Source organism: Panthera onca, chromosome B1, assembly GCF_046562875.1.
Source record: "Panthera onca isolate mPanOnc1 chromosome B1, mPanOnc1 haplotype 2, whole genome shotgun sequence".
In the NCBI taxonomy this organism is placed as follows: Eukaryota; Metazoa; Chordata; class Mammalia; order Carnivora; family Felidae; genus Panthera; species Panthera onca.
Genome location: NC_138342.1, coordinates 176,341,305 through 176,403,164, shown reverse-complemented (window position 1 = coordinate 176,403,164; position 61,860 = coordinate 176,341,305). Strand labels below are relative to the sequence as shown.

The window sequence follows — 61,860 nt, the reverse complement described above, 5'->3', positions numbered from 1 at the left end:
TGGCAGGAGATGGGGGGGATTAGTCTTAATCAGTTAATTGTTCTGCTAGCTGAAACAGATCCTAAAAATAACAATATATATCCTTCTAAACCGTACGTATCCTTTTACTTAGGATAAAGCTGTAAAGAATGTTTTTCTCTAACAAGAAGCAGCTGGATGATGCACAAAACCATAACATTTTTGAGCCTCAGATTGCTGAGGCTGCAAAGGATTCAGGCAACCAGAATTCCAAAGGGGATAATCCACTACAAGGAGAGACAGGAAGAGGTTCGGTAGAATTGTGGGTGCTATACAAACAGATAAGACAAATCCAGCTAAGATTTTAACATTTTTAAAGGCCAAGCGTGAGCCGCTGTATCACTTTGGAATGGGACTGGCTATTTAATTTGTGAGTCTTAGTGCAAAATGAAAATGTGGGAAACCTCGCTGGAAAATGAAGAATTCCAGATGGTGACAGCGAGCATTAAATCAAGCGTGAGGACCTTCTAGGTGTGGGCTGTATGTGGCCGCACAAGGCATCCGCCTCAAAGCCAGTCCTGGCCGGTGGTCTGAGACAGAAAGGGAGTTTCCACTCACCTGAAAGCACTTCACTATCAGCCTTCATTCGCCAGGTGTTTGTGGAGGGGAGCAAGACAGGTGCAGGAGACCAGGAAAGGCCAACCTGGTTGCAAATGAGGAGGTGATTGCTGGCTGTGGAGGAATAAGTTTAAAGCTCCACTAGCTTTCTAGGATCCTTCTCCTCTACAAAGCCTCTTTGTAAAGGACCATAGGCGGAACCATAGGCGGTTCACCAAGTACGAAGACCTCAGGACACTGGCATAGATCTACTGTTGGCTGGAGAAGCAGTAAAAGCAAGATCCATCTGCCTCTCCGAAGACATAGGTAAAGATTTATTGCTCCCGGGGGAAGAGTAGAAGCAAAAATTCTCATTCCTGGGGGAGGGCTGGATACAGATACGAAACAGATGCTGCCTATTGCTGGGGGCGGCGCAGCAAACAGCCACCCTAGACCAACCACAGATACAAGGCGGAGTTTGGTTGCCACAGGTAGGAAGAGCAGGAACCCTGAGAAAACCTCACCTGGGAAGTCAAAGCACAAAGGGCCTGCCTGAGATGGAGGCAGAGTTAGGACAATAGGGCATCTCTCCTGCTCCTGCCATGAACTTGGCACCCGGTCCCAGGCACCAGCAGGCTGCAACCACAACACACAGACCGAGCACGGAGGAAAACCGTCTCTCTGATACAGGTACGCAGGGACAATGGAGAAAATATCTTTCAAAATAGAACATGAAACAAATACTTTATTTTATTTTTTAAATTTTATTTAAAAATTTTTAATGTTTTATTTATTTTTGTGAGAGAGAGCGTGAGTGGGGTAGGGGCAGAGAGTGGGAGGGGACAGAGGCTCCAAAACGGGCTCCACGCTGACAGCAGCAAGCCCAATGTGGGGCTTGAACTCACGAACCCCAAGATCATGATGTGAACCGAAGTCGTTTGCTTAACCAACTGAGCCACCCAGGTGCCCTGAAACAAATACTTAAAAAAAATTTTTTTTTTTACATTTATTTATTTTTGAGAGACAGAGCATGAGCGGGGGAGGGGCAGAGAGAGAAGGAGACACAGAATCCGAAGCAGGCTTCAGGCTCCAAGCAAGCATTCAGCACAGAGCCCGACTCCGGGCTCAAACCCATGAACTGTGAGATCATGACCTGAGACGAAGTCGGATGCTCAACCAACTGAGCCACCCAGGCGCCCCCAAATACTTTTTAAGATATACAAAAGCTGAAGGAATGCATTACCAGCAGACTTGCCTTACAAGAAATATTCAAGTAAGCCTTTCAGAAGAAAAAAAAATCATACCAGATGGAAATATGAATTTACATAAAGGAATTAAGTGCAGTGGAAATGGTATAGATTGACCTGAGTACATACATAAAAGGTTTTCCTTATTATATAAATCACTTTACATGATAGTCTACTGTTTAAACAAAGTGATAATGTTCTATGGGATTTTTAATACTTGTAAAAGAAAGATGTAAGACAACGGTAGCAGAAAGTGTGAGGGGATCAATGGAAGTATACTAGTGAAAGGTTCTGTACGTGAAGTGGTGGGATATCACTTGAAGGTAGACTATAAATTTATTTTTTTTAAGTTATTTACTTTGAGAGTGAGGGAGGGGCAGAGAGAGAAGGAGAGAGAGAGAATCCCAAACAAGTTCCATCATGCCGTCAGCACAGAGCCCAATGCAACTCGGGGCTCAAACACATGAACCGTGAGCTCATGAAATGATCTGAGCTGAAATGAACTGAAATCAAGAGTCGGACCCTTAACCAACTGAGCCACCCAGGTGCCCCCAGATTTTATTTTTAATCTCTACATGCAACGTGGGGCTCATACTCAAAACCCCAAGATCAAGAGTTGCATGCTCTACTGATTGAGCCAGCCGGGCACCCCTGGTAAGATGAGTATTTAGACTCCATTTATTTTTTAGTCAGTTTTGATAAGGTCAAGATACTCCAGTAATTTGCTCATTGTTTGTTTTCAATTTATTGGCAAATAGTATTCATAGTACCCTTTTAATTTTTTTATTCCCTTTTGTATCTTCTATTTTGCAAAACTCAGGCTTTTATTTGTGTCTTCCTTTCCTTCGTATTTTATTAGTCTTCAAGTATCAGCTTTGGTTTTGTTGATCTTTTCTTTGGAATATTTTATTTCTTTTAATATTTGCTGTAATCTTTTAACTTTTATGGAGTAGTAAACACTTAGTTCATTAATATTAAACTCTTCCTTTATTATAATACAAGCACTTAGTTATAAATTTCCCTTTAAAGACTGGTTTGGTTACATTGCACAAGTTTGTTGTGTTTTTTTTTTAATGTTTATTTTTGAGAGAGAGAGAGAGAGAGAGAGAGAGAGAGAGACAGTGTGTGAGCGGGGGAGGGGCAGAGAGAGGAGACACAGAATCTGAAGCAGGCTCCAGGCTCTGAGCCATCAGCACAGAACCCAGTGCGGGCTCAAACTCATGAACTGCAAGATCATGACCTGAGCCAAAGTCGACTCTTAACTGACTGAGCCACCCAGGTGCCCCTGTTGTTTTTTTAAATGTATACTTATTTATTTTGAGAGAGAGAGAGAATGAGAATGAACAAGCAGAGTTGGGGAGGAGCAGAGAGAGAAAAAGGGAGAGAACCCATGCAGGCTCCAAGTTGTCAGCACAGAGTCCAACGTGGGGCTCCATACCATGAACTGTGAGACCATGACCTGAAATCAAGAGTCCAACACTCAACTGACAGAGCCACCCAGCTGCCCCTACATTGCACAGGTTTTATTTTGTTCTGTAAACAGCTTCACTAAGGTATAGTTTATATATAACATTTTCCCATTTCCAGGGTGCAAATAAAAGACTTTTGGGAGTGCCTGGCTGGCTCAGTCAGTAGAGCATACAACTCTGGATTTTAGGGGTGCAGGTTCGAGCTACAGGTTGGGTGTGGAAATTACTTAATATATTAAAAAAAAAAAAAGATGGGGCACCTGGGTGGCTCATTGGTTGAGTGTCCGACTTCGGCTCAGGTCATGATCTCACAGTTCATGAGTTTGAGCCCCGTGTAGGGCTCTGTGCTGACAGCTCCAAGCCGGGAGCTTGCTTCAGATTCTGTGTCTTCCTCTCTCTCTGCCCCTTCCCCACTCATACTCTGTCTCTCTCTGTCTCTCAAAAATGAATAAACGTTAAAAAAATTTTTTAAAAATTAAAAAAAAAAAAAAGATGGGGTGCCTGGGCTGCTCAGTCGGTTGAGCATCCGACTTTGGCTCAGGTTATGATCTCGCGGTCCATGAGTTCGAGCCCCGTGTCGGGCTCTGTGCTGAGAGCTCAGAGCCTGGAGCCTGTTTCAAATTCTGTGTCTCCTTCTCTCTCTGACCCTCCCCCATTCATGCTCTGTCTCTCTCTGTCTCAAAAATAAATAAACGTTAAAAAGAAAAAGAGATTTTTGGTAAATTTATCAAATGAAACAGCTATGACAATAAATCAGTCTTAGAACATTTTCATTGTTCCAGTAAGATCCCTCATGCCTATTTACAGTTACTTCCCATTTCTACTGGCCAGCCCAAGGCAAACACTAATCTACTTCTGTCCCTATAAATGTACCTTTTTCTGCAATTTTCATATAAGTGGAATATATGTAGTTTCTCATGTTTCATTCTTTCACTAGCACATTGTGAAATTCATGTTGTAATACATTTCAGTTCATTCCTTTTTATTTATTTATTTTATGCATTTATTTAATTATTTAAAAAAAAATTTTTTTAAATGTTTTTATTTTATTTTTGAGACAGAGACAGAGCTTGAACAGGGGAGGGCCAGAGAGAGAGGGAGACACAGAATCTGAAGCAGGCTCCAGGCTCTGAGCTGTTAGCACAGAGCCCCAAGCGGGGCTCGAACTTACAAACCTCGATATCATGGCCTGAGCTGAAGTCGGATGCTTAACTGACTGAGCCACCCAGGAGCCCCTCATTTATTTATTTTTCAATGTTTATTTATTTTTCAGAGACAGAGTATGAGAGGGGGAGGAGGGGCAGAGAGAGAGAGAGGGGGACAGAATCCCAAGCAAGCTCCAGGCTCTGAGCTGTCAGCACAGAATCTGAAGCGGGGCTCGAACCCAGGAACCACAAGATCATGACCTGAGCCGAAGTCGAAGGCTTAACTGACTGAGCCACCCAGGTGCCCCCCTTTTTTTCCTTTTTATTAATAGTACTTTACTGTTGTATGAATATAACATTTCTGTCTATCCATTCAGCAGTTGATGGACATTTAGATTGTTTCCAGTTTTTGGCTATTATAGTTGATGTTGCTATAAATATTTGCATACTTATCTTTGTGTCAACATGTATTGTAGTTTCTCTTGGGTAGATATGTACGAGTGAAATTGCTAAGTCACAAGGTAATTTTATGCTTAAGAAACTGCCAAGTTTCCCAAAGGGGCTATACCGTCTTACATTTTTTGATAGCAGTGTAAGAGGGCTCCAATTTCTCTATGTCCTCACCAACATCAGTTATTGATGTGTTATATTAGTTCCAGGTGTACGAATAGTGATTCAACAGTTCCGTATACTACTCGGTGCTCATCAAGATAAGTGTAGTCTTAATCCCCTTCACCTATTTCACCCACCGCCTCCCCTCTAGCAACCACTAGTTTGTTCACTGTATTTAAGAGTCTGTTTTTTTGTTTCTTTTTTCATTCATTTATTTCTTAAATTTCACATATGAGTGAAATCATATGGTATTTCCTTTCTCTGACCCACTTATTTCACTTAGCATTATACCCTCTGATCCATCCATATTGTTTCAAATGGCAAGATTTCATTATTTTTTATGGCCAAGTAATATTCCATTGTATTATACACCACATCTTCATCTATTCATCTAAGGGCATCCATGGGCACTTGGGTTGCTACCATACCCTGGCTATTTTAAATAATGCTGCAATAAACATAGGGGTGCACATATCTTCTTAAATTCGTGTTTTTTAAATTTTTTTTTAACGTTTATTTTTGAGACAGAGACAGACAGAGCATGAACGGGGGAGGGTCAGAGAGAGGGAGACACAGAATCTGAAACAGGCTCCAGGCTCTGAGCCATCAGCCCAGAGCCCGATGCGGGGCTCGAACTCACGGACCGCGAGATTGTGACCTGAGCTGAAGTCGGATACTTAACCGACTGAGCCACCCAGGCGCCCCTTAAATTCTTTTTTTTATTTTCTTTGGGTAAATACCCAGTAGTGGAATTACTGGATCATATGATAATTCTGTTCTTAATTTTTTGAGGAACTGCCATACTGTTTTCCATAATGGCTAGTAGTACCGGCTTACATTTCCATCAGTTCCTTTTTCTTCACATCCTTGTGAACACTTGTTATTTGTGTTTTTTATTAGTCATTCTGACAGGACTGAGGTGATATCTCATTGCAGTTTTGATTTGCATTTCTCTGATGGTAAGTGGTGATGAACACCTTTTAATACTATTGGCCATCCGTACATCTTCCATGAAAAAATGACTATTCATATCTTCTGCTCATTTTTAATTCGATTATTTGTTTTTTTGGTATTGAGTTGTATAAGTTTTTTATATATTCTGGATATTAACCCCTTTTCAGATATATCATTTGCAAGTATCTTCTGCCATTCAGTAGGTTGTCTTTTTGTCTTGTTGATGGTTTTCTTCACTGTACAAAAGACTTTTATTTTGGTGTAGTCCCCATAGTTTATTTTTGGTTTTGTTTCCATTGCCAAAGGGGACCTATCCAGAAAAGTGTTCCTATGGCTGATATCAAAGTGACTGCTGCCTATGTTTTCTTCTAGGGATTTTATGGTTTCGGGTATCACATTTAGGTCTTTAATCCATTTGGAATTTTCTTTGCATGTATGGTATACGAAAAGGGTCCAGTTTCTTTTGCATGTACTGTCCAGTTTTCCCAGTACCATTTAGTGAAGAGTTTGCCTTTTTTCTGTTGTATATTCTTGCCTCTCCCATTGTAAGTTAATTGACCATAAAACTGTGGATTTATTTCTGGGTTCTCTATCCTGTTCTGCCGATCTATATGTCTATTTTTGTGCCAGTACCATACTGTTTACTATATGATAAACTTACTGATTACTATAGCTTTTAAATCTGGGATTATGATACTTCCAGTTTTGTGCTGCTTTTTCAACACTGATTTGCCTATGTGGGGTTTTTTGTGGTTCCATACAAATTTTAGGGTTATTTGTTCAAGTTCTATGAGAAATGCTGTTGGTAGTTTGATAGGGATTGCATTATATTTGTAGGTTGTTTTGAGCAGTGTGGGACATTTTAACAGTATTGGTTCTCCCAATCCATGAGCATAGATATTTTTCCATTTGTTTGTGTCATCTTCAATTTCTTCATCAGTTTTTAACAGGTTTTGGAATACATCCTTTGTTAAGTTTATTCTTAAGTATTTTACTCTTTTTTTAAATTTTAAATGGGAGTTTAAATTTTTAAATTTTAAATGGGAGTGTCTTCTTAATTTCTCTTTCTGCTACGTCATTATTAGTGTATAGAAATGCAGTGGATTTCCGTATTTAACACTGTATCCTGTGACCTTACTGAATTCATTTATCAGTTCTAGTTTTTTGATGGAGTCTTTAGGGTTTTCTCTATATAGTATCCTATCATCTGCATATAGTGAAAGTTTTACTTCTTCTTTACTAATTTGGATGCCTTTTATTTTTTGTCTGATTGCTGCAGCTAGGACTTCCAGTACAATGTTGAATAAAAGTGGTGAGAGCGGACATTCTTGTCTTTTTCCTGATCTTAGAGGAAAATCTGTTTTTTGCCAATGGGTATGTTAGCTGTGAGATTTTCACATATGGCCTTTATTATTTTGAGGCTTATTTCCTTTAAATCTATTCTGTTGAAAGTTTTTATCATAAATGGATGTGGATGCTGTACTTTATTGAGTGGTTTTTCTGCATCTATTGAAATGATCATATGGTTTTTATTCTTTTTCTTGTTGATAGAATGTATCACATTGATTAATTTGTAAACATTGAACCACCCTTGCATCCCCGGAATAAATCCCACTTGATTGTGGTAAATGACTTTTTAATGTATTGTTGGATTCAGTTTGCTAACATTCTGTTGAGGAGTTTTACATCTGTGTTCATCAGAGATATTGGCCTCTAGTTTTCTTTTTTTTGTGAGGTCTTTATCTGGTTTTGGTATTTGGATAATGCTGGCTTCAGAATTTGGAAGCTTTCCTTCCACTTGTATTTTTTGGAATAGTTTGAGACAGTAGGTACTGACTCTTCTTTATTTTTATTCATTCATTCATTCATTCATTCATTCATTCATTATTTTTAAATGTTTATTTTTATTTTTTTTATTTTTGAGAGAGAAGGGGAGACAGAATGAGCAGGGGAGGGCTCTGAGCTGCCCATACAGAGCCCAACATGGGGATGGAACCTGAGCCGAGGTCAAACGCCCAACAGACTGAGCCACCCAGGTGCCCTGGTATTAACTCTTCTTTAAATGTTTGGTAGAATTCACCTGTGAAGTCATCTGGTCCTGGACTTTTGCTGGGAGATTTTTGATTACTGAGTCAATTTCTTTGCTAGCAATCAGTCTGTTCAAATTTTCCGTTTCTTCCTGATTCAATTTTGGAAGATTTTATGTTTCTAGGAATTTATCCATGTTCTCTAGATTATCCAATTTGTTGGCATATTATTTTTAGTAACACTACTCTTACAATCCTTTATATTTCTGTGGTGTCGATTGTTACTTTTCCTGTTTCAATTCTGATTTTATTTATTTGATTTCTCTCTTTTTTTAAATGAGTCTTACTAAAGGTTCATCAATTTTGTTGACCTTTTCAAAGAACTAGCTCCCAGTTTAATTGTGTTTTTAGTCTCTATTTCATTTATTTCTGCTCTAATCTTTATTTTTTCTTTCCTTTTACTGTCTTGGGCTTTGTTCTTTTTCTCGTTGCTTTAGGTGTAAGGTTAGGTTGTTTCTTGCCTTTTTTTTTTTTTAATGTTTATTTTTGAGATAGAACATGAGCAGAGGAGGGGCAGAGAGAGAGAGCGAGCAAGACATAAAATCTGAAGCAGGCTCCAGGATCTGAGCTGTCAGCACAGAGCCTGACGCAGGCTCGAACCCACTAACTGCAAGATCATGACCTGAGCTGAAGTTGGACGCTTAACCCACTGAGCCACCCAGGCACCCCAGATGTTTCTTGCTTTTTGAGGAGATAGGCCCATAGTGCTATCAGGTTCCCTCTTAGAATTGCTTTTGCTTGGGGCACCTGGGTGGCTCAGTTGTGGCTCAGGTCATGATCTCACGGTTTCTGAGATCAAGTTCCACGTCAGGCTCTGTGCTGACAGTAGAGCCTGCTTGGGGTTCTCTCTCTCCCTCTCTCTCTCTGCCCCTCCGCAGCTAGTGTTTTCTCTCTGTCTCAAAAATAAATAAAAACATTAAAAAAAAAATTGCTTTTGCTGCATTGTAAAGATTTGGACCACTGTGTTTTCATTTTCATTTGTCTCCAAGTATTTTTAAATTTCTTCTCTGATTTCTTGGTTGACCCATTTGGTAGCAACTATTTAGCCCTCATGTATTTGTGTTCTTTCCAGATTTGTTTTTAGTGTTTATTTATTTTGAGAGAGAAAGAATGCATGGGTGTGTGAGCTGGTAAGGGGCAAAGAGAGAGGAGAGAGAGAATCCCAATCATGTTCTACTCTTAGCACAGAGCCCAAAGCTGGGCTTGATCCGGGAACTGCAAGATCATGACCTGAGCCAAAACCAAAAGTCAAACACTTAACTGCTTAATCGACTGAGCCATCCAGGTGCCCCTCCAAGACTTTTTCTTGTGATTGATTTCCAGTTTCATACCATTGTGGTCAGAAAAGATGCATGATAGGACTTTAATTTTTTTAATTCGTTGAGAATTTTGAATTTGTTTTGTGGACTAATGTGATCTATTCTGGAGAATGTTCCATGTGCATTTGAAAAGAATGTATATTCTGTTTTGGATGGAATGCTCTGACTATATCTGTTAGATCCATCTAGTTCAATGTATCATTTAAAGTCACTGTTTCCTTGTTAATTTTCTTCTGGATGATCTATCCATTGATGTTAGGCAGTGTTAAAGTCTGCTACTATTGGGGCGCCTGGGTGACTCAGTCGGTTGAGTGTCCAATTTCGGCTCAGGTCATGATCTCACAGTTCGTGAGTTTGAGCCCCGCATCGGGCTCTGTGCTGACAGCTCAGAGCCTGGAGCCTGTTTCAGATTCTGTGTCTCCCTCTCTCTCTCTCTGCCCCTACCCCGCTCATGCTCTGTCTTAAAAATAAAACATTAAAAAAAAATTCTTTTTAATCTGCTACTATTATCGTATTACTATCGATTTCTTCCTTTGTGTCTCTTAACAGATGCTTTATGTATTTGGGTGCTACCATGTCGGGTACATAAATATTTACAGTTGTTATATCTTCTTACTGCTCCCTTAATTGTTACTAGGTTTTTGTTTGTTTGTTTTAAGGATTGTAAGCAATCTCTATCCCCATCATGGGCTCAAACTCATAACCCTGAGATCAAGAGTTGCATGCTCCACCAGCAGAGCCAGCCAGGTGCCCCTCCCTTTATTATTATATGGTGTCCTTCTTTGTCTCTTGTCACAGTATTTGTTTTAAAGTCTGTTTTATCCAATATAAATATTGCCATCCCTGCTTTCTTTTTTATTACACTTGCATATTTTTCCATCATTTCACTTTCAATCTGCAGGTGTCTTTAAGTCTGAAATGAGTCTCTTGTAGGCAGCATAGAGGTGGGTTTTTTTAATCCATTCAGTCACCCTATGTCTTTTTACATTTACATTCAAAATAACTATTGATAGATATATGCTTATTGATATTTTGTTTCTCATTTTAAGGTCTTCTTTTGTAATTCTTTTCTGTTCCTTTCTTCTCTTGCTCTCTTCCCTTGTGAATTGATGGTTTTCACTAATGATATTCTTGGATTCCTCTTTATTTTTTGCATATCTATTACAGATTTTTTATTTGTGATTACTAATAGGTTTATATATAACATCCCATGCAGGGGTACCTGGGTGGCTCAGTAGGTTAAGCAGCCGACTTCTACTCAGGTCATGATCTCGTAGTCTGTGAGTTCGAGCCCCACGTCGGACTCTGTGCTGGCAGCTCAGAGCCTGGAGCCTGCTTCAGATTCTGTGTCTCCCTCTCTCTCTGCTCCTCCCCCACTCGTGCTCTGTCTCGCTCTGTCTCTCAAAAATAAATAAATGTTAACATCCGATGTATATAGCAGTCTATGTGAACTTGATGGTCACTTAGATTTGAATCCATTTTTTTAAATTAATTATTTTTAAATTTACATCCAAGTTAGTTAGCATAGGGTGCAACAATGATTTCAGGAGATTTCTTAATGCCCCTTATCCACTTAGCCCATCCCCCCTCCCACAACCCCTCCAGCAACTCTCTGTTTATTCTCTATATTTAAGAGTCTCTTATGTTTTGTCCCCCTCCCTGTTTTTATATTCTTTTTGCTTCCCTTCCCTTATGTTCATGTTTTTGTATCTTAAATTCCTCATATGAGAGAAGTCATATATTTGTCTTTCTCTGACTGATTTTGTTTAGCATAATACCCTCCAGTTCCATCCACGTAGTTGCAAATGGCAAGATTTCATTCTTTTTTTTTTTCAACGTTTATTTTTTTATTTTTGGGACAGAGAGAGACAGAGCATGAACGGGGGAGGGACAGAGAGAGAGGGAGACACAGAATCGGAAACAGGCTCCAGGCTCCGAGCCGTCAGCCCAGAGCCCGACGCGGGGCTCGAACTCACGGACCGTGAGATCGTGACCTGGCTGAAGTCGGACGCTTAACCGACTGCGCCACCCAGGCGCCCCAAGATTTCATTCTTTTTGATTGCCAAGTAATACTCCAGTACGTGTGTGTGTGTGTGTGTGTGTGTGTGTGTATGTACATCTTCTTTATCCATTCATCTGTAGATATACATTTGGGCTCTTTCCATACTTTGGCTTTTGTCGATGGTGCTGCTATAAACATTGGGGTGCATGTGTCCCTTTGAAACAGCACACCTGTATCCCTTGGATAAATGCCGAGTAGTGCAATTGCTGGGTCCTAGGGTAGTTCTATTTTTAATTTTTTGAGAACCTCCATACTGTTTTCCAGAATGGCTGCACCAGTTTGCATTCCCACCAGCAGTGAAAAGATACCCTCTTTCTCTGCATCCTCACCAACATCTGTCCTTGCCTGAGTTGTTAATTTTAGCCATTCTGACAGGTGTGAGGTGGTATCTCATTATGGTTTTGATTTGTATTTCCCTGATGATGAGGGATGTTGAGCATTTTTTCATGTGTCCGTTAGCCATCTGGATGTCTTCTTTGGAGAAGTGTCTATTCCTGTCTTTTGCCCACTTCTTCAATGGATTATTTGTTTTTTGGGTGTGGAGTTTGATAACTTCTTTAAAGATTTTGGATTCTACCCCTTTATCTGATACGTCATTTGCAAATATCTTCTCCCATTCTGTCGGTTGACTTTTAGTTTTGCTGATTGTTTCCTTCGCTGTGCAGAAGATTTTTATTTTGATGAGGTCCCAATAGTTCATTTTTGCTTTTGTTTCCCTTGCCTCTGGAGATGTGTTAAGAAGTTGCTGCAGCTGAGGTCAGAGGTTTTTGCCTGCTTTCTCCTCGAGGGTTTTGATGGCTTCCTGTCTCACATTGAGGTCTTTCATCCATTTTGAGTTGACTTTTGTGTATGGTGTAAGAGAGTGGCCCAGGTTTATTCTTCTGCATGTCGCTGTCCAGTTTTCCCAGCACCATTTTGCTGAAGAGACTGTCTTTATTCCATTGGATATTCTTTCCTGTTTTATCAAAGATTAGTTGGCCATTTTTTGTGGGTCCATTTCTGGGTTCTCTATTCTGTTCCATTCATCCACGTGTCTGTTTTTGTGCCAGTACCACACTGTCTTGATGATTACAGCTTTGTAATACAGCTTAAAGTCCGGGAGTGTGATGCCTCCAGCTTTGGTTTTCTTTTTCAAGATTACTTGGGCTATATGGGGTCTTTTCTGGTTCCATACAAATTTTAGGACTGTTTGTTATAGCTCTGTGAAGGAATGCTGGTGTTATTTTGATAGGGATTGCTGAATCCATTTTAAGTGGACTTAATTTTTATCCTCCTTCAAAGTTTTATGTATATGTCATAATTTTTACCCTTTTATTTTTTTTTAAGTTTCTAAAAATTTTATTTGAGAAAGAGAGCATGGAACGGGCAGAGAGAGGGAGATAAAGAGAATCTCAAGCAGGCTCTACGTCATCAGTGTGGATCCCAATGCAGTATCAAACCCACACACTACAAGATCATGACCTGAGCCAAAGTCTGATACCCAACCAACTGAGCCACCCAAGCACCCCCACCCTTTTGTTTTTGAATCCCTTGACTTATTTTTCAAAATGTTTACTAGAGAGAGAGAGAGAGAGAGAGAGAGAGAACATCCAAGCTGGGGAGGGGCACAGAGGGAGAGAAAGACTCCCAAGCAGGCTCCAGGCGGTCAGTACAGAGCCCAACGCAGTACTTGATCCCGCAAACTGCAATATCATGATCCGAGCTGAAACCAAGTATAAGATGATCAACCTACTGAGTCACCCAGGTGCCCTTAAAAATGTGTTTCCATAACGAACTTTTCTAAATTCTATTTTATAGAGTTAAAAATTTCCTTTATTTCATCTTTGACCCTAATTTTTAAAATTTCAAGTAAAAAGAATAGATACATCCAAAAATTATATTTTTGCTTTTTTTAAAAAAATAGTTTCATTTTTATTTAATTTTTTAAAAGAGAGCAGTGGGGAGGGGGGGAGGGGGCAGAGGAAGAGAGAATCTTAAGCAGGCTCCACACTCAGCATGGAGCCCAAAGGACAGCTCAATCCCATGACCCTGAGATTATGACCTGACCTGAGCCAAATTCAAGAGGTGGACACTGAACCAACTGAGCCACTCAGGCACCCCAAGTTTCTATTTAAATTCTATTTAGTTAACATATAGCATAATGCTAGTTTCAGTAGAATTTAGTGATTCATCACTTACACAACAACCAGTGCTCATCACAAGTGTTCTCCTTAATACTCCTCACCAGTTTAACTTGCCCACTTTCCCTCTAGCAGCCTTGTTTGTTCTCTATAGTTAAGAGTCTGTTTTATGGTTTGCCTTTCTTTCTCCCCCACCTGCTTATGTTCATCTGTTTGATTTCTTAGATTCTACATATGAATGGAATCAATACGATAGCTTTCTCTGACTTATTTTGCTTAGCATAATACACTCTAGCTCCATCCAGATCATTGTACATGGCAAGATTTCATTCTTTTTTATGGTTAATATTCCATTTTGTGTGTGTGTGTGTGTGTGTGTGTGCGCGCGCGCGCGCACATGTGTGTATACACATACATACTACCTCTTCATTCATGAGTTGATGGACACTTGGGCTCCTTCCATAATTTGGCTGTTGTTGAAAATGCTTCTATAAACATTGGGGTGTATCTGTTCAAATCAGTATTTTTGTATCCTTTGGGTAAATACCTAGTAGTGCAATTACTGGATTATAGGGTAGTTCTATTTTTAACTAATCTCCATGCTTTTTTCCAGAGTGCCTGTACCAGTTGGCATTCCTACCAATAGTATAAGGGAGGGTTCCCCTTTCTCCACATCCTCACCAACATTTGTTGTTTACTGTGTTGTTGATCTTACCCATTCTGACAGGTGTGAGATGACCTCATTGTAGTTTTGATTTGTATTTCCCTGATTATGAGTGATGTTGAGCATCTTTTCGTGTGTCTATTTAGCCATCTGCATGTCTTTGGAAAAATGGTTATTGATGTCTTCTGCCCATTTCTTAACTGGATTATTTGTATTTTAGGTGTTAGTTGTATAAGGTCTTTATACATTTTGGATACTAACCCTTTATGGGAAATGTCATTTGCAAATATTTTTTCCAATTCTGAAGGTTGCCTTTTGGTTTTGTTGTTTACTTTGTTGCTCAGAAGCCTTTTATCTTGATGAAGTCCCAGTAATTCATTTTTGCTTTTGTTTCCCTTGCCTTTGGAGACATTATCTAGTAAGAAGTGGCTATGGTCAATGTCAAAGAGGTTGTTGTCTGTGTTCTCCTCTAGGATTTTGATGGTTTCCTGTGTCACATTTAGTTCTTTCATCCATTTTGAATTTATTTCTGCGTATGGTGTAAGAAAGTATTCCGATTTCATTCTTCTGCATGTTGCTGTCCAGTTTCCCAACACTATTCGTTGAAGAGACTTTCCATTGGATATTCTTTCCCACTTTGTCTAAGATTAGTTGGCCAAATAGTTGTGGGTCCATTTCTGGGTCTCCTATTCTGTACCATTGATCTGTGTCTGTTTTTGTGCCAGTACCATATTGACTTGATCAGCACAGTTTTGCAATAGAACTTGAAGTCCAGAATCGTGATATCAGCTTTGCTTTTCTTTTTCAAGATTGCTTTGACTATCTGGGGTCTTTTGTGGTTCCATACAAATACTAGGATTGTTCTAGTTCTGTGAAAAATGTTGGTGGTATTTTGATAAGGATTGCATTAAATGTGTAGATTGCTTTGGGTGGTATAAACATTTTATTATTTTTCTTCCAATCCATGAATATGGAATGTTTTTCCATTTCTTCGTGCCATCTTTCTTTCATAAGTGTTCTATAGGTTTTAGAGTACAGATCTTTGACCTCTTTTGGTGAGGTTTACTCCTAGGTATCTTACGGTTTTTGGTGCAATTGTAAATGGAATCGATTCCTTGATTTTTCTTTTTGCTGCTTAATTATTGGTGTATAGAAATGCAACAGATTTTTGTACGTTGATTTTGTATCCTGCAATGTTACTGAATTCATGCATCAGTTCTAGCAAATTTTTGGTGGAGTCTTTCAGGTTTTCTACATAAGTATCATGTCTTAATTTTGCTATTTTCTAAATTACATTGTAGTCAGAATTTGGTGTTGTATCAATTTTTTGAAAAATTTTAAGACTTGCTTTAGAGCCTATTTTTTTTTTTTTTCAATGTATGAAATTTATTGTCAAATTGGTTTCCATACAACACCCAGTGCTCATCCCAAAAGGTGCCCTCCTCAATACCCATCACCCACCCTCCCCTCCCTCCCACCCCCCATCAACCCTCAGTTCTCAGTTTTTAAGAGTCTCTTATGCTTTGGCTCTCTTCTCTAACCTCTTTTTTTTTTTTTTTCCCCTCCCCTCCCCCATGGGTTTCTGTTAAGTTTCTCAGGATCCACATAAGAGTGAAAACATATGATATCTGTCTTTCTCTGTATGGCTTATTTCACTTAGCATCACACTCTCAAGTTCCATCCACGTTGCTACAAAGGGCCATATTTCATTCTTTCTCATTGCCACGTAGTACTCCATTGTGTATATAAACCACAATTTCTTTATCCATTCATCATTTGATGGACATTTAGGCTCTTTCCGTAATTTGGCTATTGTTGAGAGTGCTGCTATAAACATTGGGGTACAAGTGCCCCTATGCATCAGTACTCCTGTATCCCTTGGGTAAATTCCTAGCAGTGCTATTGCTGGGTCATAGGGTAGATCTATTTGTAATTTTTTGAGGCACCTCCACACTGTTTTCCAGAGTGGCTGCACCACTTTGCATTCCCACCAACAGTGCAAGAGGGTTCCCGTTTCTCCACATCCTCACCAGCATCTATAGTCTCCTGATTGTTCATGTTAGCCACTCTGACCGGTGTGAGGTGGTATCTGAGTGTGGTTTTGATTTGTATTTCCCTGATGAGGAGCGACGTTGAGCATCTTTTCATGTGCCTGTTGGCCATCTGGATGTCTTCTTTAGAGAAGTGTCTACTCATGTTTTCTGCCCATTTCTTCACTGGGTTGTTTTTTGGGTGTGGAGTTTGGTGAGTTCTTTATAGATTTTGGATACTAGCCCTTTGTCCGATATGCCATTTGCAAATATTAGAGCCTAATTATTGCCAATTTTTATGAATTTTCCATATTAACTTGACAAAAAGGTGTATTGTTAGGGTGCAGAGACCTAGATGTTTATTAATATTATTAAGATGTGTTATTCAATACTCTACATCTTTGACTTGAGTTGAAATCTGTTTTAATGAAAGTGTGTCAATTTGATTTCTAAGGATTTTTGCTTTTATACTTTGAGGCTATTTTGGTATATACATACAGGTTTAGAATTGTGGCTTAACATTATTTGATATGTTCTTAAATTTTGTCTATTTTAATATTGATATAGCTATTCCAGATTTCCTTTGTTTAGGATCTTCCTGATCTATTTCATCTTTTTTTCCCCAACATTGTCTGACTTTGCTTTTGGTATGTGCCTTGTAATCAGGATATAGTTGGGTTTCAAAAAATCAAGTTTGACCCTTTTTATTTTAACTAGAGAACTCAAAAAATTTAGTTTTCTGGGTCTTCCATTCTCCCACACTCATTCTCAACACTGACTCCATATTTCCCCCCTCTACTTGGAGTTTATATTCTACATTAATAATAGTGCTATCACTATACTCCTACTAAACTCTTTTGGAGATCATTTTCATTTAGAGAAATGGATAAAGATAACATATATATTTTAATGTTTATTCTTGAGAAACAGAGAGCGAGAGAAAGCAACCATGAGCGGGGGAGGGACAGAGAGATGGAGAGAGAGAGAATCCCAAGAAGCTCTGTGCTGTCAGTGCAGAGCCCAATGCAGGGCTCGAACTCCTGAACTATGAGATCATGACCTGAGCCAAAATCAAGAGTCAAGACGCTTGACAGATTTGAGCCATCTAGGTGCCCCTATATATATATATATATATATATATATATATATATTTTTTTTTTTTTTTTTTTTTTTTTTAATTATTACTTTTTAAAATGTTTATTCTTGACAGAGAGAGTGTGAGCTGGGCAGGGGCAGAGAGGGAGACAGACACAGAATCTGAAGCAGACTCCAGGCTCCTCTGAGGTGTCAGCACAGAGCCTGATGTGGGGCTTAAACACATGAACCATGAGATCACGACCTGAGCCAAAGCTAGACGCTTAACAGACTGAACCACCCAGGTGCCTCTGTATTTTGGTTTTTAAAAGATTCTTCTTAGCTATAGAATATTCTACAGTTAAAAATTTTTTTTAAACATTTATTCAATTTTGAGAGAGACTGGGGGAGGGGCAGAGAGAGAGGGAGACTCAGAACCCAAAGCAGGCTCCAGGCTCTGAGCTGTCAGCACAGAGGCTGACGTGGGGCTCATACCCATGGAACGCGAGATCATGACCTGAGCTGAAGTCGGACACTTAAGTCAACTGAGCCACCCAGGTGCCCCTGGAATATTCTACAGTTTTAGCATACAATCCATACTTCAATACATTAACCCAAACTACCTACTGAAATCATGTTTAGAAAGAAAAAATGGCTTTTCTATGGTCTAAAAGATACAGCCTACTAGTTCAATTTTTCTTCTGAAAATAAGCCTTATACAAAGAACATTATACTTAAATTACCTCAACACAACTGTTTATCACAGGTCAAGAGGTTTTATTAGGTGTCAAAAAAGCAGAACTTTCATTTAAAGTGTACCACAGTAAACCAATTTGTTTCTGTTTAAAATGGAAAGTTTATTTGCTCAGTACACCAAATAGGATGCAAGCACTGTCATGACAAATATACAGAAATATGCAGATCAACATAAAACAGTAATTTAGTTTAAATGAAGGGAAACCTTTTTAAATGTTATGACAACGTACTCCCAAGAATCTTTTCTTCAGTTAATTTAACTATACATTTCAATAAAATAAAGGGTAATGGATTAAGTGGAAGTTAGCTTGCGAATTTTTCTTAAAAATAAAACCCAACTCTATCAATCCATGCCAGTTAAACACTAGAACTAAAATTTCCAAGTAAGTGCAAAAGGAGATGAAGGAGTTAGTTACCTTTTTTGCTTCAACAGTCCAGAGGAAAATGGTTACTACAAATACAGCAGGCAAACTGTTAAGACTGACCGATCTAGAACATAGTGTTGTACTAAGTTTCAGTCTCAAATTGTGCTAAATGCTCATTAGTATGGCACATTTTGGTCCATGATATGGTTTTAATGCCAAGACAGATCCCAATTTGTTACAGAAACACATAGATTACTGTTGCTTTTTTTTTGTTTTGTTTTTAAATATATATATTTTAAAAAGCCAGGTATACTTCCACATACAAAGGCAGGTTTTTCCCAGGAGGAATTTACAGGAAGTAGTCTGGGGTGCGCCGGGTAACATGAGGCTCTCCACGACGAGGTGCTGGGTCAAACTGAAGGCTATATGTGGCAAAAAAGAAAGCAAATAAAGGACTTGAAATTGCAAGCAAGTTAATAAAGAAGACACTGTGGTAGAGCAGTGCTGTTTCCCATTTTTACTATGTTGTTTACAACTATTCCGATTTTCTAATTGAGTCAATTTTGGCAGTTTGTCTTTCTAGGAATTTGTCACCATACAGTTACTCACTGTATTCTAATTCTTTTTATTTCAGTAGGGTCTTGCAGTGATTTTTGGTAATGTGAATCTTTACTCATTTTTGGTTGGCCTGTCAAGGCTTTTTAAATTTTGTTGGAAAGAACTTCTGGTTTTGACTTTTTTCTATTTGTCTACTATTTCATTTTACTTCCTTCCAAATGCTTGCAGTGGATTTAGTCTGCTCTTCTTTTTCTAGGGTCTGTAAAGTATAGTTAGGTTACTGACTTGAGATCTTTCTAAAAATCTGATTTTTAATATAGGCATTTACAGTTATTTATTTCCCTGCAAATACTGCTTTCATCAAATCCCATGAGTTTTGGCACATTTGGGTAGAATGTTCCATACATGTTAAAGTCTCCAACTACTGTTGAACTTACCTCTTTCAGTTCTGTTCGTTTTGCTCCATAATTAAGTGCATTTGTTTATAACTGGTATATGTTCCTAATGGTTTGACTCTCATCATTGTGAAATGTCTTCGTGTAACAATTTTTATTTTGAAATCTATTTTTGTCTGATACTAGTATAACGAGGTCAGCAGTCATGTGGTTGCTGTTAGCAATGGTATATCTTTTTTTACCTATTTTCAACCTATTTGTTTTTAATCTAAATTATGTTTCCCGTAGACATCATAAAAGCTGGATCTTTAAAAAAACAATCTTGATAATTTTTGTCTTTTGAGTGCATTACTCAAACCACTCATTCACATTTAATACTGATATGACTGGATTTATACCTGCCACTTTTTGTCTTGTTTCTTGGTTCCTACTTTAACTGCTTTTTTATTAAAAGCATATTTTGGGGTGCTTGGGTGGGTCAGTTAGTTAAGCATTGGACTCTTGATTTCAGCTTGGGTCATGATCTCAAGGTTCCTGAGAACAAGGCCCATGTCAGGCTCTGGGCTGACAGCGCAGAGGCTCCTTGGGGTTCTCCCTCTCTGTGCCCCTCCCCTGCGCTATCTAAATAAATGAACATTAAAAAAAATAATAAAAGCATTATTTTCTAGTGTGCCATTTAAATTCCTTTAATAACTTTAGCTATTTTTCCTAAATTATTTTGTTATTGGTTGCTCTAGATCTTAACCATACATCACTTAACTTATGGAATTCTACTTAAGATTCATAAATTCTAGTGATTTAAGAGACATTTCTACTATATAGTAAGCTCCTTTCCATTTCCTTTTTTTGCTACTGATGTTATGTTACAATCTCCAAAATGCATTATCATAATTACTATTTCATATAATCTCATGCCCTTAGAGAAGCTGAGGAGAGTGTGTAGATTGTTAACCTTCTCATTTTTTAAAATATTAATTTATTTTTGAGAGAGAGAGAAAGAGTGTGAGCAGGGGAGGAGCAGAGAGAGACACAAAATCTGAAGCAGGCTCCAGGCTCCGAGCTGTCAGCACAGAGTTCGATGTGGGGCTCAAACTCACAAACCGCGAGATCATGACCTGAGCCGAAGTTGGATGCTTAACGGAGACTGAGCCACCCAAGTGCTCCCAAAGTTTATTTTTTAAGAGAGTGTGAGTGGGGAGTGGCAGAGAGAGAGAGGGGTAGAGAGGATCCAAAGCAGGCTCTGCGTTGACAGCACAGAACCTGATGTGGGGCTTGAACTTAGGAACCACAAGATCATGACCTGAACCAAAGTTAGACGCTTAACGGACTGAGCCACCCAGGAGCCAACCTTCTCATTTTTTATTCATATTCTTCCTTTAGACTGAAGTTATCATCAATTAAGAAACACACATGACAGTAATTGCAAATAACAGTATAATTTCATCTTCATAACTGATTTAAAAACCAGCTGCATGTGGGTACAAAAAATACAGATGTATTTGTAGTACAGTTGAACTTTTAAGAAATGTGAAACACAAAAGGGCTAAGAAGAGCCTTTCCTGGCTTCCTTGGATCACAGTCAACACTGGGAGACAAGAAGACTATGCATATATATTAACTATACCTACAACAGGAATAATTAGTGTAGCATTTGGGGGCATTCTTTTTTTTTTTTTTTTTTAACCACTTGAGAGTGAGCGCATATGTGTGTGAGCTGAGAAGGGGGGCAGAAAGAGGAGAGAGAAAATCCCAAGTAGGCTCTGTGCTGTCAGCGCAGGGCTCAATCCCACAAACATGAGACCATGACTTGAGCTGAAATCAAGAGTTGGACAATCAACCAACTGAACCACTTAGCTGCCCTTGGGGCATTCTTGAAAACATTCTCAAGCCACACACAGACTGTGTTGGGTCAAACAGTTTATCCCCAAAATTCATATTCATTTAGAACCTCACAACGTGACACTATTTGGAAATCAGGTCTTTGCAGATGTTATCAGATAAGATGAGGTTATACTTGATTAGGTTGAGCCCTAAATTCAATCTGATGGTATCCTCAGAAGGAACACACAGAGGAGAGTGCCACGTGAAGACAGAGACAAAGACTGGAGAGATGCATCTACAAACCAAGGATTGCAGGAGCCAGGAGAAGCTAGGGAGAGGCAAGAAAGGATTCTTTACAGGGAACATCACCATGCCAACCCCCTGATTGCAAACTTTTAGCCTCCACATATGTGAGAATAAATTCCGTTCAGGAACCCGCTTGGTGGTAATTTGTTACAGGAGCCCTAGGAAACTAATCAACAAAAGGGTATAACCCTCAATGGTACTAGGGGCTTAAACACAATCTCTAATCAATTACTGGCTAATAAACAAGTTCCTCTGACCCAGAAGTAACTCCTAGGAAGCCAGGCTTAAAATCCCAAACACATACATCTCTGACAGTCTGGAAAACTACACTTTATGTCATCCTTAAGCTTGTGCCCTCTCAGGACTAATTACACACACACACACACACACACACACACACTCAACATACTGGTGCTTTGTTGAACTGTGAGCTAAAATGTAAATTCTTTCGACTGTGAGAGCAACTTCTAAGCCACATACATTTCCAGCCATCTTACTAGTTTAGGGTGGGCCCTAAAATTTCACTGACCAAGGAGGCTTCAGCACAACCTCTGACCAATAGCTAGCCTGTGCCTACAGAGAGGGGACTTCTAAATAACTTTGTTGTGTAGTTTAACAGAGGCTAAAAGATTAAAACCAGATAAAAATATGAGCAGGGTCCAGAGCGGAGTGATTGTGGAGTAGTTTCTGTACAAGGGATCTGGAAAGAGGAAGGGAACACACTATGGCTCAAATCCCACAGATTGTGGCTGTTATTACTGAGATTTAGATTTTTTAGAATGTTTCTCTATAGGTTGCATGCATTTAGGACAATATTCAAAAGCATGTAATAATTGTTTAAAATCACTTTTTCTAGTTAAATGGTTGTCTCTGTTGGGGAGAGGGTTTGCCAAGTTCCTTACTCCACTATTTGAGAAGCAGAAATCCTCTTTTTTTTTTTTTTAGAGTTTATTTGAGAGAGCGAGCAAGCAAGCATGTGCAAGCAGAGGAGTGGCAGGGAGAGAGACAGAATCCCAAGCTGGCAGCGCAGAGCCTGACGCGAGGCTCAATCCAAAGAACTGTGAGATCATGACCTAAGCCAAATCAAGAGTTATAAGTTTGACTGGGAGACACCCAGGAGCACCAGAAATCCTATATCTACATTTAAAGTTTTCCTTCTAAAAGCAATTATATACAATTTAAAAATTGTCTTTAACATCAAGTTACTTACAAGGAGTATTTTAAAGTGTCATCTAATTCCATGATAGCAGCCTGGTTCCCACAACGATAACAGTAATTGGGTGCGCTGAAAATGGTAACCACATTCCGATCATGACACCAATTGTATCCCTGCAGCATTAAAAAAGGCAACACAAAATATTTCATTATAAAATTATAATATTGACGCAGGTAAGTTTAGAAAACTAAATTCAAAAATTATAAATGTTCTTGGAGGAAACGTAGTCTTCTCTGCTACCTTATATGGTATCCATCCTTAACACTGTGCACCTGCACTGAATACTCAACTGTTGGGCACAGGGTTCTGTGACACGGAGGCTCAGTAATGGTGCTGTTCTACTTAGATCTATGCTTCAGCTCTTGGCTACGATGTGTATTAAAATTTCTCCCACAATGATGGAAGATTTCACATAACTTCCTTATAAATTGTATCAACTTTTGCTTTATATGTTTAGAATCTGTTTATTACTAGGTAAACAAAAACCTAGAATTATTTCTTCCCTAGATCACTAGGCCAGTTTTTATCAATAATGACCTCTTTTTATTTCAAAATATACCTTTTATCTTAGAGCTTATTTGATTCACATTATTAGTTGACTTTGGATAACTAATTGATATGCCAACATACTATTTTCCCTCTCTTTCTAGGCTGCACTGTCCTGTTTTACTTCTTAAGTTTTACTCTCTATTTTTTCATTATGTTTTAGATTCATCCCAAGTTAACAGCTGAATTTTGATTATCTACTTCAGACTTTAAGTATTTTAGGGAAATAAAAATTTTCATCCATTCACATCTCTTATGATTACTGATAGAATTAGGTTTATCTTTTACTGTATGAATTTATAGTCCTTATTAACCATATTCTCACTCCTCCTGCCTCAATTGGGTTGAAGTTTTCTCTAATATCTTTATATTTTTTATTATTATTTTTTGTAATGTTTATTATTTTTGAGACAGAAAGAGAGCAAGCAGGGAAGGGGCAGAGAGAGAGGGAGACACAGAATCGGAAGCAGGCTCCAGGCTCTGAGCTGTCAGCACAGAGCCCAATGTGGGGCTTGAACCCACGAACTGTGAGATTATGACCTGAGCTATAGTCGGCTGCCCAACCGACTGAGCCACCCAGAGGCCCCTTTCTCTAACATCTTGAAGCTACTCCCTACTGGTTTGAAAAGATAAAACTCTATTTCTATTCCTTTAGTATTTATAAAACAGTAACATCATGGTAGAGAAATCTGGTGGCCACTACCTTAACTGATTTAAGCAGATACCACCAACAAACTATAGGGTAAACAGATTCCATGACTTAAATATGATGCACTGAGAAGCATATCACATTATTCTGCAATATGCCTGCCAAAAATGCATATCCTGAATCATAAGGAAACATCAGTCTACAAAATAAAACTGCTTGTAGTCTTCAAAAATGTAAAGATTATGCACAACAGAGAATCTGAGGAATTATTTCTACATCAAAGGAGTCCAAACAGCATGATCCTGGATTATACATAATTACATACATAATTAAATTTTCCTATCAAGAACATTAGTGGTATACTGAAAAACTCAAATGAAGTGTTTAGATTAGATCATAGTAATAATGCAAATTTCTGGACTGCAGGAACTATACTGTCATAATATAAGAGAAAAACCTTTATTTTTGCAAAATATACATGGAAATTTGGAGATAAAGGAGTACCATGTCTTCAATTGGCATTCAAGTAAGTTTAAAAGAAAGTAATGTGTGCATGGAGGAAGGGAAGCTGGAGGGTAGAGATAGAATGATAAAGCAAAGATGAAAATATGTGAAAATTTTTGTATTTGCAGAATCTGAGTGTAGGATACAAGGAAATTTTTTGGTAATATTTTTGCAACTTTTCTCTGGCCAACTAGTACTACCTGCTAAAACCAGCCAAATATTTTCTTCATTAATTTAGGTAATAGGGAGGACTATTTCATGAAGCCTTATTATAGAGATATAGATTTATTTGAAATAAAGATCATCCTACAGGAAAAGGACATACCTCCATTACAAGTTGGTGAGCTCGAGAAACCAGTGTGAGACCGTTGGCATGGTTAAATGTTTCAGAAATGTCTTGTCCAAATGTGTAGCCAGCACCACGTGGTGAAATACCCCACCCACCACGATCATCTGGATCTGACCACAACAGATCACACATTGGGCCCTAGCCAAGAAAAGTAAGTACATGTCATAAATTATTGACAGTTAAGTTTAACTCTTTTAGCTTTACTACAGTATGGTTGTATTTATTTTTAAAATTAAAACTAAAATTACCTCATGTGGAACTTCTTGTAAACGATCCAAGGCTCTTATATGATCCAGTGTATCTATGGATGGAGAGAGGCCACCATGAAGGCAGAATATCTGTTTATGAATTAAAAAAAAGAGAGAGAGAGAAAAAAAGAGTGTTTTGTTAAATGCTGAAAGTTAAGAGTCAATAATGGTTATTATAAATGTCAATCCTAATAGCTCTTCTTTTCAAAAGTTTAATAATACTTGGAAAGTTTATAAAATACAGTGGAAAAGGAAACAAAAATCACATCATCAGAGACAGTTGATACTTTGAAATATTTCTTCTTGGGGTGCCTGGGTGGCTTAGCTGGTTAAGCATCTGACCTGGTTTCGCCTCAGGTCATGATCTCACGGTTCTTGAAATTGAGCCTGAGTCAGCCTACATTCTGACAGCGTAGAGCCTATTTAGGATTGTTTCTCTTCCTCTCTCTGCTCCTCCCAACTCACGTGCACGCCACCTCTCTCAAATAAACTTAAAAAAAATTTTTTCCCCTTATATTCCTAAATATTTTGTATACGGTTTTTTTTTTCCCTTCTCTAGCGGATGTGAGTTCCATTCTTGTGATTCATCATTACATTTTCTGACATATAAAATTTTTTCTCATATACCAAAGACTATCAATTCCTGCTCCATTTTTCAGCTTTCTTAAGAGTTCTCTAGTACATAATCGTGTTAGCAAAAATATTTGTTAATTTCTTCTCAATGTTTATTCCTTTTAATTCTTTTTATTGATCAGTGCACTGGTTAGAACTTCCGAAACAAAACCGAGAAATACAAATTTGGGGGGGTGGGTGGGTAAAATATCTATTCCCAGACCCATCCTCAAACTTCTAGGGAAGTTTTAAGAGGGCATTTTTCTCCTGATTTTGATGAGATTTCTGATGTTTTGCTGATTAAGTATAGTCAATGTAAGTTTCTTTATTCAATTAGTATTATTTTATTTTACTACTTAAATGAGTTTTATTTTTTGGTGCTTGCCATGTCTGGTTTGGTATTGAGGTTATACTAGCCTCAAAGAATGAATTTTGAAGCTCTCCATCTTTGCCTAACCTCTGGAACACAGATGCACCTTAAAGGTTTGGCAGAAATTTGCCTATAAAACTATCTAGACCTGGTTACTTTTCCAATTCCTTCTAAGTTTGGTAGTCTATTTACACTGGCCTAATTTCCTTAAAAACTAATTTGCCAAAATAAATTTCATGTATTTTTTCAAGTTCAATAGAATAAATCTGTACCCTATGTTATTGTGATTGTAAGTAAGCACATTCACATTGATAGTAATGCCTTCTCATTCCTAGTGGTTTTTTGGTACCAATTTCTGCTTTTATCTTTATTTCTTAAATGTTTATTTATTTTGAGAGAGAGGGAGAGAATCCCAAGCAGGCTCCGTGCTGTCAGCACAGAGACTGACTTGGGGATCGATCCCATGAACCATAAGATATGACCTGAGCCAAAATCAAGAATGCATGTATGAGCTGGGGAGGGGGCAGAGGGGGAGAGAGGGAATTTTAAGGAGACTCCACAGTCAGCATGGAGCCCAACTAAAGGCTTAATCCCACGACCCTGGGATCATGACCTGAGCCTGATCCTAAACTAAGAGTCAGATGCTCAACCAGCTGAGCTACTCAAGTGCCTGAAAGCATGCCCTTCTTAGTGAGAAGGTCTAATACACAATATTACTTCTTGCAATTACCATGAAAACAGGAATAAAAAGTTAACGGTAGTCAGCAAACTGTGTATGTGTGGAGCTAGTTTTAAAAAACAGCTTTGCTTTACTAGTATTGCACATCAGGGTCTTAAGCATTTATTTATGGTATTTATCTATAATAAAAAAAGCATACTGGCAAATACTTTGGCCAAAATATTTATACATCTGAGAACAACAGGGAAATCTTCTGGTTACAATGTGCATAAAACTTACCCCAATTCCATATTCTGAAATTTTAATTATAAGGAAAAGCAGAAAAAGCTAAGGAGATGTGGGTAGGATGTCACATGTAAATCTAAACCCTAAATTACTATCAGAAAATCTTTTTTTTTTTTTTTTTTTTTAATGTTTTTTTAAATTTATTTTTGGGACAGAGAGAGACAGAGCATGAACGGGGGAGGGACAGAGAGAGAGGGAGACACAGAATCGGAAACAGGCTCCAGGCTCCGAGCCATCAGCCCAGAGCCTGACGCGGGGCTCGAACTCACGGACCGCGAGATCGTGACCTGGCTGAAGTCGGACGCTTAACCGACTGCGCCACCCAGGCGCCCCTACTATCAGAAAATCTTAAAAAAACAAAACAAAAAAACAAAAACACAGCTTTTCTTTTATTCCCCCCTCCCCCCACCATATAAGCACATACACACCTGTCCATCTACTAAAGCTGTAAGTGGAAGATAATCAAATAGATCTGTAAAATATTTCCAAACATTGGCATTTCCATACTTTCGTAGACATTCATCATAAAAGCCATATACTTGGGTAATTTGTCGGCTTTCATGGTTTCCTCTCAATATTGTAATGCGCTCTGGATAACGCACCTGGAGGAAAAGCAAAAAAAATTCATGAAATAAAGCATATTGTTACTAGTGTTAATCTTAAGCAAATTTCTGACCTATTTCTTTAAATGGCTCTTTTGTTTGCTATTACATTAAATGCTAATTCTTTTTCAGAGTTAAACATCTTCTCATTCTTTGACTGACCTTTGAAATATTTATGGTCCTTCTTCATTACTATTTATACCACCTTCATTGGAATCTTATTAAGTGACATTACTGTTAATAAAATTATATATTATGCTTGGTATTTAATGCCTTCTTCATCCTCAAATAATTACTAGTCTTCTAGGTCTTTCCAGACACTATGATATCTTACTGCTAAATGGATACCAAAGGTCAAAGATTTGAACCCAAGACAAACTACTCTATACAGCAACTTGTCTCTCTCCTTTCAATTTTTATTTCCCACGGAAAGACTGTATTTGCTAACAAAAACACAAAAATAGGCCCTTCCCAAATCTGGGCAAGATTTCAAATGTATTTAGTCTCCTCTTCATAAAAATACACAGAGACACACCTTATAAGCATACTATTTAGTTAGGAGTGTGTCTGATAAGAAGTATGAAAAAGCATCAGATTCTGTAAAGCAAATTAACCAAAAAGCTGCATATGCATACTTCAATTTATACGTATTTATTAACTAACCATTATGTGTCCAACATTAAGCTCAGTGTTTAAAAGCAGGTGCCAGGTCCACATAAATGCAATATGTGACTTACGCTGTTTAGGGACTAATCTTACGAAGGAGCTATGAGACGTAAATACTTCAAGGCAATAAGCCACTATGGTAATATAAATTAGGAGTGGAAGAGTAATTTTCCTAGTACTTAAGAGTAGAAGGAACAAGGCTAAAAAAATGGCTGGAGGTTTCAAGAAAAATGTAGGACTTAAGCTGACTCTTGGCAGAAGGGGGTAAGAAATCAGAGTCATCTTGTGGGAAAATCTAATAAGGAAATAATGAAGATGGGCCGAGTGTTTTGAAACTCTCTGATTTGAAATAGAGTTTATGCTACCAACTACTAGCAAGCAAATTCAAGCTAGACTATAGAAGGCCAGCCAAAGGGTTTGATTCTGTAGGCAATGTGGAATCTCTGAAGAGTTTGGGGACAAAAAAGTAACAAGACGAAGTGTTAAATAACAGATTTAATCTCAAAGCATATGCAAGCAAGGCACATTTGGAGAGGTCAGAAACATTAGATACCACACTTACACTAGCTGAAGCTATGAAGTGATGAAGATATGTATTGTGTGACAGAAAAAAAGACACAGGAATAACAGACTTCTCAAGGCAAGAATTAAAACAAACTTATACTACCTATGAGGGATACCTGACTAAAAAAAAAAAAGGTCCTAAGACTTCAGCTGCGAATTACCAAAGGGAAATGATTTACCAGGAGTAGGCAGGACAAGTTAAATGTTAACATTTTCATTTTTCTCTTTTTTACAAGATGTAAAATCAACGGTTATATTTTAAGGGGCTATAAATTGAATGGATCGTAAAATAGAACAGATGCTATGCAATACTGTCATGCTCATCTTTTGCTGGTTTGAGGCTTGAAAACAAAATTGAATTTCATTAATCATACCTTTAATGCCACAAGAAGAGTCACAGTCTCCACTGAGTAATAGCCCCTGTCTACATAGTCGCCCATGAATAGATAGTTTGTATCTGGTGATTTTCCACCAATTCTAAAGAGTTCCATAAGATCATGGAATTGACCATGCACATCTCCACACACGGTAACAGGACAACGAACCTCTTGCACATTTGATTCTTTTGTTAAAATTTCCTTAGCCTGTTAAAAGAAAATATGGAGAAAAAGATACCTTAGAAAACCATAAAACTAAAACCACAATGAGACACCACACTACGTATACTAGGATAGCTAAATTTCAAAGGTAACAACTGTCTCTGAGGATGCAGAGAAATTGGAACTCTGGCACACTGTTAGTGGGAATGTAAAATGGCACAGCTGCCGTGGAAAAGTCTGGCAGTTCCTCAAAACGTTAAACATAGAATTACCATGTGATCCAGCAATTCTGTTCCTAGACATATACTTAAGAGAAACGAAAACTTAAGTTTACACATGTTCATAGCAGCTTTATTCATAACAGCCAAAAAGTGGAAACTACTCAAATGTCCAGTAAATGATTAGGGGATAAATAAAATATGGTATTGCTCATTTGATGGAGTATCATTCAGCAATAAAAAGTACTGATACAGGCTGTAACTCTGAACATGTTAAGTGCAAGAAGTCACAAATGGGCATATGTTGTATGACTCTATTTACATGAAATATTCACAACAGGCAAATATACAGAGACAAAGATTAATGGTTGCCTAAGGCTGAAGGATTAGGGGATAAAAGCTAAGAGGTACAGTGTTCCTTTTGTGGGCAATGAAAATGTACTAGTATTGTTCTAATATTGTGGTAATATTTAGTATATCTGCAACATACTAAAAGTCAGTGAGCTGTATATTCTGAATGCACTGTATTTATTAGAAATATATCAATAGGAATTCCATCTCAAGAAATCTTTCATTTAAAAAAATAATCTTATTTGCATTTTTTAAAAGGTCAATACAGAAAAGTTACAAATCAATTATTCAAATGTTTTGTACTTCTTACACCAACTCATAGGCTAACATTCAACTTCCTTATTCCAACTATTTTACATTTGAGTCAAATTAAAACATAGCATTAGTCAGGGCTCCTGGATGGCTCAGTCGGTTAAGTGGCCGACTTCAGCTCAGGTCATGATTTCACGGTTCAGGAGTTCAAGCCCCGTGTCAGACACTACACTGACAGCTCGGAGCCTGGAGACTGCTTCGGATTCTGTGTCTCCCTCTGTTCCTCTCCCCTTCTTGCACTCCTGTCTCTCTCTCTCTCAAAAATAAATAAAGATTAAAAAAAACAAAAACACAGCATTAGAAGGCCTTGAAGGACAGGATTTATGTGTAAACAATGGCAAAATACGTACACAGGCTAAATTAAAGTTCATTAAGTCTCATCTACCCAGCAACTTTGCCTAATAGAAAAAGAGCCCAGAAACAGAGAAAATTAAAAAGGCCTCTTAAAGTAATAAAACAGATATGATAAAAGTTTATGTACCTCCCTACCAACCTGCCAGAAGTCTCTTAGGCCTTCTTTTAGGCCTAGTTACTTAATTATGTGCAAAATTTTAATAAGCTATTTATAGTTTCCAGATCTATGGTAGATGAGGAACAGAAAACCATGAAGAATAAGAGGGAAGAAATGGACCAACGAAGACATACAAAGTAAGGCGAAGGTAGAGAAAATGACATGGCAACAAAAGTCAAACACTAAGGATGAAGCTTACAGTAGGACCTGGTAGAGGAGAGCTTAAGACTGTAGGAGAGTAGAATTTTAGGGACAGACATCTCTCTGCCTTGGCAGACGTGATCATCTGGAGAGCATTTAAAAACATGAATTTTCAATGTCTATACAGAAGTTTCTGCTGCTCTGCATCTCTGTCAACGCTTTAACATTCTTGCCAATGGGTCAGAAATAGTCTCTTTTAATTTGCAACTCTAACAGGTACACTTCTTTTAAAGTAGCTTTTTATGTTTACTGGTCATTGGATTTTTTTTTTTTTTTTTGGTGAAATACTTACAAAATTAGCCTAATTTTCTATTTGGTTGTTTATATTTTCCCTATAGAGTTGTACCAATTTTTTTTTTAAATTATGAATATTCACCTTTTATTGGTTTTACGCATTTTAAATATTTTCTCTCAATCTGGGGCTGGTGTTTTTATTTTGCTTCTAGTGTCACTAGTTAAGTTTCTTTTATTGTTTCAAAGACAGCCAAATCTATTTCTTTTCCTCCTTTATAGTTTCTGGTGCTTGGGTCTTGTTTTAGAAATTGTTCTCCACAAGTCCAAAAAGGCACTCCTGTATTTTTTTTTTTTTAAGTAGGCTCCCCACCCAGCACGGAGCCCAACGCTGGGCTTGAACTCACGAGATCAAGACCTGAGCTGAGATGGAGTCTGAACCACCCAGGTCCTACAGCACTCCTGTGTTTTTATCCCAGTTTGCCTTTGCACATTTAACAGATCTTGAACTCAGCTGGAATTTGTTATAACATAGGGATTCATTTTTTTAAAAAGATTTTCTTTTTAAGTAATTTCTACACCCAAAGTGGGGTTCAAATGCACAACCCCAAGATCAAAAGTCGCATGCTCTACCGACTGAACCAGCTAGGCGCCTTTGGGAACTTTTTATTTTTCTTAGTGGTTACTCAGCTAGTCCAGCACTATTTATATAGTGCCAGCCTTTTGTAAAGACCAACATTCTGTTTCCTGATTTCTTATTTGTACTGGAAACTGCCCTGTACACTTTCTCAGATTCCCTTATAATTCTTTTTCTTAGGAAGCTGCCTGTCGGGGGGACTGGGTGGCTCAGTCGGTTGAGCATCCAACTTCAGCTCAGGTCATGATCTCGTCATGGCCCATGAGTTCGAGCCCCACATCAGGCTCTGGGCTGACAGCTTGGAGCCTGGAGCCTGCTTCAGATTCTGTCTCCCTCTCTTTCTGTCCCTCCCCTGCTCATGCTCTATCTCTCAAAAATAAAATAAAACATTAAAAAATATTTTAAAAAAAAGAGAAAAAAAAAGGAGCTGCCTGTCTTCTGAACTGTACTGCTGTCATCACTGATGGTACCCTGAGCTGGCTTGAATTTAAGGTGAAGTTGTGGACCTGGTTGGTCCTCATGCTGAGCCCTAACTATGCCAAGTTGCTCCTCTATTTCCAGGCATGGAATGACACATGGTGGGGATGTGGGATCTGGTTTATTGAGCAAGTGCTGAAGGCAGGATGCACAATCCGGAAACAGGTGGGGGTCATCTGGAGTGCACCTTGACCAGCGGGAAGAGGGAGTAAAGAAGGGAAGAGGGAAATAAATTGCCAGCCTGGTTTTTCCTTTCATGGACTTCTCTGAGGTATGATTTATCTGGACTTGGCAGAAGCCTCACCTCCCAAGGTAATGCATCATATACCACATTGCTTCACAGCTTTCTCACCTGATTTTTGGGCTACCTGGGCTTGTACAGTCCCTGAATAAAGTGTCAGCATCTTAACCTTGCCTCAGATTCCCTTCTCACTGGTCTACTACCCCTGCATCAGTAACAGACTAATTTAATTCTATGAGAAATGATGGTAACAGAGAACTGAGAATCTCTTCATTATTCCTTTTATTCAAAATTATTTGGTTTTGGTCCTTTCATTAAACCTGTCATATGAATTTTAAAACTAATTTGTCAAGGCCTATTAAAATTTTGTTGAGATTTTGACTCAAATTGCACTGAATTTATATATTTGGAGTAGGCATCTTTAGAATACGAAGTTTTTACACTGATATAGTACTGACAATTATTTCAGATCTCCTTTATTCTTCAGTCAAGTTTTTTATTTTTTTATTTTTATTTTTGAGAGAGAGACAGAGTGTGAGTGGGGGAGGGGCAGAGAGCAAGAGCAAAACACAGAATCAGAAGCAGGCTCCAGGCTCTGAGCTGAGGGCACAGAGCCTGATGCGGGGCTTGAACTCACAAGCTGTTGAGATCATGACCTGAGTGCAAGTCGGACACTTAACTAACTGAGCCACCCAGGCACCCCTGGTCAAGTGTCTTTTAATTGTCTAATAATGTCTACTTGTTATTGCAGCTGTCATACATAATCCAAGATAATCTATATTTGATACTGTACTGGGATTTAAAAAATATCTCTTATGCCAGATTTTTACATAATACTCTTATAACTTAGAATACTTAAAACTTTATTTAAAAAATTTTTTTTAAATTTAGTTTTGAGAGAGAGGGGGAGAACACAAGTGGAAAAGGGCAGGGAGAGGGAGACAGAGGATCTGAAGAGGGCCCTGCACTGACAGCAGAGAGCCTAATGTGGGGCTCAAACTCAACAATTTGAGGTCATGACCTGAGCTTAAGTCAATCGCCCAACTGACTGTGCCACTTAAAATTTTATAGATTCTCTTGGATTTTTCATATACACTCCAGAATGACAATTTTTTTTTCCCTTATAAATCTTGTAATTACTAATGTCTTAGTCTGTTTGGCATGCTACAATAAAAATGCCATAGACTGAGTAGCTTAGAAACAACAGAATTTTACTTCTCACAGTTCTGGAAGCCTAAGAGTACGATTTCCTAAAACTTAGTAAGATCACACTCCTTTGACTTATAAATATCATCATTTCTTAAGTTAGAGGAAATTCTCTTGTCATGACATGGAATCTGCTCTATTTGAATTTCCTATTTCAGAAGTTAAAAGGCAATGGGAGATTAAGGAGTACACTTGTGAGAAGCACGAGGTGATGTATGGAATTGGTGAATCATTATATCGTACACCTGAAATATAACACTGTGTTAGACTGGAATTTAAAATTAAAAAGAAATTTTAATTACCTGAATTATTTTTAATTATGTTTGTTTTTTTGTTGTTGTCACTTGCATTCCTTGTGATTACCTTAACTTTCTGGAGGTAGATTTTTTTCCTGCTACATCTATTCTGCTTCTTTTGTATTAATACTGATTTTGCCCTCGATGTTTCCTAAATATTCATCTCCTCCTATGCTATCGTTTTTCAAGCTTCTTTTATTTAGTCCACATCACTGTCAGCTGTTTTATAATTTGAGCACATCTGGGTAATTTCTTCCTGTTCCTCGGGATAAGGTTTGCTTTTATTTTTACTTTGGGTCTTTTGCACAGTATTTCCCAAGCTATGTTCCATTCTTGCTTGCTGTAATTTGCTTGCCACGCTGTTCTCACTTTGTGGTTGTCTAAAAAAATTATTTAAATAATCTTGACGCCCAACGTGGGGCTCGAACTCATGACTGTGAGATCGAGTTGCACGCTCTTCCAGCTGAGCCAGCCAGGTGCCCCTGAACCACAGGTTTAATGTTGAGGTAGTTAATTTCAATTCTAGAATTGTTTGCTGACAGCTCACAGCCTGAAGCCTGCTTTGGATTCTGTCTCCCTCTCTCTCTGCCCCTCCCCTGCTCATGGGGTGTGTGTGTGTGTGTGTGTGTGTGTGTGTGTGTCAAAAATAAATAAAACATTGAAAAAAATATGCTTCTTTGGGGCTCCTGGGTGGCTCAGTTGGTTAAGCATCCAACTTTGGCTCAGGTCATGTTCTGAACCCATGGTTTGTGGGTTCGAGCCCCATGTCGGGCTCTGTGCTGACAGCTTAGAGCCTGGAGCCTGCTTCAGATTCTGTGTCTCCCTCTCTGTGCCCCCCTCCCCTCTCTCAAAAATAAACATAAAAAAAATTTTTAAAAATGCTTCTTTTCCATTCATAAGATTGGCAAAAAAGACATTCACTTACTGTTAGCAAGCCTATTCTCATACCCTACTGGTAGGAATGAACATTTATACATCTTCTTTGGAAAACAATGGACAGTAGCTAACAAAATGTAATGTGATTTAAGGCAAAGACTGCTTAACCTCAATAACTAGTCTCCCCTTCCTTCTCCATAATTAAACTAATTATAGTCAAGGTAGCCATGCTCCCAGCTCAAAGACTCTACTTCTCAGCTGCCTTAGTTCAGGCTCCTACAACAAATACCACAGACTAGATGGCTTCAACAACACAAACTGCTTCCTCACAATTCTGAAGGTTGGAAAGCCCAACACCAAGGTGCCAGCAGATTCAATTCCTGGTGAGGACCTTCATCCTGTTTTGCAGAGGCATGCCTTCTTGCTGTATTCTCACATGGTGGTGAGAGAGTGAGTGAGTGAGTGAGTGAGAGAGTGAGAGAGTGAGAGAGTGAGAGAGTGAGAGAGAGAGAGAGAGAGAGAGAGAGTGAGTGAGAGTGAGAGAGAGAGAGAGAGGGAGGGAGGGAGGGAGGGAGGGAGGGAGGGAGAGAAGGAGGGAAGTCATCTCTCCAGAGTCTCTTCTAAATAAGGGCTCTAATCCCATTCATGGGAGCTTTACCTTCATGACCTAACTACCTCTCAAAGGCCCCCTCTCCAAAAACCATCACATTGGTAATTAGGCTTCATTTATAAATTTTGGGGGGGACACAAATAGTCCATAGCACCAGCCTCTATGTAGCTACAGATAGCAACGAGACTAAGTTCCGGTCAGTGAGATGTAAGAAGTATTATGTGATAACCAGAAAATTTCCTTAAAGAAATGAAGGCATGTCCTTCATCACTCTCCATCCTGTTTCCTGGAATGCTTTATGGGATGGCTGGAACTTCAAAAACCACCTCAGACCACAAGGACAAGAGCTGCTCCCTGGTAACAGCAGAAGAGAGTGCTGGAAGATGTGGCAAGGCTGAAAAAATACCCACAAAGATATAGTCACTTCCTAATCACCAAAACCTGTGAATATTATCCACGCATGAAAAAGATGTGATTGTGGATTCTGACAGGAGGAGCTTATCCTAGATTATCGCAACAGGCATAATGAGGCAGAGGGAGTTTTGGACGGACAGACAAGTGCACACACACCCTCATGTGAAAATAGAGGCAGAATGAAGTGATGCAGCCAAGGAATGTCACCAGCCACCAGAAGCTGTTAAGAGGCAAGGGACAGATTGTCTTAGAGCTTCCAGAGGGTGTGTGGCCCTGCTGACACCTTGATTTTGAACCTCTGGCTTCCAGAGCTGTGAGATAATGTATTTCTACTGTTTTAAGCCACCCAGTTTGTAATATTTTGTTACAGCAGCCACAGAAAAATAATACGGCAAGTGTCTGTGGTTTCCTAGTAACTTTGTAGGGCTACCATATCACCTCCAGATATGCATATATATAAGAAAAATATAAACTGCTACTTTGGTTAAACGCTTTTTTTGGGTTTTTTGTTACACATATGAAACCTAATGCTAATATTGATACAAAGGGCATTTGATATATAAACGAAAAAGGTAAGTCCTAAAACTACTTCATGATCACCTATTAAAATAAGGAAAACGGTCTAGGAACTCCACTCCAAGAAGCTGTTTGGCCAATTTTTAAGTGTTAGGTTCTCCAAATAGCTGGTTTAGATCACAAGGGCAAAATACTTATAGCAAAGTCAGCCAAGTCCTGTCAAACCACTAACGCATCAGGGAAGCAGGGGCATAGAGAAGGAAATTCCTCAATAGAAGAACTGAGTTTACAAAAGCCAAATCCCAAAGTCAACAGGATCCTATAAAACAGCTGAACATTGAGAAACAATCAGCAGAAGACCTTCAAAAGCAACATAACCTCCTGCAATGTAACTATCAACTGGAAAAAAAAAAAAAAAAAAAAAGGTCAATGGCAACAGGCTTAAAATGAGAAAATCATTGTCATTTACTTAGCAAGCAAAAACTTGCTTTTCAAGTAAACAGGAGCAAGTAACCAAGATTTTGCAGAGTTAAAGAAAATCCTCAAGTCATATAACAGTAATTTAACAAGCTAATCACAAGTACAAATCTACTAAAGGAAACATTACCAAAAACAGGAAAAGTTATTTAACATTTGTAACTGCATAGGACAACAGTTGTTAAGATGATAATCCAATCACTTTGATGTATACCACACACAGCAATCACCTGACACATCAAAATACTCCTGAAGAGTAATGTTCATGTATACATGTAACACACATTTGTGAAGTGTGTGTTGTAGGCCAGGCACCAGAGATAAAAAGAGGAACAGGTAAACCCTCTAGCATCAACAGGCTGGTTTAGATGGGCTCCACCAAACAAAATAAAAATTTCTCATACAAAAAGATAAAAGGAGAAGCCTGGGAAAATATTTATAGCACACAAGATAACAGAAACATACGGACATCTATCATCTAAAGATATCTGGAGAACAAACTATGTCTTAAAAAAATCACTAACTGGTAGTCAACATTAAGAGGTCATAGTTTTGAGAAACCCTAAGAAACTATACAACAGTGTCTGGGAAGATGAGTCTCTGAATTAGCCATCTTTGTTTGAACTGTTAAATGGAAGAGGGCTTGTAACTTTTTTTATAGTAATGGACTTAAAATGTAGTTTAAAGTTATACTTTTCTGTATTTTATCAAAAAGTTATTTTTAAGTCTAGGTAAAGAGATTTTGGTAATATTGAAGGCTTTCATGCTTTTAAGACTTGTGTGGTGTCTGGGTGGTTCAGTTGGATGAGTGTCCGACTCTTGATTTCAGCTCAGGTCATGATCCCAGGGTCATGGTATCGAGCCCTGTATTGGGCTCCTTCCTGAATGCCTGCTTAAGATTTTCTCTCTTCCCCCTCTACCCCTCTCCCCTTCTCGCACACACTCAAATTAAACAAAAACAAAAATGTTCCAAGACGTGTAATATTGAGACTATGTTGAAGAAGCTAATATTGAGACTATGTTGAAGAAACTTTATCTTTTGCTATTTCAGCGTTAATTGCTAATAAAGTATCAATCATACAACCCACATAAAGAAAAGCTCTTTTTGGAACTTAAATTTTAAGAGTATAAAGGGGTCAGGAAACTAAAAAGTTTAACAAAATCTCTATGTTAATGCTTCTGTTGTTGACCCACATGTAAGATGAAAGAGAGAGATCATGTAAGGGTAAGCAGGTTCACATTTCTACAAAGACATGTATCCCATTCACTTCAACTTGTTTTCAGTGACTATTAGTGTCCTATTAACTAATCATAAGGACTGATGTTAGAATATGTAAAACAAATTGCAATGCAAGTTTGCATACACATTGTAGGAATCACAAAGTCTATCTCCAGATTCATCTATGCCAATTGGATGTACTTAGCCCAGACTTTTAATTTGAAGTGACTCTAAGCAGTAGGGACAATAGCAAGTTCTATTCCAAAAGAGCCATTCTCTCCAGTGTTCTAAAACATTTCTCACGTATGATTTTGACTGTGGCTCCATTCTTTGTTAATTTCTACAAAATTTCCAAGCTAAGTTCTCCAGCTTTCCTTTTTCTTTTTTTTTAAAGTTTATTTACTTTTGATAGAGAGAGACAGAGACAGAGAGAATCCCAAGTAAGGCTCCTCACTGTCATCTCAGAGCCTGACACAGGGCCCAATCCCATGAACCATGAGAACATGACCTGAGCTGAAATCAAGAATCAGATGCTTAACCGACTGAGACACTCAGGCGCCCCTCTCCAGGTTTCCTTTTGATTCTAGGCTACCAAATATTGTTTCTGCTTACATTAGCCTGGTAGGCCTTCCCAAGAGTTATGAACAATGTAGCCCATGTTTTTTCTTCTCTTTGCCTATAGTTAGTTAGAGATTATATGTATAGAAATCTTTCAGGAAACAGGGACTCCCATTCTGGTTCAAATCTGTGTAACCTTATATACTTTTCGTGATCTTGGGGTTGTGAGTTCGATTCCCTAATGTGGAAATAGCTATCCTTTTGCAAACTGATATTCTTTAGGGGTTGATTTTTAGCTGTGTGGTAAGTACATTATTTTATAATCATTAAAATACTGAAATTATCCCTTTTGGCGGTGGGGGCGGGGGGAGAATACAAACTGGGTTTATTTTTGTCACATTAAACAAGAAGCCTGGAGGTAGGCATCCTGGACTGGTGCAGCTTCTCAAGGGTCACCAGGACAGCAGACTCTTTCCACCTACCTTGTGATCTTGTGAACACAATTGTCAACTCAGGGTCACAAACTGGTGGTGCAACTCTAGTCACTGTATCTGGTGCCCTATTTCAGCAAGAAGGCAAAGGGACAAAAGACTAAAGATAAAGAGTACATGCTAGCCTAGTCTATCTATCTTAGAAAACTTTCTCGAAGTCCCACTCAGCCACCCTGCTACAGCTCACTGGCTGAGACATGTTTCCTGCTGCCCCAATCCATCACTGGCATGCAAACAGAATGAGGGTAGAGTCACTAAAAGGTGTAATTCCAATTACAACTGAAGGAAATTTTAAATTATCAATCATCTCCTACATGGGTCTGACAAACAGCTCAAAAATGTCTAAAATCACAAATGAAAGAAACTTTAACCAAGTTTACTTCACAAGACAGCTTCCCAATTATGTTCAGGAAAAGAAAAATCAAACTGAACAGCACAAATCATTAGAATGTTCATTCGGAGCTGGTGTCTTCTATTTATTACTATTATTTATTTAAAAAATAAAAAAAACAACACTCGGCTGATGGTTCCAACTCTGAAAAGAAATTCTGCTTGATATACAACCCTTATCACTTACTGTCTTACTTTAAATATAGAAATAAAAAGCACCAAAATACAAGTATTATCTAAGTCAATTGTTCTTTTAAGGATATACGGTTATCTTAACCCAGCACAGGTTTCACAAAACTACCTGGTGAGTTAAGATATGATATAGAATGTATCTATGTTTCACAATAATACAGCAATACTCCCTCTACACTACATAGTAGTGAAGAAAGTACTTCTCAGGCCAGTGTGATATCCATCCCGCCTCTCAGTTTTAATCTCCATTGTATAGATCCCCTGATGTTTTAAACACTCTTGATTTTTAACTCCCACCCTTTCTTCAGGATTCCTGGCTCACCAAGTGATATTATTGTAAGATCACTTTGACTTGCCTACAGGGAAATCATGTGCTGGACTGGCAGAAGTATACAGTTCGCCTGATATTTAAAATTCTCCATGTAAAAACCTTTGTGTGCCAGGGCCCCCCCAAACCATCCCCAGGTCTCCTGGTGGTTCACAGGTTCGCAAAGAAGACCAACAGAACTCAATTATATAGTCACACTTATGGCTAGGTTTTATTACAACATAAGGATACGAAGTGAACTCAGCGAAGGGAAAAGGCACATGGGGGCAAAGTCCTGAGTAAATCAGGTGCAAGCTTCCAAGAGTCCTCTCCCAGGGGAGTCTCAGAGTACACTGAATGCCTGCAGCAATGAGCTGTGACAAGAAGTGTGAAATGCTGTCTACCAGAGAAGCTCATTAGACTCCGTGCTCAAGATCTGTAATTGGGAGTTGGTCACACAGGGACCCTCTTGCCAAGCATATACCAAAGTGAGGAAAGCATGTGCTCAGCATAAATCATACTGTTTGCATACAAAGTTTAGGCACAGGTGAGCCATTCGTAATGGGATGGTGGGAACCCTTCCCAAATTCAAGTTCCCAGACTCCATACAAGGGCAACCCTGAAATGAGCCCTTTCTACAGATAGTAGTCTCAGGACTGCTATGTCAACTCTTTTTATACACCTGTGATTGTATATGTAATTCTCACGAATGATTTTTTTAAGTTTATTTATTTTGAAAGAGCGAGCACGCGCAAGCAGGGGAAGGGCAGAGAGAGACAGACAGACAGACAGACAGAATCTCCAGCAGGCTCCACACTGCCTGAGCGCAGAGCCCAATGCAGGGCTTGAAGCCACGAACCCGTGAGATCATGACCTGAGCCAAAACAGAGTCGGATGCTTAACCAAATGAGCCACCCAGGCGCCGCCCCCCCCCCCCCATGAGTGATTTTTAATATGATTTAACACCCAAACTTTAATTATCTCTAGGACACGGATAAGACCAAGTTTAAACCTGTAAAGTGAAGGACTGTGGGGATGGTAAATGCCACTTGGCAGGAAGCTGTTACTGCTGCATGGAATGCTGTATACCCATCCATTTAAACTGGTTTCCTTTCTCACCCATTTAAGACATGTTCTTTCTTGTTGCTATGAACCAAATCTATCTTAGGAAGAGAACTGAGAAAACAAAAATTTGGGAATGATGTTTATATAAAATAGGAGGAAAAAATATTTTCCCTCCTACCCATGTTTTAGGAACGCATAGTATGTAAATGTACTAAAATCTCCCCTGCCCAACAGGTGAAATTCTATTTCTGTTTTTGTGCTGGTGCCCATCACCAGACCCATATTAATGAAAAGCTACTGTATTTGGTTTTGGCAGAGTCAGTATGCAAATTTTCTTTCCCCTCTATTTACACGTAAATAATTTGCTCTAAAACATAGGTAAATTCATCTTAAGGCTACAGAACAGACTGATCTATGAAAGAGATGAGATTAAATGAAGTTAAAAATCCTACAGACCTAAGTTAATATAAGCAGGGTGCCTGTCCTCCTATAGTTCCAAGATTCTTCCATAAATGACATCTGACCTATTTTTTATTCAAACATATAGTACTATATTAGTACATACAGTACTATATTAGTTTCAGGGGTACAATAGAATGATTCAACAATTCTACACATCTCTCAGTGTTCAAGGTACTCCTAGTCCCCTTTATCTATTTCACCCATGCCCTTACCCCATCCATCCCTCTGGTAATCATCACTTTTTTTTTAAAAAAAAAATCTTTTTTTATGGTTTATTTTTGAGAGACAGAGCACAAGTGGGGGAAGAGGAGACAGAAAGGGGGACACAGAATCCGAACCGGGCTCCAGGCTCTGAGCTGTCAGCACAGAGCCCGATGTGGGGCTCGAACCCACAAACTGTGAGATCGTGACCTTAAGCTGAAGTCGGACACTTTCCTGAGTCACCCAGGCGCCCATTTGTTATTTGTATTTAAGAGTCTGTTTTTGTCTCTTTTGGTTGTTGTTTCTTAAATTCCACATACAAGTGAAATCATATGGTATTTGTTTTTCTCTGTCTTATTTCACTTAGCATTATACCCTCTAGGTCCAGTCATATTGTTGCAAATGACAAGATTTCATTCTTTTTTATGGCTGGGTAATACTGCATTGCATTTATACCATACATCTTCTTTATCCATTCATCTATTGACGGATACTTCAGCTGCTTCCATGTTTTGGCTATTATAAATGATGCTGCAATAAATATAGGAGCGCATATATCTTTTTGAATTAGTGTTTCTGTTTCCGTTGGATAAATATTCAATAGTGGAATTACTGGATCATATGATCATTCTATTTTTAATATTTTGAGGAAACTTCATACTGTTTTCCATAGTGGTTGCATCAATTTACCTTCTCACCAAGAGTGCACAAGCGTTCCTTTTTCTCCACATCCTCACCAACACTTGCTATTTCTTGTGTTTTTGACTTTAGCCATACAGTTACAAGCTTCTTCCATAAATGATAAATGACAGCTGACTTTTTTTTAAATACAAGGAAATGAACTTTTCCTTTCAGCTCAGCAACAGTCAATCTGTCTGTTTGCCAAGCAATTTCAAGCCTGGAAACACATATAAAAATAAGTCATATACTCTGTTGAAATAAAAAGAATGAGGTATGTGTATGCGTATAGGTCATGATATATTGTTCAGTAAAAAAAGTTTTACGATGTTATATCTATGATCCCATTTTAATAATAACATTATACCAAAAACACTCCCCTCCCCAACAGATGTTTTTTGCCTCTCAAGAACAAGGTCTGGAAAACTATGTTTGTCTCTGAGGTAGGAAGGCAGTGGTCGGGGAAGGTGGGTGCAACAGTGAAGAGCATTTGTGTTCTTTTCCCTACATTTCTGTGTTAAAATTTTTAAAAAGTCCTTTTTAAATCTGAAAAATAAAATTTTAAACTTCAAAAAAAAATCCAGATGGCAAGAACTTAATTATAAAAACAACCAGAGAGCTATATCCATATGATAGAAATTTATTCAGCCAATAAAAGGAATGAAGTACTGATATGTGCTACAACATGGAAGAATCTTGAAAATTTTATGCTAACTGAAAAAAGCCAGACACAAAAGACTACATATTGCATGATTTCATTTATATAAAATATCTAGAATAGAGACATTTTATAGAGACAACCTATAGAGAAAGTAAATTAGTGGCTGCCAAGGGATGGGGGAAGGGTGAAATGGGGAGTAACTGCTAATGGGCACAGAGTTTCTTTTTTGGGGTGACGAAAATGTATGAAATACTGCTGTAGCCCAATGGGGTTAGAAAAAATTATTTAGTGGATATGAATCCTACCCCAATAATTTCTCTTTAATACAGGCAATTCTCACTTTGTATTAGTTCCTATATGCATGAATTTCAGTCACCATGGTTTAGTTAAATTAGGCCCACAATAACAAGGTTCAAATTTAAGTTACCACAGTATATTTACTGTAATTAAAAATTCTGCTGCTAGGGCACCTGGGTGGCTTAGTCGGTTAAGCAGCCAACTCTTGATTTCAGGGTCGTGAGTTCAAGCCTCATGCTGGGCTCTGTACTGGGTGTGAAGCCTACTTAAAAAAAAATTTTTTTTTTTTTTGCAGGGTGCCTGGGTGGCTCAGTCAGTTAAGCGTCCAAGTTGATTTCGGTCATGATGTCATGATATGTGAGTTCAAGCCCTGTTTTGGGCTCTTTGCTGACAGTGAGGAGCCTGCTTGGGACTTTCTCTCTCTCTGACCCTCCCCTGCTCATGTGCTCTCTCCCTCTCTCTCAAAATAAATAAACTTTATTATTATTTTTTGCTGCTGGTATACAAGTTACTATATAAGCAAGAGGTGCAGCATCACGATCAATAACAATCACATCACTTCTTTCAAATCTTTTAGGGATGGGTCATAGCACATTTGTTCTTAGGTTTACACCCAGAGAGCAAAATGTACAGCTATGTTGCCTCCTTATCTTCTAGCAATAAACTCATGTGACATTTTACAAAAATGGATACTCAAAAAGAGGGATTTGGTCAACAATGATGAAACTGCAGCAAAGAAATGAAAAGTGGTAAAATTCAAAATGAAATTCAAATAAAAAATATATCAAAGAAATGGCTATGAGATATGGATACTGCTGCTGCTGGAGAGGCTCTAAATATGCAGCTAGAAAATAAATAGTGACATAAATAAATAAGGAAATTTATTGACATATATGAAGAAAGTGGTTGTGATGAGGAGAATGAATATATCCCAGAGGAAGTGATGCTGGCAAAAATCTCAGTAAAGAAGCTCTCAGAGACATCTTGCAACATGGAAAACACAAAGGAAAAAATGTTGGTAGCTGATCCAAACTTAAGGTAGAGGCGCCTGGGTGGCTCAACTGGTTAAGCATCTGACTCTTGATGTGAGCTCATGTCATGATCTCAGTCTGTGAGTTTGAGCCCCACGTCAGGCTCTGTGCTGACAGTGTGGAGGCTGCTTTAGATTCTCTCTCCCCCTCTCTCTGCCCTTCCCCCACTCACTCGATCTCTCAAAAATAAACATTTAAAAAAAATGCAGGGACACCTGGGTGGTTCAGTCAGTTAAACATCCCACTTTGGCTCAGGTCATGATCTCATGGTTTGTGGGTTCGAGCCCCACATAGGGCTCTCTGCTGTCTGGAGCCTGCTTTGGATCCTCTGAGCCTCACCCCCTTCTCCCAAAATAAATAAATTAAAAAAAAATACATATTTTTTTTAAATGCAGATTTTTGGACATGCCAAAACATAATCAGTTTCTGGGATGGAATTAAGGAATCTGAATTTTTTTCTTTTCCGAGTGTTTCTTATGTACAAAGTTTAAGGAGAAGCTGAACCATCTGACTACACAAAAATGCTAAAATGTCCGGTAAAAATTACAAGAATTGAGAAAGAATATTTTAAACATTAAATGGTCAACATTCTGCATTTTCAGAGTTTACAGAATCAAGAAAAGAAAATGTTATGAAATTACAACAAAGAACGTACCAACTCAATTTGTAGGAAAATACCTCAAATCCTACACACTCTAAGATTCTGATAAATCTACCCATGTTTTCTTCATGTATTTTGGCATTATTTTCCCCCTAATTATTTATTACAAGTTCTTGTCACCTAAAATTTGTTACGAAGTAAAAATCTGTATATGTTAAGAACCTTCCCCAAAGAGAGGTCTGGCATCTGCTCTTGCCTACTGGGAGGTGACTGTTAAGCCCCAGAATGTCCTGCTTCATGAGTGTCTCTGCCTGGGGGCTGTGACCACTGGATGGTCTAACAAGGTGATTCACGATGAGGGCTTTGGGTGACCCGGTGCCAGTTCTGCCTCTGGAGACAAGACATCAGGCCCTCCTGAACTCTGCCCTGTGTGTCTCTTCCCTTGGCTGATTTTAATCTGTATTCTTTCCCTGCAATCACGAGTACATTCTGCGAGGCCTTCCTGTGAATTACTGAACCTGAGAGAGCGGCTGTGGAACCCACAGGACGTGTCACTGGTGTCAAAAACGAGGGTAGTCTTGGGAATGTGCCCTCTAACTCCTGCAACACACTTTCAGATCACAAAAGTAAATCATCTAATGAATAATTTGCTAGGCTTTCTCTGACTAGTCTGTTCAAAGAGCCTCCTAAGCTCAAGCCCATCACTCTCTTCTATCCTCTGCTTTTCTTCCTACCAAGAATCACCGTCTGGCATTCTATTAAATCTGTTTATCATCAGTCTCCTCTTCTGTTCACAGCTGAATCTCCAGCACTTTGAACAGTGTCTGGCACACAGGAGTGCAACTAAAATTTGCTGAATCTATGGTGTAAAAAATACAATGCCAGCATTTATTCGACCATTCTTTTCTTTTCTTTCTCATTTCTCGAAGAAGCGTCTCTATTGCTACTAAAGCAAAGGCAAGACTGCAGAGCCAACTCTGCTCCTTATCTAGGTCGTGTGGGAAATCTTTCAAAAGTAGAAGACACTTTGTAAGTATTTTCCTCTCTAGAAATGAAATGAGAAAAATTAAAGAATAGGCTACATATTACTTTGGCACATTAAAAAAATTACATGCTAAAAGGTCACTTCAAAAAATATTTCATGTAAGATGGAAGAGGTGAGGGTACGATCTCACCTTCCCATCCTATTCCCCAAATAAAATGACCGCCTTTGTATAAAATATTATTTAACAGATCTTCAATGGAACTTTGCATGCTTTCATTGTGCTATATCACAATGCCATTGTAGTGCAAGTCACTTATCTTAGACTGTACCTCAAGATTATCATTTAACTCTTGCTCAAAAAAGGGCAGTTTGCAAGGCATAATCAACTGTCCCAGACTACAAGAGACAGCAAACCAAGTCTGGGCTTGAGCTCCCCACCATTCCCCAGAAAAGAAACCAAATCAGTAATGAACTGACCTCATTCCCTAGATTAATATGATTCTTAAAGAAATTTAGACTTGAAAAGATACAAGAAGCATAGACAAGATTTAATCATTAGTAAAGGAATAGTCTGGAAGAAAATATTTCTTTATGTAAGTTATTTTAAAGAACCAAGATTAGGATCACATTTAACTATGTTTACATGAAGAAGAATCAGTATAAGCATATCACTTCAAAACAAAATTCCTATTTAAAGTAGACTCAAATTCTTACACGCAATAGATTACATCTATGATTTTAATGCCATTCTTAGAAAAACTAAGTTCAGAAAACAGATACAGTTTAAAACACAGCAATTGTTTTGGCATTAATTTTATCTTCAACTTCTGGTATTTGGTTTCCTTTTACCAAAGAAGGACTTCATTCAACAAGTCCCTCATAGTATTTATCCAGAAGAAAAGACCGTGAAGAAAAAATTCCTACAGCCTCTTCACATTAGAATAAAAGGCACCTACTACAAAGAAAACTATTCCATGTGAAAAAAATATGTAATGTAGACATCTTCATTTTATCTACCTACAGAGATGATTTTACACATCATATAGAGTTGGGAAATGAACTGATTTTAAAAAGTCTGCTTTCTAATCATTAGCATTTCGTGCTAGTCTAGTTTGGTTTAGTTTCTTTACCTGCCTGCTATGAGAGGCTGGCTTAGATAAGCATGGAAAATGACGACTGGTTCGGTCAGCAAAATTGGGTTTTAACCTCATAGTCCACTGTAATGAGGTCATTCTGTGTTACAGTTAGAAGGGAAGGAGCTACTTTCTACATCACTGCATTTTAGACTCTATCAAATGGACCACCCGAGCTTAAGAGAAGTTAAAATGAAGCACCAGTTAGGCTTTCTGATTACTAAGACCACTATTTTTTAGCTACAACCTATCAAAGAAAAATGTAATCCAAGAGATTTTTCTTGCTCACAAAAATCATTCATTTTTATGAGACTCTAATCTTCATTAAGATGGTTTTAAGCATTCAGGAATTTAAGCACACTATTTCACATTAATGAGGTAAGTAATATCCTAATATTTCTGTTTATTTCAAGGCTGACGCCACAACCCAGAAACATATCCATTAGTTTAACATAAGATTTACATATTTACAATCCTACACAAACCTCAAAAATTAAAAAAAAAAAAAAAAAAAAAAAAAAAGCTTATTTATTTTGAGAGAGGGAGGGGCAGAGAGGGAGAGAGAGAATTTCAAGGAGGCTCCCTGCTGTCAGTACAGAGCCTGTGCTCTGTGGGGCTCAATTTCACAAATGGTGAGATCATGACCTGAGCCAAAACCAAGAGTCCGAAATTTAACCGACTGAGCCACCCAGGTGCCCCAAGCCTCAAAATTTTTCTAAGTAGGCACTTTGTAATCATCAGAATAAAGATCTGCTAGCACACAGCTAAATCTCCTTACCTACTTACAGTATCATTGCCCGGGTTCTTCAGTATAAAATAAAGTTTACTGTGTAAAAGAGCCTAAAAAGTTCCTCTTCCTGAGATGCTACCAAGAGTTAAATATAGTTCTAGTCACACAATGTCCTGAACAGCGCCAGACTGGCTCTCCAGGCATACTATCTTTTAAAATTACTGTACACACTGCTGTTGCAGAAATGAATCACAGAAACTGATTCTCTATGCACATTAGTCAAATTTGCAATTAGCTTCAAAAGCTGGACTGTTAATTTAAGAGCTAGTCCTCTCAGAAGATGTACCTTACTATTTTATGCAAATAATTTTCTTTCTATACAAAATGAACCTGGAAGGCCAGACCACATTTTTTGTAGTTCTTCCCCATTTGGCACTGGATGGCCTTACTTTTGGATGGATGGATCTTACTTTTGCCATTCTCTCAAAATAGGGCTTTTACCAGTCCCACTTTGGTTTCAATTTCAGCTGACTCCTTCAGTGTTTAAGCAACCTGAATTAGAACAGGAATTTAATTTTGAGGGAAAAAAATCACCACTATATAAAGCAATGTCCTATAGAGTATTTTCATTAGACTCCAAAAGATTCCTATTAAAAAACAAAAAACAAAAAACCACGTAGTCACAAAGAATTGAACCAAAAGATGGTCTGTATAACTAGGTTTAACATTTTATTTTTCTTTTATATTCCTTCTTTATGCCTGCCATTCTTGACCTGGACAGGTAGAGGAAGTACTAAGTAGACCAGGCAAGGAGTTTAAAGTCACTTCACAAAATTGTTACTAATTCTAGTACTTTGTGCTTCAGATAACAGAGACTACATGAAATACAGAAACTATATTTTTCAGGGTTATACAACCACTACACATAAAACCTCACATCAACACAGTCACATCAACACAGCTATTTAATTTGCATCTTTTCCCAAAAGAAAATGAGATGACAGATTTAAAACGCGGTAAAACGGGGGCACCTGGGTGGCTCAGTCAGTTAAGCTTCTGACTTCGACTTAGGTCACCATCTATCTCACAGTTAGTGAGTTCAAGCCCTGGTTGGGAGCCTGCTTCGGATTCTCTGTCTCCCTCTCTGCGTGCTCTCTCAAAAATAAACAAACATTAAAAAAATAAATAAAAAATAAAACAAGATAAAATGGCTATTTTTACTTGGCTTTTTCTAAGATTCACTCACTGAGGGCTTCTTGCTTGTCAGTACTTTATCTGTAGTATCTTTAAAAATTTTTTTAAATGTTTATTATTTATTTTTGAGAGAGAGAGAGAGAGAGAGAGAGAGAGAACACACACAAGCAGGGGAGGGTCAAAGAGAGAGAGAGAGAATGAATCTGAAGCAGGCTTCAGGCTCTGAGCTGTCAGCACAGAGCCCAACGCAGGGCTAAAACCCACAAACCGTGAGATCATGACCTGAGCTGAAGTCGGACGCTCAACCAACTGAGCCACCCAAGGCGCCCCTATCCGGGTAGTATCTTAATGTTACTCTTGTCTTACAAAAAAGGAGTTAGAGGTGCAATGAGACTGGGTTTAAACTCAGATATGCTGACTACCAGAGTTCATTGTAAGTAAATACCACACCTGTCAGGAAAAAGAATGTTAGGGGTTGAGATATAAAGTGGAAACCAAAGACTAAGGTTAGAAGACAGAATACATATGCCACCAAGAAATACCACAGTGGCCATGAGAGGGTTGTAAAACTAAGCATTGCTCAAAAGGGTGGTGAGAAAGAAATACTATATTACACTTCTCCATTCCATTGGCAATTCCACCTAAGGGATAGAGGCCACAGATAAAAGGCTGGGTTATTTTCACTTAAAAATTCATGTTTAGTGGATATGAGCTTTTTTTTTTTTTTTTTTTTAAGTAGTGGGGTAGCTAGGTGGCTCAGTCAGTTAAACATCTGACTTTTAATTTCGGGTCAGATCACGATCTCATGGTTCATGGGATTGAGCCCCACACTGGGCTCGTGACGACAGCAGGGAGCCTGCTCGGGTTTCTCTGTCTCCCTCTCTCCCTGCCCTCCCCCTCTTGCCCATGTGCTCACTATCTCTCAAAATAAAAAAAAAATTAAAAAGAGTGAGGAACTTATAAGCTTAAATATACCTATAAGGTCCTAGAGATCTGTAGTCCAATTTATTTAAGTGCTGAGGTACAAATAATCTCTCTTAACAAATACAGAAAACTTCCTCAGATGATCAAGACTGAAGCGTGATTGAGGGGGTGATTGAGGGGTGCCTGGCTGGCTCAGGGGGAGCCTGTGGCTCTTGATCTCGGGGTGGTGAGTTGGAGCCCCACGTTGCATGTAGAAATTACTTAAATGAATAAAATAAAATAAAGTGACTTAAGTGTGCTTGAGAAGTGGTACAATACTCTTCTCTATAAACGTATCTTAAAATTATTTTAGTCAAAGGGAAAAACTGATTCAACACCAACTCTGTTCACAACTTCAAGTCTGTATCTAATACAGCAGGGTTAACCGACTCAACTAATTTCAAAACTAGGTATTTCAAAATTGAATGTTGACACTAGGCCTTGAGAGAGCAATTTAAAATGGAAATTTTAAGACTCGTGAAATTATAGATTATCAAATAAGAAAACAATGTCGACTTGAAGCTATAAGTAATGTTTGTTTCAGAAAGAAAAAAAAAAAACACCACTGGGTTGGCAGTTCTATTTACAGAAATTCTCCGGTGTTAAGAGTTATAATTATTTAATACCCAACAGTCCTTGGCAACCTTACTTGTTAAAAACACTGTTCTAGATTATTAGCTATTACTCCTCCATCTGTAAGTTGCATAATTTAAGAGTGCCCTATGATTTCCTTCTTCAATGCATTTCTGAGGCGTCCTGATTTCCAAACAAAATGATCAAACAACTCTTACAGGTTATGCCTTAAAAATACAAACCCCACAGCAGTAAGAATAAATAACTTTGTTACTCTTTCCTATAGGACTTTTTCTACACAAAAACGTGTGAAAATTTAGTCTCGATTATAAAAAATGAATTAAAAAATTCCAGACTTTAAAATGGAGAGTGCGAAATGATCCCAGTGGTTAAGAAAACAATGGATACAGAATTCTGAAAGTTGCCCAAGATCACTCAATCAAGAACAACTGTCAGCAGTTAACCCCCTGCATATTTTATTATTCTTTGGGATAGGGGGAAAACAAAACAAAAAACAAACCCACTTTAGATAGAATAGAAACGGAAATAACTTTTTGAAAAGGGTTATTGTGCACCAAAACACGTTCCCATTTATCCTTTCAAGTAATCACCGTTGCCAAACTTAAGACATGCTGTCTTGTTTTTTGACAATAAACATTTTGCTTCCAAGGCCACTCAGTGCGAAGACCAGTCACCATCTGTTTCAACCACAGTCAACCTCTATTTAAAACATCAGCCCGCCATTACAGCCATCCCTCCACAAACAAACGCGTGACACATCCCAGGTTAGTGATTTTTTTGAAGGCCCTGATTCACCTGAGAAAATTCCTACGTCTACTAAAAAGTTCATTAATAGTAATAACATCCAGGTTAACTTTCGGTGCATTTTCAAATGAGACTGCATTAATTTGCCTGCATTCTAAAGCGCCGAGATCGCCAGTCCCCACGTGAAACGTTAGGGTCAGTAATCCCCAGAAGAGCGGCGGTGACCCCAATAAAATCTAGGGCGTGGATTCCTGATGCCACGTTTCCCCGCCCATCTCCACCGGACTCCTTAGGCCAGCGAAGTGAGCTTCCGGACGGGGCCCTAGGGTGGGCCCAGAGGAGAGGTGGAGCCCGGGGAGGCCCCCTGAAGCCAGGTCATGGAATGGCCCGTCCCGCCGCCCGGGTGGACGTCCCAGCCGGGAGACGCAGCCCGACGGGGACCCGGACCGGCTACGCGGGGCACAGGGCGGACAGGCCCGGGAGGGGAGGGGCCGCCCCCACCCAGCCAAACGCTCCCACATTTCTTTTTTCTCTCTTACCTTTTCGCACAGCGTCCGCACTTGGTTCTCGTTAAGCTGTTTACACTCGTTCAGCTGCTCGACCCACTGGTCGAGCTCCTTGGTGAACGCCTTGTCGTCCATGGCGGCCCGATCCCCCTTCCCTGCCGCCTCCCTCCCCCCTCCCCGCCCCTACCCACCCCTACCCCGGGCGCCGCTCCCCTCTCTCGCTGCCGACGCCGCCGCCAGCTCCCAGCGGGAGAGGAGGGAGCCGGGGAGGGTGGCTGCGGGCCCCTCGCCCCGCCCAAGGCCAGCGGGCGGCTCCTGGCGCAGGGCCTCGAGACCCTCGCCCGCCCGGCTGCGCGCCCCTGGAGTCGGTGAAGGGCGACGGAAGTTTAGGGGGGAGTGAGGCGCGGGTCTTCGGCGCAACACCCTACAGAGGCTAACCGTCCGCCGCCTCACGCCCGCCCGCCCGCTTCTCCCGGCTCTTTCGCCCCCTCTCTCGCTCTTTCTCTCCCCTCCCTCTGGGTTTCCGTCATCGCCTGGGCATTTCCGCCGGGAACAGGCGAGCTGGCGGCGCCGGCGGGGCTAGGGACGCGGAGGGTTGCAGCGCCCCCTTGTGGCTTGGAGGACAAATGGCCCGTGGGGGTCAAGGGTGGCTCCTCTTTTACCTTTCTTACTCACTTGGGGTCCGGACCAATCTCTTCCGGTTCTCCCTTCACATCCTTTTCTCTGGGAATTTAGACCCACCTTAGTCTCCGGCAGGGCTGTTTCAGCACTCTGGAGAGGAATTGGGAAACCTGTGCCTTTCTTCAGCTGCATTGTCTCCCCAGAGTCTAGCACTCTCCCATAGCAAGTATTCAATATTTATTGGGTGTATAAATGAATTCTTTCTAGTCTTATCTCTGCAACTAAATAGCTGTGGACCCTAATATCTTGAAGCCTCCCTTTCATGAATTTTCTGTATGACAACAATCTGTGTCCCTTCCAGCTCCAGCATTCTTTACTGCATTTACTGCAGTGTTTCCTGAGTTCTAATGATTTGTACATTCAACAAATATTTATTGAACAACTGTTAACTGCTAGATCCCTCGTACAGCAGGTGCTAAACAGCCATACTGACTATATAGAAGGCACATACTACTGCCAACTCAACCCAAGTGAAAGAAGAAGGCAAATTTCCTATCTTGGCTTTGCCAACTTCATAGGTGTGTTCTTGCATCCAGTTTCCCTCAGCCTCAGATTCCTCATCTGTTAAAAGGGCTCAGTAAGGTCTACCTTTTCAGGTTGTGAAGAAACATTTACAAGTGCCTATCCAATAGTACAGTAAGGGGGTTAACATGTTAGTTGTCTTTTCCCTCCTGGGCAACAGTTACAGAAAGCTTTTGGAAGGTGGCATTTGGGGGCACCTGGGTGGTTCAGTCGGTTAAGCGTCTGACTCGTGATCTCGGCTCAGGTCATGATCTCACAGATTGGTGAATTCGAGCCCTATGTTGGGCTCTGCGCTGACAGCATGGGGCCTGCTCAGGATTCTCTCTCTCCCTACCTGTCCTCCCCTACTCATGCTCTCTCTCTCCTTCAGAATAAATAAATAAACTTAAAAAAAATTTTTTTTAATAAGGAAAGGTGGTATATGAACTGAAGTTTGAACCTTCTCCCCGAGCAAAACCTTGAAGTTGCCTGGAGAAGAGGAAAAAATTACAAATATATATATACATATATACATATATTTGTACATATATATACATATACATATACAAACATATATATACATATGTATATATATATTTGTATATGTATATGTATATATATATATACACACACACATACATAATTACGCACACATATGTATATATATACATATATATATAATTGTTATTATTTTTGGTAGAGAACACATGTGTGAAATGTGGTCTGGAAAGCTACTTCTTTCAACAGAAATAGGTCATATGATGGGAAATCAGGCTGGAGGAAATCTTGATCTCAAGTGACTTGTAAATAGTACTAGACCCATTAAAGAACAAAACATGAAAAGGTGATGAAACAATACTGAAGAGAAGGGACACGTGTATGATTGCAGTAGATGTTGCAGTATCTGAGGACGTTAGTCTATTATCTATAAAGGCTTAAATTAGGCTGAGTTTCAGCCAAACCTGGAAAGCTCAGATTGCAAATGTGAATGGTTATTTTCAAAGTTCCTAGAGAAAATGGATTGAGCATAGAAAAACATACCCAGAGGAGAAATGGGAACCATGGATAGTGTTTGGGGAGGCAAGTACTTGAAGTGCAAGCAAATGTGTTTGGAGTTAATGTGAGAGAATGTTCTTAGAGTTGGGGGTAGGGAAGAGAGTTTGTGAAAAGAGTGCTTCCGAAAAGTTTAGTCAAGTTATGCTGTCAAGGAAAAACGAATGCTTTTTTGAGTCCTTCCTAGAGACCATGCATTTCACTTGTATCTTCTCATTTAATCCTCCAATAATCCTATTATCCTCCATTTTACACATAAAGAAACAGATACGTAGGGGTTTAAAAACACGTCCAAGTCACACAGATAATAACTGGTGGAATAGGAATGAATACCCAAGTCTGTCTTGCTGCCATTCCTGTACTTTCTGTTCTATGACCTCAGCAGTCTGACAGGAGTAGGGAAGGCTGGACATTGGCAGACCAGTCAGGAGACTTGGTGAGTGCAATATCAGTTTTTGGTATTTTGGTTGTAAAGGCATCTTAATTAAAAATAAAAGCCATAATCCTTAAACATCTTTCTTTCTTTGCACTTTTCTTCTGTCACATATGTATGTATGCATGTATGTATGTATATGTTGTGTGTTTCATCCTGCAGAAAATAACCATCAACCTCTAATCCTTGCTAATTACTCGCCATGTAAAACTGCATTTAATCTTAAGTTTGCAAGCCAGTTCTAAATGTCTTTGTTTACCAGAAATGTTCTTGTTTTTATTTGCCAACCCCTTTCCTTTAGAAAAATTAAAAAAAAATTTTTTTTAAGTTTATTTATTTTGAAAGAGAGAGCAGGGGAGGGGCAGAGAGAGGAGGAGAGAGAAAGAATCCCAAGCAGGCTCTGCACTCACAGTGCAGAGCCCGATGCAGGGTTCAAACTCAGCAACTGTGAGATCATGACCCGAGCTGAAATCAGGAGTCCGAGGCTTAACTGACTGAGCCACGCAGGTGCCCCTAAATTAATTAATTAATATTTTCATTTTTATTAAAATTTTTAATGTTTATTTTTGAGACAGAGAGAGACAAAGTGTGAGTGGGCAAGGGACAGAGAGAGAGGGAGACACAGGGTCCAAAGCAGGCTCCAGGCTCTGAGCCTTTAGCCCAGAGCCTGATGCAGGGCTGAAATCCACAAACTGTAAGATCGTGACCTGAGCTGAAGTCAGACGCTCAACTGACTGAGCCACCCAGGTGCCCCTAAAAGTTTTTTTTAATGTTTATTCATTTTTGAGAGAGAGGGCTGGGGGGGGGGGGGGTGGTGTGAGAGAAACAGAGAGAGAGGAAGACACAGAATCTGAAGCAGGCTCCAGGTTCTGAGCTGTCAGCCCAGAGCCCGATGTGGGGCTCCAGCTCATGAACCCCAAGAAGATGACCTGAGCTGAAGTTGTTCAGTTAACCAACTAAGCCACCCAGGCGTTCCTACCTTTTTCCTTTTGATCAAAGAATTTTAAAATCATTGACTTCAGCAGATCCTTTGCCTTAAAATTACGTGTTCGGGGTGCCTGGGTGGCTCAGTCGGTTAAACATCTGACTTTGGCCTAGGTCATGATCTCATAGTTCTGGAGTTAAGGCCTGCATTGGGCTTCAGCACAGAGCCTGGAGCCTGTTTCAGATTCTGTGTCTCCCTCTCTCTTTGCCCCTCCTCCTGTCACACTCTGTCTCTCTGTCTCAAAAATAAATAAACGTTAAAAAAAAATTACATGTTAGATATAGGGCACCTGGGTGGCTCAGTCAGTTGGGCATCTGACTCTTGCATTTGGCTGAGGTCATGATCTCATGGTTCATGGGTTCGGAGCCTTGTGTCTGACTTTGTGCCAAGCATGGAGGCTGCCTGGGGTTCTCAATCTCTTCCCCTCTCTCTCTCTGCCCTTCCCCTGCCTGCTCTCTCTCTCAAAATAAACAAACTTGAAAAAATAATATTACATGTTATATTTGTTCTTACACAACTGACTAGGTTCTTTTTTTTTAATTTTTTAAATTTTTTTAATGTTTAATTATTTCTGAGACAGAGAGAGACAGAGCATGAGTGGGGGAGGGGCAGAGAGAGAGGGAGACACAGAATCTGAAACAGGCTCCAGGCTCTGAGATGTCAGCACAGAGCCCGCCGCGGAGCTCGAACTCACGGACCACGAGATCACGACCCGAGCTGAAGTCGGACACTTAACCACCCAGGCACCTTTTAAATATATAAATATTTTAAAATATTGTTGTTTTAAAATATATAAATATTGATAATTTTCTTGATTTAAATGGTTTTAATATGAATCATTTATATTTATATTTTGTAATATTGTAGGAAGTTTTATGCTACATTTAAAATTATACACTGTATTGTTCTAAAAAATATTCTTCTAAACCGCCATAATTCTCGAAAGATTAACTAAGTATCTTCTAGTTAAAAAAAAACCTGATGATCAGAATGTGAAGATGATATTGTTGAAATTGACACAGGGAATTCTGTGTCAGAATCTCCATCAATTATGATGCAATTACAAACATAAAGTCAAATTGGAAATGCCTTATTTAAATTTAAAAACTACACATTGCTATTAATAAACTATTAATAAAAATATCACAGTTCTTATCATTATGGCTTTGACACCATAGTTTTCATACTAGCTAACACTGGTGTAGCAGAGATTGCTGTAGTCTAGCTGATATCCACTGTACAATTCTGTTTGGAGTAAAAAAAATGCCCTGCTTAAAAAAATACCCAGGAGTGGGTATGTGGTGTAATTTTGGCAAGAGATATAAGTAGAAGTAGCTGAGAGGGGCTGCACAGGAAAGCTTGTAAGGGAGTAAACTCAAAGTGCTCTTGCCTGGAACTCATTGTAGGAGATGGAACAGCCATTTTGAAGCCAGTAGAAAAAAAGCAAGAGATGAAAGACCACATGTTAGGGGTAGCTAAGAAGAAAGATAAGAAGAACTTGGGTTCCTAATGACAATGAGAAACCAGAATAGCAGCTCTGGACTGTCTATATCCAAACGTATTATGAGTGAAAAAACATAAAACAAAAAACAAGCTTCATATCTGTTTAAGCTTCATTTGGAGGTTTTGTTACATCTAAACACAAACCTGGCAGATACCTCCAGATATTACTCATTTTATGCTTTGACTAAATGATAGGTGGAAAATAATCTGTTTTTTTCTGACAAGTAGTGAAGTTGAGCAATTTTTCATATTTTTTGACATTTAGATTGTGTATGTGAATTGGGTGTTCATTATTATTATTTTTTTAATGTTTATTTTGGAGAGAGAAGGACAGAGCACGAGCAGGGGAGGGTCAGAGAGAGGGAGACGCAGAATCAGAATCAGGCTCCAGGCTGTGAGCTGTTGAGAGGCTCAACTGCAAGGACTGTGAGTTCATGACCAGAGCCAAAGCCAGAAGCTTAACTGACCGAGCCACCCAGGTGCCCCTTGAGTGTTCGTTATTTTATTGGGTTTTTCATTTCCTTATTACCGATTTATAGACTGTCTGATACACATATTTCAAATATTTTACAAAGTGTGTTACTTGGATACAAAAATTTAAACATTTTTTTGGTTGTGGTAAGAGTATTTATTTCAGGCAGCACTCTAAGTACTTAAATTACTACCTCATTTGTTCCCTTCATTACAACCCTATGAAGTAAGTGCTATGATTACTGTTCTAATTAACCAAATGAGGATCCTGAGGGAGAGAAAATCAGTTACTGGCCCTAGGTCACTCAGTTGGAGCCGGGAAATGAAGCCAGGAAGCCAGAGCCTACCGCCTCCAATATCTGTGTCATACTCTGTCATTATCCTGTCAGTAATTTGCTTAAGTCTGTTGAAAGAGGCTCATCTGCCCCAAGATTTCAAGAATACTTTATTGTTTATTTCATATACCCAAATAATTTCTATAGATCTCCTTGCAATATAAATTTTTTTTGTGATTTTTGCTATTGTGGTAAAATATACGATTTACCACTTAAACCATTTTTAGAGTGTTTTTTGTTTGTTTGTTTTTCAAAATGTTTATTTTTGAGAGAAAGAGAGTATGCAGGTGCATGAGTGGGGGGAGGAGCAGAGAAAGAGGAAGAGAGAATTCCCAGCAGGCTCTGCACTATCCCCGGGGAGCCCAGTGCAGGGCTCAATTCCATGAACTGTGAAATCATGACCTGAGCCAAAATCAAGAGTCCAACGTTTAACTGACTGAGCCACCCAGGTGCCCCTGATTTTGTTTTTTGTTTGTTTTTTTTTTAAAATAAGCTCTTTGAGCACATCGTATACCCTGTATGTTAGCTAACTTGACAATAAATTATTAAAAAAATTAAAAAGTAAATTAAGCTCTTTGCCCATTGTGGGTCTTGAACTCAAGGCCTTGAGATCAAGAGCTGCATACTCTATGGACTGAGCCAGTCAGGTGCCCCCATTTTAACCATCTTTAAGCATACAATTCCATGGCATTAAGTACATTCACAATATTAGGCAACTCTCACCACTCTCACCTCCAGAGCTTTTTCATCACCCCTAAAAAGAAACTCTGTACCAATCAAACAATAATCGTCATCCCCCTAATATACATAGACTCTACTATTATTTATCATAAACCTCAGAAGAGCCCTCACCCTGACGCCCAAGGAAGTTTTTGGTGCTTATTCTAATACTCTTGAGTTATCTGGATTATTCATCTAATATGCATTTTCCCAGATTATATCATATCCATTGATTCTAAGATACTGGTTTTTTTTTCATACTGTAACACACTTGAAATCAAATCCCATCTTACAGTCAGTGACATCTTAGATTCAATAAAATCCCTTTTAGAATTGTTTATAGCCAAAGTGCTGTGTTTAAGTTAGTTTGGTCTCTCTCCAGTCTTTATTTCAGTATGGGTATATTATTCATTTAACAATTAATTTTGTATCTGCTTGCCTATAGTTTTACTCCCATGCTTCTTGATTTAATTTTCTTTTTGATATGTAGAACGTTACACAAGCTTCCAAAAGTAAAATTTATCCAGAAAGGTAAATTTGGGAAAATGTCCTTCTTTCCCTTCCCCCTTTCACCCTGTTCTCTCTATAGTAACCAGCTTCATTGTTTTCTGCTTTTTCCAGTGTTCTTTTATACAAAAATATGCGTGTATTTCTTTCTTTCTTTCTTATCCCCTTCTTTCTTATCCAAAAGGTAATATGTTAGGTATTCTTTTGTACTCTGCTTTTTTCAATTTAATATTTCACAGGAAACACTCTTCATTGGTTCATAAAGATTGTGTTCATTGTTTACAACTGTATAGTCCTCCACTGGTGTGTATGCGACATAGTTTATTCAGCTATGCCTAAATGGGAATTTAGGTAATTTCCCAAATTTTGCGATGACAAACAATACATTTGCATTTTTATATTATTGGATGGAGATTTATCATCCGGATAAATTCCTGAAAGTAAGGTTACTGGTTACAAAGGCATATGTAGTTTCCTCACATGTTGACAACTTCTGCTGTACAGAGATTGTACCACATAACATTCCCACAGTGTATGAGAGTGCCCGTTCCCTGCAGCTTCTCCAACAGAGTACCTGGTCAAGCTTTTAAAATTGTGCCACTATGATAGGTGAGAAATGGTATCTCGATGAGTTTTTAATTTACATTTGTGCTTTTTTCATTTTTCTCCCAAACTAGGTTACTATGACTGGCTTAATTGTGAATAATTCCCTAGGTCTGTAATAGGGATGTATTTTCCCCCTATTTCAAGGGCTCTCCATACAGTTATCTGAACAAAATTGGGGTTTGGTCAACATCAAAGAAATGCATTTCTAACTAGAGATAATGACTGTTGAGTAGGCAAAGGAGAGTGTGTTCAGAAACACAGAGGGTAGATCTACCCTAAGTTCACTTATGCATGTTCTCTCACATGATCCTTGAAAGAAATTTAGATGTAAAAATACGGTGAGTAACTAAGAAACACACTGGTACATTTATTAATGCTGATGCTGACTGGCAAGGTAGGGAGTAAATGTCAAAATTTGGATAGATTATTTTTCATTTTAAAAATAATAAAATTATTGGGGTCCTTGGGTGGTTCAGTCAGTTAAGCGTCTGACTCTTGGTTTTGGCTCAGATCATGATCTTAGGGTTCTTGGGTTCAAACCCTACATTGGGCTCTGTGCTGATAGCGCAGAGCCTGCTTGGGATTCTCTCTCTCTCCTCCTCTCTCTGCCCTCACCTGCTTGTGCACACTGTTTCTCTCAGAATGGATAAATTAAAAAATAATAAAATTATTTAAAAAGTGGTGTTGAGATAAACTCTGAGTCATGATCTAAAAGCTGTGAGCGATTCAGGGAACCTAGGTAGCTCAGTCAGTTAAGTGTCTGACTTGGGCTCAGGTCATGATCTCGTGGTTTGTGGGTTCGAGCCCCGTGTCTGGCTCTGTGCTGACAGCTCAGAGCCTGGAGCCTGCTTCAGATTCTATGTCTCCCTATCTGTCTACTCCTCCCCTGCTTGTACTCTGTCTTTCTCTCTCTCTCAAAAATAAAAATAAATAAATAAATAAACATTAAATATATTCAAATGCTATGAATGATTGGAAACTGGAAACTGGAGTGGCCCCAAGTAATAAAAAATGGAAGTAATGGATACAAATGACCACAAAGTAGTATTCGAAGGGGAAGACATTAATGCGGGGATTATGTCTTACAACAGTGAGCATAGAAAAACAAGATACTGTGGATAAGAATTAAATACAATAAATAAATATATTAAATATTGACAGAAGCAAAAGATTTCACTTGAAAGTGCTTGAGATGCTGATTTTGAGAGCTGCCTTTGGAGACAAATGTAAAATAAAAACATGGGAGAACATTTGAGAGTATTCAGGAACCATCTATGAGTCAATGAATACTTAGGGATTAAATCACATGAAAATGTTCCATGTTTCTACACAAAAAGCCATTGATAACACAGAAAGCCAGACAAGCAAAAGTTACTCTGGGTAGTACTATCTATCATCTATCTATCTATCTATCTGTCATCTTTTCATTTCTTCTATGGCCTTATTTAAATCTACTAAATCTATCACAGGCCAATAAAGTGAAAAATCTCTCATAATAATCCTTTTTTGTCTATTTCTGGGTTTTTAAAATTCTTTTCCTAAAAGGTTTTCTAATTTAAAGTATACATTAATGGGACTCCTGGATGGCTCAGTTCATTAAGTGTCTGACTTCGGCTCAGGTCATGATCTCGCGTTTTGTGAGTTTGAGCCCTGCATCAGGCTCTGTGCTGACAGCTCAGAGCCTGGAGCCTGCTTTGGATTCTGTGTCTCCCTCTCTCTCTCTCCCTCTGGCTCTGCCCCACTGCCCTGCTTGCACTCTGTCCCTCTCTCAAAAATAAAGAAAACATAACAACAACAAAAAAAGTACACATTAATGTTGTGTATAGTACATTAATATGTCATGACTTCATAATATTAACTTTATAATAACTAATTACTCTCAAATTTTATCTTAATGTAATTTTGATTGTTAATATTATCACCAGTTTTCTTTTCTACAGGACAATTGGTAAATCTTTGTCCAATATTAAACTGTGAAGTTTATCTTTCCACTTATAACATCTTTTTTATGCAACAGTGGCATAATATGAATGGGCTAACCAAGGAGTTAAGGAGGAAATTAAAAAGTACATAGAAGCCAATGAAAATGGTAACACCAAAGCCCAAAACCTCTGGGACGCA

At 38.8% G+C, this 61,860-nt stretch overlaps 1 protein-coding gene across 1 annotated transcript; it reads right to left on the bottom strand.

The window, feature by feature from the left end:
* Positions 1-18,094: 18,094 nt before the first annotated feature.
* Positions 18,095-52,479, bottom strand: PPP2CB (protein phosphatase 2 catalytic subunit beta). The gene is made up of 7 exons (XM_060653167.3): positions 51,978-52,479; positions 29,204-29,413; positions 27,426-27,599; positions 25,052-25,141; positions 24,780-24,941; positions 22,750-22,868; positions 18,095-18,881 (listed from the first exon to the last, which is right to left on the bottom strand). Exons 1-7 carry the CDS (start codon positions 52,077-52,079, stop codon positions 18,809-18,811), a joined length of 930 nt encoding a protein of 309 aa, XP_060509150.1. The 5' UTR covers positions 52,080-52,479; the 3' UTR covers positions 18,095-18,808.
* Between the last annotated feature and the right edge of the window lie 9,381 nt (positions 52,480-61,860).

Excerpts from the sequence above, each read along its gene's own strand:
- PPP2CB (XM_060653167.3), bottom strand. The coding sequence starts at position 52,079 with ATGGACGACAAGGCGTTCACCAAGGAGCTCGACCAGTGGGTCGAGCAG. Across the intron at positions 24,942-25,051 it reads TACAAGAAGTTCCACATGAG|GGCCCAATGTGTGATCTGTT; the intron begins GTAATTTTAGTT and ends TTTCTTGGCTAG. Across the intron at positions 22,869-24,779 it reads CTCACCAACTTGTAATGGAG|GGATACAATTGGTGTCATGA; the intron begins GTATGTCCTTTT and ends TTAATGCTGCAG.